Here is a 70333-nt window from a genome sequence, read left to right on the forward strand (position 1 = left end):
CTGTACAAGCTTGGATCACACAATCCAACCTGTCAGCCAGGGAGCATGATGCAAGAATACTGTCATTTATGGTATTCCCACAGAATGGGAAGGAGTAGCATTCCAAAGGAAAAGTGGAGATCTATCACTAAAAAAATGGGGAAATGATTTTGGGGGGGAGACAAAAATCAATGGATGTCTGCTATGCCAATATTTAAATGAGAAGAACTAAACCTACAATGGAGCAACAGCCAGGAAGGTAGGAAGAAAATTACACTTGAAGAGTATGCCAAGATGCTGGTGGCAGTTGTTTGTGCTGCTGAAAGTTCAGATATGATGTTTATGTAATGGACTTAACAATAAAAGGCCACTATTGACCTTGACTGCAGCGAGATCAGAATACTCAAAGATTTCAAAGAAAATGAGACTTTTTCCTTCTCTCTGCCTAGTGTGAACCTGCAGTAGAGGTCTTAAAGAGATTAATGTTGGTTGAGAACTGGAAAAATCTTTCATGAACACTGAAACTATAAAGTTCATAAGCCAAATATGCTCAGACATTAAAAATTAAGGAAAAATTACTGAGCTCTGAAAGACGCAACAGTCTATCAGTTTGAGTACTGGATGAATATATTTATCTAAATATTCACAAATATAAAGGCAGGTCTTTAAAATTATTTAACAAAACAGGCTCAGTGTTGAGTAACTTGCCAAGGTCAAACAGTAAGCACTAAATTTAATTTTTAAAACTCTTTATTTTAAAATAAAGTTTAAAATAAAGTTTAATGTGAGTAGTGTAAAATATTCAAATACAGAAATGTATAAAGTCTCATGTAATCTACACTGTTTAAAGAAAGCCATTAATAGATTTTTCTATGCATTATGAACATAAACACATAAATTTTAAAATGAGTTCATAGTACACATTTTTCTAGCAATGGTTTGTTTCACTTAGTAAATCATGGCCATTTTTCCATGCCCATACACAATAAATGTATTTTATTTATTTTAACAGACATGTAGATTTTCTTATATGGCTGAACCATGTATTATGTAATCAATTCTTTGCTGATAGTTTTTCTTTGTATATTTTTCTACCATGTAATTAATTTTTATGCTTCTGTAATAACCTAAACATTGTCAGTTCCTGTTCCATTTTATATTCTGGATTGGAAAATAATTTCAGTGTGGCCTTGACCTGTAGTTTAGCATTTGGATCTGTCAAGTTTTGCTATTGGTAGATAGTAGTAATATTAGGACTCAATTTCAAGTAATAGAAACCCAACTCAAAGTAACTTAAGCAAAGAAGGGCATTTATTGGTTCACATAACTGAAAAGTCCAGGGGATATACTTGCTTCAGGCACGGTTGGATCCAGGGGCACAAACATTGTCATCAGGACTCAAGTCTCTCCAACATTTGGCTCTGCTTTCCTCTGTACTGGCTTCATTCTTTGACTGGCTCATTTGATATGGTGGGCCCTGTTGGTCTGAGCTTTTCATCCTACAGAGCTAAGCAACCTCAGTAGAGCTTCTGAGCTTCTCCTCACAGTTCACTAAACTCTTAGGGTTGGGTATCACTGGACCAGCTTGAATCAAACGACCATTCCTGAACCAATCACTATGGCCAAGGAGATGGACTGTGCTGATTGATCAGGTCTGAATTACATGTCCACCCATGAAACCTAAGATTAGGTCAGATTAAACCACATGGACTGAAAAGAAGGAGAGGAGGTTCCAAGAAACATCAGGGAGTTGTTGCAAAGGGATGGAATTGATGCTGGTCAATCAAAAACAACTGATGTCAATAGTAAGACCAGATACTGAAAAAGTTTAATCTCTGCTCATAAAATTGTATGGTAACAGCTGGCATTGTTCCTTCCTTGACAATAAATGTATTCTGGAAAAAATCATGAGGAGTAAGTTTGTCTTCTAAAAATCATGAGGAGTAAGTTTGTCTTCTACTCAGGAGGCTTGTAATCCATTTGAATGGAATAATCATGTCCAATAGCACACTCTGGATGATACAATAGAGTTTCAATGTAAGTAAACTCAGTGGTCGTGAGTTTGAGAGCCCAACTGTCTTGCTGACGTGAAGCAGGACAACCAGCCTCCCACTGGCAAATAGTTCTGTGATGCTCATCAAGTCAGTGGTAAATTTTAAGCTCAGTGGAAAAGTGTTCTTATGTTCCTTTAAGTCTTTTGCCAGGTTGAACTGGTACATTTCTGTGAGTACCGGCAAATCAGATTCATCTCTGTATTACCGTAGAACAGAGCAATGGACAGTGACTTCAATCTGCTCTGCTCTTTCAGATCTGGTAGAAAGGGTCCCAAGTGCTGAAAATGAGCTAATATATATAGGCATAGAGGCTGACTCTGCAGTTAAAAAAAAAAAAAAGCTGCTGGTCAAAGAGTATACAGCATGGTCCTTCCTGTTGTGAACATTAAGTCCTGGTGGGTGAGGTGCAGGCTGCTTCTGTTCAAAACCTCTTGGTGGAACTGGGTATAAGGTAGACCGAGATCAGCTATAGTCTTCTCAAGGACAGCCAGTCTGATTGCAGCAATATGTCAAAAAAGCAGGCAAGGGCTGTGTCAGGTAAATAGGCAAGTAAGGTACTTTCAGCAGGGCCAGCCATATCAATAGCCAGGCTATGATCTAGAAGAACAGGCAGTTTAATATCAAAACTCTGTACATTAGTTTTAACCCTGAGTATTCCAGGGTTAATCCACAGCATTTATTCTGGATACAATTTTCTGATCTTAAAGGGCCAGTCAGGTACAGCAACTTTCATTTTCCTGCTCATCTGCCCAAGAACTTTCAGCTCAGGAGAAGGCTATCTCCTTAATCCAGACTTGAGGTTCTGTTTAGGAGTCTATGCTACATCTGGGAGTGATAGGGTTGGGAGAGCCAGGTTCATCAAGGTTGGCCCTACTTTCTTTGGTAATCAAGTCTCCATCTTCTGTAACTCAGCCCATCTCTGAGAATCATCTTATCAACAAGTCAAGGCCTCAGACTGGTTGAATGGTACTGCTGAAAGATGAGATCTGAGGCATGGAGATAGTAAGATACTAGGTTTGAGTTTTACGCTTTTTCCACCATCAATTCTTATACACAGTGTACATCAGACTCTTGAACAGATGATCATCTTTACCTTTAGTCCCTCATTTTGACAGGATTAAAGGGAATGACTGCCAGTGTAGATCAATGTCTTTTTCGGTCAAGTACAGGAGAAAAAGAAAATCGAGCTGACATTTTGAAGGCAATAGAAAATCTAAGCTTGTAGATAATTTCTTCTTTACAGATAACAGTTGTATATACAAGCAGGCCAGTCATCAGATTTTATTTGTTGAGGGTGAGCAGTATAGAGTAACCAGACTTAGGCCTTGTTTGATGATTTGTAGACTGACTCATAATCACAATTAGTCTAGAGGATAAGAGACAAAAGATATAAAGAAACATTTCCAACATTTAACCAGTGCATTCGTTAAAGTAGCTGAGGACAGCGGGCCCTTAAGTTGACTCTGAAGAAATGAGACTTTTCTCATGGCACAAATCAAAGTCTACTTGTTCTACATGATCTGGTCTGGGAGGAGTTCATGAATCAAATCCCTCCTGAACAGGTAAGTTGTCTTAATACCTGAGAGTATTTCATGACAAGGAATGAAGTCAGCCACTCTGATTCAGTGTAAAACAATAGTACTGAGACAGATGAAATTCCATGAAAACATCCACAAGGACAGGGGACTGTGGTCTTGTGACATTAGGAAGAAGCAGCAGGAAGCTCTTGAGTCTATTGATAAAATCTTTAGCTGCAGGCTTTGGAGATTTCAAGTCAGTCTACATTTCCAGCAAAAGGTAGATGATATGCAATTTGAGATGCCCACCAAGTAAGCTATCATGGCCTGGTCAAAAGGCCTACCTCCGCACATCATTAACATCAACAGCTGATGGTATCAGACATCAAAACACCCATCTTAAAATCTCTCTTGGCTGGAAGAAAATTTTCAAAATGGTCACATTTTAAATCACACAGATGAGAAAGGATGTTCAGAGATTGTCCCTTGTGGATCAGATATTACATGTAGTTAGAGCTGAGCATTCTTAATTTTGGAGGCTAGGCAGATGTGCCAGTGACTGAGGAATTGTTTTAGCGATTTTTCAAAGGTTATTAGCTCATTTATCCTGGAAAGAGCAGTTAAACTGAATAAAAACCAAGAAGTAGTGTAACTGCCACTGGCTGAGTGATAGTGACATAGTCTGAGAAGATGAATAATAACCAGGTACCCTTTTAGGTAATGTTGCCAGTCTTTGAATTCTGCTTTCAGTTTATAGTTATCCCTTGCACATGAAGTAGAGTACCATGGCTGAGGATGGGCGGTCCAATGTACAGTTGCTCTAATATGGCCTCAATGAGACATCAACTTCAGCATCAGCTTCAATACCTGGCAATTCATGTATCCAAGGAGGATCAAGACTTCAAGGTCATGTATTTCAAGTACCACTAGAGCATCTGGTGTTTGTGAAAGAAGCTGGGTAAGGGGGTTTGTCAGTGTAGAGTATGTATGAATTGCTCTCTGGCTATATCAAATCCAGGAATCACTGGAAGTCCATCTGTAGGTAGAGGGCTATTACTCTAGGTCCATTTGATACCACTTTCGGCCCATATGACTACTCTGGGGGGCAAAGATATGCCCATCTTCTTGTACTTTTCTGAGTTTGCCCACGGTAGTATTCCTAAGAGTGTTCAGCATCAACTGAACATGGATGGTGTTGGGTAGAGGTACAGAACAGAATGCCATTCAGGTTGAACATACTGTTGTCTAGGGCAGTGGTTTTCAAACTGTGTTCTGAAGAATTCTAGTTGTTGTAAAGAAGTCTCCTTAGGTGTCACCATGGTGGTAAAGTAAGATGCTTGTGGCAGGTTTCAGGCCCCCCACTTCTGCTTCCTCCAGAGCAGCTTCACTTTTACTCTGGGCTTCCATAAAGTTTTCATTCAAAGGGCTTCATGGCCACAAAGCCTTTGGAAAACCAATGATCTAAGAATAAGTTGTTCACAAAATGCTGAAATACAAAAAATAGGTCACAGAAACCAGAAACTGTGTGAGCAAAGCCTGTGGTAAGCCAAGGTGTTTTCCTATTTATTCTTTCCCTAATGTGGGCCACATTACAAAATGAAGTTAACATTCAAGTCTGCTACAAATTCAGATTGCCTGAAATTGGGCTTGTAAGTGACTATCAGAGAACAAGGCTATTGGTTTTAAGTGACAATAGTGCTGGGGGTTTTGCAGTCAGCATACAGCTGCAAAATGCATTCATTTCTTTGTTAATATTATTTCAAAAATTCCCTGGCTGGATGACTTCTCTTCAAGTATTAATAAGATCTCAGTGGGCCACACTCAAATCCTAAGAAAATATCTCCTTCTCACCCCTCCTCCCCCTTTTCTCTATTCTCCTCCTCCCTTCCCTTCCCAGTCTCCTCACCCACCTGAGATGCAAATTCCCTTAAACTAGATTTACAGCACAATTCTAAGGACATAAAAGTATATTGCTAAATGTCATGGAATTCATCTAATTTTGTGGCAGAATTAACTCCCTCATCCCCATCCCATGTATCCCCACAAATCTTCTAGAGGTTTCTTTGACAGAAAATAAAGGTAACTGTCAAGATGTGGGGCTCTCAGATGAGGAAGACATACTAATTCAAGTAGTTATTGACAAGGCATAAAAAGGGGGGGGGGGTTTCAAAGATGCTGTTTATTCCTGGGTCTCCAGGGTAATCTGTTGGCAGTCAGGAAGCACTGGCTATACTGCTTTAGAGCAGTTTTCCCATTCCACTAAAAGGAATGCTGCAAAAATAACTTTCTGTGCTTGATTAAACTTAGGACACACTGGACCAAACAGCTAAATGAGGCTCTTTATAGCAAGCCTTCTGAGATCCTTTAATACACTACACTGCATTACGAATCAGGGAAGGGGACACATTTACAGTATTTTACCACCTTACTGGACTACAGAAGCTCTATGATATATATTATATGTGTATATCAAATATATACATACACACACACATATATATGAACAGTACTGTTCTAAAAAAATTGATGGCTCATTCTATGTAAATATTAGTTTGGGGATAGAGGACCACAGGTAGATCTTGGTGTCCAGGAATATTAGTAAGAATTAAAAAAAAAAAAAAAGACATGATATAAACAGGGATCTCCAATCAACTAGGCCATCTTTGGGAAGACCATGAAGATGGATGAAAGATCCAAAAGCACCTCTGTGTTTCATAATGGGTAATCTTGCTGTCAAATAAACATTTTCTTTGTTGACTGGACAGTCTACCACCATGGAAACAGTCTACTCCTAAACGTCAGAGATGCTGTATTGGAATTCTGGTCTAGGTACAGCTATCACAAGATTACATATATGACATCCTGACTGATTGAGGGCACCAGATCAGGAAGTTGGAAACTTTTCTGGGGTTCCCACTCTCCAGTTATTTTAACACTGGGTAAAACAGAGGCTAAGTTAATTCCAAGGAGAGAACTGGACTAGGAGTCAGAAGGCCTGGCCTCTACCACTTTGTAGCTGTGTCACCTTGGATAACCTTTTAAATTTCCATTTCCTCATTTGCAAAAAGGGATTATAATTTGTGTTATTTGATAATTGAGATTAATGCATGTAAAAGTGCTTTGAAACTGTAAAGTGCTATATAAACATAAGGGATTACCATATAGGTTCTACCTGGATGTATCAAGAGGCCTTTTCTGGAATCTGATTGGAGCTTTGTGAGATGCTGTTAGGTAAAGGGATTCCTTGGTAGAATTTCTTACATTTGTGTGAAAAGTTCTGGTTCCTGAGTAATCCCAAAGAAGATGCTGTGAGTTCACTGTGCCTTTGTTTTAATCCCAATGGGTCAGAATATCTGCTTGCTCATTCAGTAGGTTACTACAGATTTGACATGGAAAAAGAATGGGGTCCAGATTAGATACTTCCTGAATTTCAATCATTTAAGATAGTGGGGCATGGTCCAATGTGGTTCTCAAAAAGATGTTGCCATTCTTCAGACAGTGCTGATAACTAAAAATCCCCTGGTCCAAATTTATTATGTGTCTCTGAAGGCTTTAACTGAAGAAACGAAATGCACACTCATGGAACAAACAGCCTTTGTTGTGATAAAATAGCTTCAGCTATTTGGCTTGAGGAGTTTGACTTCACTACAAAGGGCTGTGTTGAATCTCGGTAGAACAGGACAGGAGTGGAGGTGAAGGCCACATCATGATGATTTGCTGGATGCCTCCTGGGTCACAGTGGTCCACTGGAATGATGTCTTCTTCAGTAGTAAGGTGGTAGAATCACCATGGGCAAAAATCCAGGTACCAGATCTGTAGGCTGATGGAATAGCACAAAGGTGGTCAGACGGTCCAGGTGAACACTCGGCAACCAGGAGGCACAGGACTGGAGGGGAGAGGGACAAAACATGTAAGATAACAAATGCTTGGAATTACAAAGAAACGACTCTAACACTGGGGTGGGGCTGCTGTCAGCACATCAGCTGCTTGACGGATACTAATTCTTGACAAGCATGGCTTAGAAGCTGACAGATGATAAATGGGGGAAAAAAGCCTTATGATTAACGATCAGTGATGATAAGAACAGAAAGAGTTCTCTGGTAAAGACTGTTTCCTGACTCTTGAGGACAAACTGTCTTGGGAAGCAGCAAATAGGAACTGCCCCAAGTCTCATACTTTGGGGTAGTAATTTGATTGTATTCAGGTTGCTGGGCAGTGGTTAGTGGAGAAAGAAGTGGCTCCAAAGGTGGTATGAGAACTGGATTTAATTTTATATACCAACACCAAAGCAAAGCAAAGGAGATACTGTTGTTCTTCCTTTCCAATGCCTTTCACAAATTGTCTTATGGTCTTGTATTTGTAAAAGCTATCCTTAATTACATTTTCATAAGATTCCATCTTGAGTGCAAGAGAATAAGGTACGCAGGGAATAAGGCCCTGGCCCTTGCACCCCTCTGTAATACCCTATGCAGCAGAGCAGTTTCTCTTTATATTTGAGGGCTCCCTAAGTCTTTTTTTTTTTTTTTTTTTTTTGCGGTACGCGGGCCTCTCACTGTTGTGGCCTCTCCCATTGCGAAGCACAGGCTCTGGACATGCAGGCTCAGCGGCCATGGCTCACAGGCCCAGCTGCTCCGTGGCATGTGGGATCTTCCTGGACTGGGGCACGAACCCGTGTCCCCTGCATTGGCAGGCGGACTCCCAACCACCGCGCCACCAGGGAAGCCCCTCCCTAAGTCTTTTTAAAGTTAGAATTAAAAAATAATAAAGTATGAAATAAAGGAAGAGACATGGCCCAAAACTAGTGACTTTTTCCCTAATCAGGAGTAATTAGGTTATCACACAGCAACTAAGCAAACATTTATTGAGTGCTTATTCTGAGATCGCCTGTTCTCTAAATTCCTTCTTTTTACTAATGCTTCATCATATGTGGTAATGTCTGGGCAAAGATTCCCAAGACAAAGCCCTTGCTTTCATGGGGCTTGCTATCTGGAGAGAGCTAATGCATGCAAGAAAGGACTTTATAAGCTACTTGTATACAAATATAGATAAAAGATATATAACAGCACATTATAAAACTTAAAAAAGATCATTTCTGCCTAAAGTTAGGAAATTCATGAAGGAAAGAGCATCTGAGTTGGATACTGAATAAATGGCAGTTTTGATAGGTGAAGAAGCGGAGGAAGGCATTCCAGGGTAGAGAAGAGAGCACAAACAAAAGTGCAGAGATGGTAAAGAATAAGGCATTTTGGAAAATGGCAAGTACCGTAGTTCACTGTGGGTGGAGCATCGCCAGAGTTTGCACTGAGAGTGTGGCGAAAATTCAGGTCTCCGAATTCCCAGTAATAGCGCTGGTGGCAGTGTTTGCTCAGTCATTGTCTCTTTTCTCTAAGCGAGGAAAACAGTCCCCAAATTCAAAAATAAAAAAATCCAGCTCCCAAGTTCCTGTCACATCTTGATAATCTCTTCCAGGTCCCAGATCCAGTTCTTGAAAATCTGGAAATCTGGAGTCCACGCCGTGACTACACCGAAGGACATCTGTTCCAGCGAGAGCAGAACGCTGTAGTGAAACACTTTCAACCTCCTATCCTGGACAGCTCATGTTTTGTCACAGAATTTCAAGCTTTGAGTTCCAGTTGTTTTTTTCCTCCTTTCTCCTGAGGAAAGCATCTTATCACCACAGTCTTAAGATTCTTTTGAGGTACATCCAGATTTAATTACAAAAGAGCTAAAAGACCAACACATCTTTCTCCAAAACAGTCACTCCTCTGGAATTGAGATCCTTTGTCTCTGCCCTCTAGGTAAAGGTAATAGTCAATTGATTTTTTTCCCAGATGTTTGTATTAAATAGCAGAACCGGCTAACACCTAACAAACAAAACACTTAAGTGGGTTTGTGTTTGCTTGCTTAGAACTGTACCACTGGTAAGCACCACTCCACAAATTGAAAATGTTTGAAATCCAAGTGTTCAAACATTTCTATAGTGTTTGCTGGATAATGGCCTGGAATTTGATAAAAGCAGCTGACAATTAACAAAGAAGCAAAAACTGGCATTTTGGCCATCTTAGTAACACACTTGCAAGCAAAGAGAATACAAAGCAGGCCAGAAGCAGGGGGGAAAGGTAGGTTTGAAACACTTGCAATCTACTGATTTTGAGGTTCAGCAGACGTTCTAACAAAACTTTTCAGAGAATGTTAACCTTCAATTAATAAAGACAAACCCCCAAACATCTTCAGGAATTCCATGCCTGGTTCAGTTTGTTCCAGTCAGCCAGCTTGCTAAAAATCCACCTGCACCATTAATTAGCTGGACTTGGCAGCACCATTTAAAAATAAGCCTGCTCACTACCAACCACACAAACTAAGAATATAAAATAGGAGCAAGTAACGGATGGCAGCCATGGTCATGGAAAATGGTCAATGAAACAGAAAGGTAGTCAGGCACCAGAAAATAAAAAGTTGTTGGGCCAAAGATTAAACAGGCTTCTTGATACTAGAGAACACATCCACTCCTACTTTTAGCTGCTTTATATTGGGTGCCACTGTACCATATGCGTCAGCCACCTTTCAGGCAACCCATGGTGAAAAGACTCAGAATAGAAGCCAAGCAGTGGAGTGTTCTAACCCCGAATACCCACTATGCATAGAACAGCTCACATATCCCAGGGATTCAACAGGGGCTTCAAATTGGTTGTGACGGGTCCCGAATGACATCTAGGCCTCAGTTTCCTCCTTGTGGCAAGTGAATTGTGGTTCTTAACTCTTCTGGGTCACAGCCCCCTCTGAAAACTTGCTGCCGATGGATCCTCATTCCCCTAAAATACATATTCCCACTAATTTTTGCACACGATTTCAGGGAGTTTGGGAATATCCAACTCCAATCCAAGGTTCCCAGGTTCAAAATCCAAGGATTGGACAATTGCTAAGTTTTCTTACAACTCAAAACAAACAAACAAAAAAGCCAACCATTACGAACAATAATCATCCCTTACATTCACCGACGCTTTATAGTTTACAAAGCGCTTTCAACCCCACAAACGTTGATAGAGGAGGAAACTGAGGCGCAGACAAATTACCAAGTGACTTGCCTAAGGTCACTCGGCCAGCTGGTGGCTAGGCCCGGAAGCAAACCCAGCTCTTCCGACTCCGGAGCTTGTCTCTCCACCCCGGAGCTGCCGCCAGAGCTCCCGCCCCTCACTAAGGCGGCATAAGGAGAAAAAGGCAAAGTAGGAAGCCCACCACCAACCATCCCCCGGCCCCCTCCTGCCCGCCCAAATGGGTCCTTGCAGGCCCCGAAGGGTGGCGCCAGGCCTCCAGGCCGGCCCCGGCCACCCCAGCTTCCCCGGCCGCGCCAAATCCCGCCGCCTCCCCGGGAGCGGGGCGGAGCAGCTGCCCGCCACCGCCGACCACCCGGACGACTCCTCGTCGAATCGCAAACGCATAGGCCGCCGCCCGAGTTCTGCGTACAAGAAGAAAGACGCGGCGCGAGCGCCAACGGCCACCGGGCGCGCGCCGCGGCGGCCGGGCCTGCGCCCCAAGAGCTGGATGCCAGAGCAGGAGAAAGAGCCGCCAACCGATCGCTCGATCGACCGCGCGCCCGCTCCTTCGCCCTACCAGACCGGGAAGGGGGGGAGGGCGCGCCAGGGCTTCTTCGAGTTAGGGGCCTGACTCCCCGGCGACGAGACAAGATGGCTCCTCCGGTCCGCGCCGCAGCTGCCGTCCCGGCTGCGTCGCTCGGCCCGCCCCCGGTACTGTTTCTTTAAATGGCGGAGAGGGTCAAGAAAGCAGGAAGAGAGGCGCGCGCACTCACGTGACAGGGGAGTGCCCGGCTAACAAAATCCGGTCACGTGGAGACACGCTACCCACCAATCAGGAGGCTTCGCATCAGGGCGGGGGCGGGAGGAGGGGCGGCTCTGTGATTGGCCGAGTGCGCCGCGGAGGCCTCGGGGGCTTGGGGCGTCGGGGAGTGCGCGAGGCGGCCCGGGTTGTGTGCACTGGCGGAGACAAAGCGGTGGCTGAGGTGGCAGAGGCGGCAGCGGCAGCGGCGGCGGAGCAGCCCTAAACGCCGAAGTTTGTGGTGCTGAGTCCAATCACCATCTCATCCAAAGCGGCGCGCGGGCGGCTGGTTTCGCGGCGGCGGCGGCAGCGGCGGAGGCGGAGGCGGCGGCAGCACATGGTTCCAAGAGCGCGCTGCGGTTGTTGGGTTCCAATTCCGTGGGGAGGGACAAAGGCAGCTGTGAGCGCCGGGCAACGCCCGGTCGGGTGGTGCGCTCGCCACTGTCCTCGATCCGGGCCTTGAAAGCTGGGACTAACTCCTCCGTGAGGAGGAGACCACGGGACCGAGGCCCAGTCAGGGCCTTAGAGGCTGAGGCCGGTGTCTGAGGGAAGTGGGGGAGGGGCGCGGCCCGCCTGAGTTAATTTGGGCGGGTCAATTCTGTGGCTACTTAGTGGGTCATTGTGAGGTAATTTGACCCACTACCCTGACGAAATTGGGGCACACAGCAAGCTAGGTTTGGTCCGGGCTTTGAAAACAGAAATCGGTCTTCAGCGCTTAGGAGATCTTTCAGTTAGGAAGTGGTGAAGCCGGAACTAACGCCATATGCACTTCATCAACATCGTGGTCACCAGTCTGGGGCTAATTTAAGGATCCTGGGATCATTGATGGCGAAGACATGGGTGGTTGTCCAGTTTTATGACTGAAGTTGCTAAATTTCCGGATTGGTAAATTTCCTCACAGGAAATTTAGAGGAACAACAAAAAAAAGGCTCGAAGAACATGAAGATGGAGCAGTAATTGAAACACCAACTCCAGTATCATCTACTCAAGGACCAACCACATTCCACTCCGTGAACTGTCGCAAATTAACGCTGAAGCTCCTTAAGACTACACGTTTATGACGTAGTTCCAAGATATTACATCATAGTCATTGAGAAGATTAAAAAAAATGTAAAGGAGAAATCGATTTTTGTTTTAGACATCTTTTTGAATATATCTTGGTTAAATACTAAGTAACCTTGTTTAACTAAGGAGCACAGATTTACCAAACCTTTACTGGAAGGAATCCTGAAAAATCTGTTCCATTGTAAGCTTATAGTTCCCAGTTAGTGGGTAAAGAACTGGAGACCTCATTGCACTCATGGCTTTCACAAATTACAGCAGTCTGAATCGAGCTCAGCTAACGTTTGACTATCTACACACAAATTCGTAAGTATCCTATAGGTGCCACTGAGATCACTGATAACTCGTTGCTTGATATTAATATGGAAATCCTTTTCCCAGAAAATTTTGCATTTTTACTTTTTGGGATGTGTCACTGGATGAGTCTTGAACTCTTTATGGAAGAACTGAGATCAGTGAAATGTTTGTTGCTAATCCAGAAGAATATGATCTTCCTTTATTGGATCAAAATTTATTTGATCAAATGCAAGCTAGCTCCTTGAAGTCAGTATATTGAGTTGTTTCATTCAAGTGTTTGGTAGGAATCCAACAAGTACTGTTCTTTGGATCGCCAAAAGTTGGACTATTCTAGTATCAACTCCTTCTTCTCTTTGGTGACAACAGCCAAAACAGTTGGCTTCTAACAAGTCTTTTCTTTCTAAGAAGGAAAAAAGAAAAAAAAAAGGAATGAAGACGTTTAAATGGCAACTTGTGAGAAGAAATTTTTTCCCCAGAAAACAGTTGGTTTTATTTTTCTGGGAAATTCATCCTCATCCACTGTAGTTTTTTATGCTAAGCAGGAAGTGATCACTTGGTTAAACCCGTGATTTAAATAGCCTTTCCCCAAAATGTATGCAAATCATTGGACACATACTGTGTTCATAGTTCTTGAGTTTGTGAGGAGATTACCATCACTCCACATTGGTCTGGAATGTTTTAGGGTTAATCCTTATGCCCACTCTTTTGGAAGTGATGCAGTGGGGGGTATAACTATTTAGTCCTTTAGTACATTCATTTGGCACTTTTGAGATGAAGGTAAGTATTTTCTCATTTTGGTACCTGGAGAGGTGGCGAGCAGCTAAATGAATGGCCCAGAGTTCAGAAGAACCACCTTCAGGGTTGAGAACATAGACTTCAGTTATCTAGTAATAGTACAATAACTTAGCCTTTTACGGGAAAGAACCACATATTTGTGATAACGTCTGTAATTTTTTTTTTAATCCAAAATATGTTTATTGGGATGGTTTCCCATTCATCTTGATTCTGGGGGCTTTTAGTGCCGCTTCCGTCTGAAGGAGCATTCTTCCGTAAGCCTTGCTTTTCCTCCTGTAGGCTGACAGAGGACAGTAGAGTAGCCGACACACAAAACTACTCTTTGTGCATGGCTAAAGATGGTGGTAATTTTATAGCATCCTGGGCATTTCACGTCCATGAAATAGGAATTGAGGCTCTGCACCAGGTGCTTCGTCTTGTGTTTCCTCTTTTCTGGAGAGGGATGAAGGAGATCCTTTGTGAGAGGCATGATCTTGTGGGGAGGCCATCACTGTTGGAAAGGACGTCTGTAATTTTTTTGTTTGCTGTTTTTCCTATAGAGGAAATCAAAATTTTCTGAGTAGTGAAGCGAGTTGCCAAATGAGAACCTGGTTTTGTTTTGTTTAGGAAGATTCTTACTGAACTAGAGTGTTTAAGTAGGTATTGCAGAGTCACCTAGGTGAATTCTCAAGCTGTGGATAATGAATCTGAAATCCAGCTAGATAAGGTCTCTGATCAAAGGTTATACCCATCTAGCTCATAGTATAGCCAAGGGCAGTATCCTTTAGTATCCTTTTGTGTATTTGAACTGCCACGTTAAGAACAAGTAGTGGAAGGCCACTTAGATGTTCACAGATGCTTGTGTTTGTTAAATTCAGTTGTGAATTTTGGAATGAGGGGCCAAAACACTGATATTCTTGGAAGACCATAACGAGAGTTCAGAAACTAGGTTGTTCCAGCTTCCCCAAAGACTTTATTTGATGATAAAATGATAGTAACAACAGTTAATTGCTTCATGCCAGTCACTTTTAAACATGGTCTAAAGTAATCTTTATAGCAGCCCTACTGGAATAAGGGTTATTCCTATTTTGCATTTGAGGAGACTGAGGCTCAAAGAGATTAAGTTACATGCGAAAGGTTACACAGCTGCTAAGTGGCAGATGTAAGGCACCAAGATTGAAGGCAGTAAGATTTATCTGGCCACATGGTTAGTGCTTTTAACCATTAGGCAAGACCTCCTACTGTAGTCAGTTTTACTTTGTTTCCTTGTCTATACAGCAGAGGGTTTACTTACCACTTTAAAAGTCTTCAATTTTAGTTTATCTCGAACCTTTTATTTGAGGATTCTGGGATATTTCTCTGTATTTCTTTTGCTATTTTATAGTTTGTTAATAGAACAGAGCAAAGGCAAAGAATTGAACCTCAGTTGAGTCACTTGTTTGAAATTGGAGAATTTTCTGGGAATTTGACTTATCGTGTTGAATTGGAACCACTTGCTTGCATAAGCATTTTGAGGGTTGGATGTATCATTTTGGAAGCTCTGGAATTTATTACCTGGATCACACCTTAGAAGTTGTTTACTTCTGAATGTGTCCAGTCCTGCCAGAAGAAAATATGAACCCCCGAACACCTAGATAAGTTTTTGGTTTGTAGCCAATTTCAGGACCTTTCTTTATTGTGACTTGACTGGAAGTTCATTTCTAGAGGAAACAGATTTTTAATTTTCATAAAATGTGACTTGTTAATCGTAATGAAGGTAGATATATCTCCTCTGGGTTAAATGATGCAGTGTTACCTTTGGAGAAGGGAGGACTTGCCTTCTGCTTTATTCTAATTAAAAAAAAAAAAGACCATTTTAGGGTGTCTGACATCTACAATATTGCCATATTGAATTGTGAAAAAGTGACCCTTTATCTCCCATTTAGCAGAGTCCAGGATAGAAATCAGCGTGGTGCAGTAAAAAGAGCATGGGCTTGGGAGCCAGCCAAACTTATGTTTGACTGCTTCCTGGCTGTGCCCTTGGGTAGGTCAACTTATCTGAGCCTCAGTTTCTTCATGTACAAAATGGGGCTAATCTGACAATGTTTATGAGAATTATGTAAAATAATGTTTATAAGGTAATTAGTTCCCATATGGTTCACAGTAAATATTGAATAAATGGTGACAGTTATTTGTTTTATTTATAATATTACCTCATATAAACCAAAAGTTGGTCAGTGTGGTAGCTACTTGCTGTTTGGTGGTAGTCATTAGGCAGATTAATTTTTAGTAAATTCTGGAGCATCTGTTGGAGATGATAAACCCCTGCCTTAAATTAAAAAATTTTTTTTGTGTTAGGTCTACAGTAACTGTTGATGGTTATTCTCTTGATTATATCAGCATTAAGGTTTGAAGCAGGCCTGGGAAATTCTAACATGAAGGTCTTAGGCTAATTTGCTTTAATATTGCATGTTGCTCATATGAAATGATTGAAGTTAGAATTAACTTCAGTCAATGAACTACTAAATGTAGTTTTATGCTGTTACTGCTCTTTGGTGATGGATTTTGTGACTGCTACTAAAATGTTCATGAGTAATCAAGGGCCAGATACCAGATGTAGCGATGGTAGTGATGTTCCTTTGGCATAAGGGGCGTATCTTAAATCACTCTGTATGCAGTATTGCTAAGTGCTCTGATAGAGCAGGGTGCTTAAGTATAAGATGCCTGTTTTCTATGTCTCTTCGTGTCTGCACATTTAATAACTTATTATCTTGGCCATATATTTTTGGGTTGTTTTCTTGGTATGTGAAGTGAATGTAAAGGAACCTTTCATCTCTAGAGACCATATATCTTATAATTTATAATCCTGTTGAAATGTGGGTTCACACTCTGACTATGTTAAAGCCATTAGAATGTAAAATGGTTGCTCTAGAATTTTTATCTTTATTTTCTAGCAGTTAAGGCAATTAACTCTTAACAGCATATCCAAGAATTCAGCAGAAGCTATCACTGTGTGATGGGGTTATGGATAATCTATGGCTTTAAATTCAGGCTGAATATAAATAGACCATTTTCCTTACATAATGAGTAGATTTACACTTGAATTTGTCACTGGAAATGCTGAGCTGCAAAGTTATTTTGATCGTAGCACAAATGGTATAAAAGCCACAATCAGTTGAAAGTGAAAGAGGTTGTTAAAAATCTTTGTCTTTTTCCAGATGGTTGATCTTTCTTGGATCACATGCAAAGAATCTTTAGGTCTGTGAAGAAAATAATTTCCTTTGATACTTATACAGATATCTCTATCTCAACTGCCAGCTAGCAATGAGTACACCTCTTTGAATGTTATTTGAAAAAAAGGGGAGAGCTTACACAGTTGGTACGTTTTTGGTTCTTATGAATTTAAGAGATACTTAGAACTCTGGCTTTAGCATTTGTTAGTAGGATCAGTTATTCACTTGGAGGTTTGGAGAAGAATCCGAGTGTTGTCTCTGACCTTACCAACAGTTGTCACAAAAGGCTCCTTTTATGATGTGTCAGCACACATCACAAAAGCACCCCTTAGCTACATTTTAAAGTATCTGTTAACTTATCTGAAATACGTATTGTGGAACAGCATTGATACTGTGCGGAACAACGAAGACATTTGGAATGTTTTCTTTAGATTCTAAATGTACAAGACACTTTTCTAAGCATTGTGTAGAAAGCACTAAAAACTTAGCCAGAAGTGCTCTTTGTGCTTGCCCTTTTGAGATATTATTGAATTCTAAATGTCTTTAATTTTCATGTGAAACAATCAGAAATATGTATTGGTGAGAAGCAATTGCTGTTTCTGTTTTTGATTTCTTTGCCCTGATGGCAAAGGTATCAGAATTAGTTTTCCAGATTATTGATATTCACCATTGTCACTACCAAAGGCCAGATAATCCCAAAGATTTCTACATACAAATTGTAGTCTCATTCTTACTAAGATTGTACTCTTGTTTTTTTCCAGGAGCTATATTTCTGATATTCCTTGACTTCAAGTACAAATTCTTTTTGAAATGAGAAATATTGCAGTAGAATTTGTTACTTTACATTTTAGCCTTCAAAATCAAAAAGAAAATTTAGGGGGCTTCCCTGGTGGCGCAGTGGTTGAGTCCACCTGCCAATGCAGGGGACACGGGTTCGTGCCCTGGTCCGGGAAGATCCCACATGCGGCAGAGAGGCTGGGCCCGTGAGCCATGGCCGCTGAGCCTGCGCGTCTGGAGCCTGTGCTCCGCAGCGGGAGAGGCCACAACAGTGAGAGGCCCGCGTACCGCAAAAAAAAAAAAAAAAAAAATTAAAAAGAAAATTTAGAGTATAGAAAACTAATTCACTTTATAAGTTTCTTAGTCATTGCTTAGTCAGACAGGAAAATGATTGGTTGAAAGCTTGAAAACAAACATTTACTTTTAACTTATATTACCATCATCAAATCACTTTAATTTTCCAGCTTATTTTCCCTATTTAATTAGTTGAAGTAATCAGAATATTTTTTTGTTTCTTCAATTAATAATTTGAAGAATTTAAGGTGATGATTTTAGAGACAAAATTTTTTTTAATGAGTTTGTCTTTTATTTATTTATTTAAATTAATTTATTTATTTTTGGCTGTGTTGGGTCTTCATTGCTGCCTACAGGCTTTCTCTAGTTGTGGCGAGCTGTGGTTACTCCTGGTTGTGGTGCGCGGGTTTCTCATTGCAGTGGCTTCTCTTGTTGTGGAGCAAGGATTCTGGGCACGTGGGTTTCAGTAGTTGTGGCTTATGGGCTCTAGAGTGCAGGCTCAGTAGTTGTGGCGCATGGGCTTATTTGCTCCGTGACATGTGGCATCTTCCTGGACCAGGGCTTGAACCCGTGTCCCCTGCATTGGCAGGTGGATTCTGTTTTTTTTTAATATTTTAAAAATTATTTTAAAATTTATTTATTTTTTAGCATCTTTATTGGAGTATAATTGCTTTACAGTGGTGTGTTAGTTTCTGCTGTATAACAGAGTGAATCAGCTATACATACACATATATCCCCATATCTCTTCCCTCTTGCGTCTCCCTCCCTCCCACCCTCCCTATCCCACCCCTCTAGGTGGTCACAAAGCACCGAGCTGATCTCCCTGTGCTATGCAGCTGCTTCCCACCAGCTATTGGTTTTACATTTGGTAGTGCATATATGTCTATGCCACTCCCTCAGTTTGTCCCAGCTTACCCTTCCCCCTCCCCGTGTTCTCAAGTCCATTCTCTAGTAGGTCTGTGTCTTTATTCCTGTCCTGCCCCTAGGTTCTTCATGACCTTTTTTTTTTTTTTTTTTAGATTCCATATATATGTGTCAGCATACGGTATTTGTTTTTCTCTTTCTAACTGACTTCACTCTGTATGACAGACTTCAGGTGCATCCACCTCACTACAAATAACTCAGTTTCATTTCTTTTTATGGCTGAGTAATATTCCACCATATATATGTGCCACATCTTCTTTATCCATTCATCTGTCGATGGACACTTAGGTTGCTTCCATGTCCTGGCTGTTGTAAATAGAGCTGCAGTGAACATTGTGGTACATGACTCCTTTTGAATTATGGTTTTCTCAGGGTATATGCCCAGTAGTCGGATTGCTGGGTTGTATGGTAGTGCTATTTTTAGTTTTTAAGGAACCTCCATACTGTTCTCCATAGTGGCTGTATCAATTTACATTCCCACCAACAGTGCAAGAGGGTTCCCTTTTCTCCACACCCTCTCCAGCATTTATTGTTTGTAGATTTTTGGTTGATGGCCATTCTCACTGGTGTGAGGTGATACCTCATTGTAATTTTGATTTGCATTTCTCTAATGATTAATGATGTTGAGCATCCTTTCATGTGTTTGTTGGCAATCTGTATATCTTCTTTGGAGAAATGTCTATGTAGGTCTTCTGCCCAGTTTTGGATTGGGTTGTTTGTTTTTTTGATACTGAGCTGCATGAGCTGCTTGTAAATTTTGGAGATTAATCCTTTGTCAGTTGCTCCATTTGCAAATATTTTCTCCCATTCTGAGGGTTGTCTTTTTGTCTTGTTTATGGTTTCCTTTGCTGTGCAAAAGCTTTTAAGTTTCATTAGGTCCCATTTGTTTATTTTTGTTTTTATTTCCATTTCTGTAGGAAGTGGGTCAAAAAGGATCTTGCTGTGATTTATGTCATAGAGTGTTCTGACAGGTGGATTCTTAACCACTGTGCCACCAGAGAAGCCCTTGGAGACACATTTTTAAAATAAATAAAGATATGGATGTTTCTTGCAGGTGTTTTTCCTTGCAAAATTGTGGGGGGGTTTTTTCATGTAAAATAATTAAGAATTGGATTTTAGTCAGAAGAATTTGAGCTCTGTTAGGGGACTTGGAGATAAAATTTCTACATTTTGTTAATACATCATGGTACTGCCTTTGGATCAGCAGCAGATATATTCACTGATCTCATGCGGAAAAGTTCTTCCTAAAATTCCAAGAACTGGTAGTTTTAATTAAAAATTTGCATTTGTAAAAATTTGAAGATTTATTTGAGGAAAAACCAGTGTTCCTGGACACTTGAAATTTGGGTATTTATTTTATAAACAAGCGTTTTACAATTTGTTTTGAACAATATAGTAAGTGCTCATAGATCCTAGACACTGCTTATTTAGTATTGATATATTTCATTCTCAATTTTTAGAAATTTTCACTTTATCTATTGGCTGAAACTTTACATACAAAAAAATCAACTGGAATAACATGGTTATTTTTGAAAAATTGATGATGGTAATATGTGGGTTAATGCTTTTATATTTTCTTTAATCAAAAGTCAGAGTTTCAGGACTCCCCTGGAGGTCCAGTTGTTAAGTCTCCGTACTTCCACTGCAGGGGGCACAGGTTCCATCCCTGGTCAAGGAACTAGGGTCCCACATGCCACAAGGTGTGGCCAAAGAAGAAACATGTCAGAGTTTCTAGGTGGTTCTAGGTAGACACATCTACTTTTATATCTAACGAGGACTATTATGGGAAACAGCACAAATTAAAGAAGGTATAAATGGAGGAAGAAATGTAAGGAGACATCTTACACATAAACATCATCTTTATTGAGTTCTGAATAACATGGTAATTGTGAACTTATCCCACTCACATTTTGAGCAGCCTCCTAGAGGAGGAGATGACCATTGGCTACCCTCCTTGAAAGGGCTAACTTGAACAAGGGCCCTAGGAGGCCACACCAAGCCCTTATCCTCTTAGGATAAGGAGGAATTGTTTAAGAGTGTCTTGGATTCCTTTCTTTAATGTGGAGAAAGTTTTGTTTTTGGCCAAAATCAGGGAATGTCAAGAAATGGATTATTTTCTTTCTCCCCACTTTCAAATGGAGTATTTTTGCTTATAAATTGCACAAAACTGAATGGGTTTTCACCAGTAAATCACACAAAGGTATTGGTAAAGCTGAATGCTAGCAATTTGTCCTTTGAGAATTCTTAAGAGATATGCAGAAACTGACAGCTGGTTAAGGCAATGAAAAATGGAATATAGGCATTTTTCAGGGTAGAATACGAATAGTGAAAAACACTGTTTTAGAAGTAGTACACATAGGAATCTTTGAATGTTTTAGAGTGGGTTCCTCTACTCAAAATAGTAAGAATAAACATTTTTGAGTAGATAGCAGGACTTGACAGGTTAACACTTGAGGACTACTAGTGAGCTCTGGAAAGACTTGAATTGTGGGGAAATTTAAACTTCAGTAATGTAAATTGATGATGCAAATGACAATTTTAGGTTTTTTTTTCCCAAAAACTTTATTTTATAACCTTGACTTTTTATTAGGAATCATAGTTTAATTCCATAATTCTTTTCCTGACTCTCAATATTTATCATTTCAGAACCACTCATGAATTCTTGTTTGGTGCTCTTGCTGAACTAGTTGATAATGCAAGGTATGTAGTCTTCAAGCATACAGTCTCTGCGTGAAAACTTTTTGGGTCGTGTGACCTTTGCTCTCTGAAGACTTGGGAGAAGGGCAATTCTGTTGCAAATGCGACTCATTCCTAAGAAGCCTCTTACCCAAAAAGTATTTTTAATAGCACATTAGTTGATACCTTAATTCATTCATTGCTGTGCTCCAGCCTAAAAATAGTGAATTTATGACCTCCAAAGCTACCTTCCCTTGTGTATTAGAGCAAGATAATTGTAGTGAAAAACAGGGAATTAAGATAAAAATTTAGTTAGCTAATTACTAGGACAGACAAGCTCTGTTTTAATTTGTGCTACCAGGACAGTACACTATCTAATGTCTTTAAAATTATGTCAGAGTTCTGTGTCTTCCCAAAATGTATAATCAGCCCTCTGTATCTGCAAGTTCTGCATCTGTGATTCAATGAACCATGATCGAAAGTATTTGAAAGTTCCAGAAAGTTCCAAAAAAGTAAAACTTGAATTTGTTGCATGCTGGCAACTATTTACATAGCATTTACATTGTATTAGTTATCATAAGTAGCTAGAGATGATTTTAAGTAGACGTGAGGATGTGCATAGGTTATATGCAAGTACTATACTATTTTATATAAGGGAGTTGAGCATCTGCAGATTTTGGTATTCCTGGGTGGTCCTGGAACCAATCCCCTGCAGATACGGAGGAGTGACTGTATTTTATTGTCAGATGACTCAGGTTGATCAAAGCATCTTCCATTGTTAGCAATTGTGCTTAGAAGCGCTAAGCACTTTTATTTAAGAAGCCTATAAATGTTACTGAGCAAGACTGAAAAGTTTGGGTTGGTTCAGAGATAAATAGCAAAGTCCAAATCAGAAGTCTTTTTATGATTATATCACTAAAATATTATCTCAGTCTTGTTTCTGAATGCAAACATAAAATTCAGACACGGCGTTTATTGACCAAGTGTTGATGACTAATGAAGGAAGAAGAGGATAAGAGTTGACAGGAGTACTTTCTAAACAGATCTCCAGTTAATGACATAATAATAATTATGTCTACCTATGTCCATGCTATAAACCTATACTATTATTACTTTTATTGTTATTATTCACTGGACTGCTTATGGAAGTGTGCTGGTTAACAAGTTGTTTAACTAGAAAGCTCCCATTTTCAGTGTTTTCAATTGTTTCAATCCTGGTTGACTTATAATTTTTATATTCAATTTAAAAATGTTGTAGCTTAATGGAACTGTGTTTGAATTTCCCACTTGTTAGTTTAGTGAGACTGTAATGTGTTTTGTCAGACTGCTGTTTTGTATATCATACGGTGAACTGGAGATTGTCTGGGAGTGTATGTTCCTGCTCATGCACACATTTTGCCAATCTTTTTTATTTTTGAAAATGTTTTTATGTCTTTGAGAATAGGCACATGTAGAGTTGTATGGATTTGAGTGGATTTTTCACATTTAAAACCAGTGAAACTCTGTGCCTCATTTTCCTTGTCTACAGTTGGCAGAACTGGACTAGATTACTTTCAAGCCTTTATGGAAGACTTCATTGATAACTGAACTTTTATTTCAGCTGATGGCTGGAGTCTAATGGACTGTCCCAACTTCCTTTCAAGTTTAGGGAGGATCAGATTATGGGCTTATGAATCAGTCTGCTGACTATAGTGTGTATACCATGAGACCTGATTTTTCTTAGGCTTTGTGGCAAGTTGTTGTTTTCTTTTTTCTCAAATCTTGGTGAGAAGAAAAAATGGACAAGTTATTGGAACATTGTTTATGATTGCAATCAAATGAGTGATTGGAGTCATTTCCTAGTGTGTAAAAGAAATGTTCTTTTTTATCCTCTAAAAAAGGATAAAACATTTTTTAGATGTTTTTAAACATCTAAAAAATGTTCTTTTTAGATGTTAAACGGTGAAATTTTTATTAAAAAAGTGTGTCTAGGTCCTGTGTACCCTGTGATTATTTTAAATAATTTGGAGCTCCAGAAGTGTTTCATAGACATGTAAGGAAAATTGTGTTACCAAATGTAAAAGTATATCTTTAATGTATATAGAATTTCTTTATGACTTCCTGAAGATAGATTCAAAATAGTACATATCCCCCTCAAAATATTGTGCATCTTGATGGTTGATATTTTCATATTCTCATTTGAATCTTGATTTTTTTTTCTTTTAACTTTGCAGAGATGCTGATGCCACCAGAATCGATATTTATGCAGGTAAGACAGACATCAGTCCTTTCTTCTAATGCCCAGTTCCCGAAAGCATTTATTGCTGTGCCTAAGAAGAAATGAGTGGGAAAAAACTGGTTTTTGGAGCGTGGGTAGACAGCCTGATTACTACAGGTCTTAGGGAGAAACAGGGCAGCCCTCGTCAGGCATGTAATAGAAATCAAGAATATTGGTGTAAAGGAACTAACACAGGGTGCCCAGATCTATAGATCTATTTAAATAAATCCGCTAGGAGATTTATGGGGGTGATGGGGAGTGAAATGACCAAGTACCACTGATTGTCCTGATTGGAGTTAGCAGGTGACCAGGTTTGTGGTTCCTGCAGCCAAAGAGAGATCTTGTTGAAGGCCATCTTCTCCCTCTGCAGCCTTGGTGAGGACAAGTCCCAACTTGGAGAGTTGCTGGTGTCAGTTGTATAAACAGTTGTGTAACCAGGTTGACACTGAGGTCTGCAGAGATGTTCTCAGGCAGAGAAGTTATGTAGGAAGAAGGGCTGCTTTGCTTCGAATTTAAAGATATTGACAGCATCTACTATTTTGCCTAATTGGCTCTGCTCTTTGGCAGTAAGATCCTTTTTTTTTTTTTATGGAGTGGGTACAACAGTGGAAGAAATCTTAGTCATTATTATTTATTTATTTATTTATTATTTGATAAATAGCTTGCTTTTTGCCTGTTCAGTGTTTGCACCAGCACATTTTTTGGTCGTTTGAATGCTAAAAATCTGGAAGTGGAACAGAGGAAGATGGCTTTTAAATCCAATTTGGGTAGCATTGTCTAGCTTTTGAGAAAACTTGAGTGTTTTTATGGGAATATATGGTTATCAAATAATCCCTCTTTTTCTTCACAGACCTGTTTGATAAATGGGGATAATCACACAATAGGAAGTAATTCTTAGAATTTCCAATGCCATATAATTATAAAGAATCTCCCCAGATACGAATTTCTTATTCCTTTCTTTGGAGCAAAGAAAATATTCAGAACAGCTAAAAGTCAGCTATACTGCTTAAATTCTAAAGCCTTCTGTTCAGAAGGCTCTGCCAAAGTGGTGAAAATAAGACTACTTTTATTTTTAGAAGAAAATAACAAGAAAAGGGGGCATAGCAGCAGAATGTTAGAAGATGGTTACTAAACCCTCAGGCCAGATGGAGGCATCATTCCCAAGCCACAGTATGTCTTACATCTCAGTGTGCTTTAGTGAGGAGTAGTAACCGCTACCTCTGAAAGAAATGGTGGCTGTATTAATCATTGCACAGATGGCAAAGCACAGAATGGGTCTCCACTCCAAGTGATGTTGAAGGGACAAATCATCATAGCCAAATCTATTTGGAAGAAGCTTTTTTTTTATTTTGGCTGCGCCACGCAGCCTATGGGAGTTTAGTCCCCAGATCAGGGATTGAATCTGAGGCCCCAGCAGTGAGAGCGCCTAACCACTGGACCTCCAGGGAATTACTGGAAGAAGCTTTTTAAAAGAGATCATCCCTGCTCCTTCTTACTACCTTTGGTGGGTGAATTTCAGCAAGGAAATTTAGTGCTTTACCCTTAGAATGCAGCAGAACAAACAGTTGGATTTCACTTTAAATGAAAAGGGCCCAGTGTGCATTCATTCTGTGCTCAGTGTTACTGCTGTTGTGTTTTGGGAGGAGTCGAGAGAGCATGAGATGGGGCCTTTGCTAAATTCTCATTAGACAGCTTAGTCACTAATTGGAGAGACAGCACTCTACAGATGATTAGAGAACAATAACTTGATCTTGAGGGAACTGTCAAGGTAGTTAAGGATTAAATGGTGTGATAGAAGCGCTAAGCACTATAGCATTTTGGAGAAAGACTTGATTTACTCTCAAGTACCTTGAGATTGGGAATCTTGACTGAGGTGCCCCTAACTTCACACTTTTCTACTTCAGTGCCGTATTAACACATTCAACAGGAGGAATAAAAGCAACCTCATTTTACAAGTAGAATAATAGAATTAGTAATATAAAGTTTTTGTTCTTACTATATTGGGGAAAGTATCTTCCTGTCTCCCATTCTGAAACTAGATTGATAACTGAACTCGGAAATCTCCCCCAACATCAGATGTAGTTTGAATTCGCCACACATTCACATTGTAATTTAAAGAAGGGTGAGAAAGGAATCAGACTCCCGTACCCAAAGCATTCCTGTTAGGTGGGGCCAGACCATAACGTGCCTGTCAGAAGTAGAGTGTATTTTTATTGATCTTCTGGACTTCCTTGGATAGGGACTGCCATGCCTCAAAGAAAGATCCCTTTTGTGATGCCAGGTCAATGGTTAGTAAATGGAAAATTAGAGCAAATGTAGCTGAAACAAATACTGCTCAAACACATTGCAAAGTACGAGGAACTTGAGTGTTGTTCTGTTACAGCCTCCGCTGAGGACAACATCATTTTGTCGCCTCTGACTTTTGACTTATAGCTCCATTTCACATCTCCTTTCCAGCTTCTTTCTTTTTCCTGTTCTCCCCAATGGGAGTTGGATGGAGGAACGTTGGGCTAACTTGGAGAGGCCAGACTTGGTCATGTTGGGGGAAACTTAGATGTGCAGCCTTCCACACTGGGTCTGTGATTGTACATAGCTGCTACCAGGGCCTGAAGCACAACTGCAAAGAAGGTAGTTTGGCTTTGCCCTCCTTGTCTTGCTTCTGAGATGTATGTTGGGACGGGGAGCAGACAACCTCCAGCTGCCTAGACTCCCTTCTGTCCAGAACTCCCCCATCTTCATAAAAATCCTTTGCTTAGAGGCTTTAGATAGCACTCAATTGACTGACTAAAGTGAATAGAATGTGCTAGGAATGTATCTCTAACTGCTGGAATGTCTGGGGAGATAGGTTCAAGCAGAGAGGCCTTCTAGTTCTTGCTAGCTCTAGCTCTCTGCTTCTCAAAGAGTGGACCAGTGGTGGACAGTATTGGCATCACCTGGGAGCTTGTTAGAAATGCAAATTCTCAGGTACCACCTCCGACCCACACTACTAGACTCTGCAGGGTGGAGCCCCGAATTTGTATTTTAACAGGCTCTTCAGGTGATCCTTATGCACACTGCCTTTGCTCTAGCTGACACTCTTCTCAGTCTCCTTCTGCTTAAACCCTCCTGCTTACTGATCTGCTACAGGGAGTAGCTATCCTATGAATTGTAAGCTCCCTGAAGGCAGTGATCACATCCGCATTATTCTCGGCTATTATCTTCATCACAGAGCCAGGCACATTGAATAACTGAGTGATAGGGATAAGCATTTTAGCCAAGTGAAGATGCCATACTGCCTCCTTACAAAGTTGAAGGAGTTACTGCTGTGTCACCTAGTCTCTTTTGGCCCTGAGGCAGTGCCACACGTGACTGTGGACCTGAGCACTGCTAGCTGCTTACTTACTGTTGGTCACTGTGTGGCCAGGAGGACCCTCCATAGGTGGGTCTCTTACTCTCATAAACATATGAAAAAGCTTTAAAATGAAGTCCTTGGGCAAGAAAGGGATCTCAGACCCACTGTTAAGTGATGATTGTGTGTTAAAACAGCCTGTGTGGACTTCCCTGGTGGCGCAGTGGTTAAGAATCCGCCTGCAAATGCAGGGCACACGGGTTCAAGCTCTGGTCCGGGAAGATCCCACATGCTGTGTGTGGAGCAACTAAGCCCGTGCGCCACAACTACTGAGCCTGTGCTCTAGAGCCCGCGAGCCACAACTACCGAGCCTGTGTGCCACAACTACTGAAGCCCGTGCGCCTTGCGCTCATGCTCCACAATAAGAGAAGCCACTGCAATGAGAAGCCTGCGCACGGCAGCGAAGAGTAACCCCCGCTTGCTGCAACTAGAGAAAGCCCGCGCGCAGCAACGAAGACCCAACGCAGCCAGACATGAATAAATTTTTTTTAAAAAGCATCAAAATTAAAAAAAAAAAAAAGAAAACGGCCCGTGAGTCCTGTTCTACCAAACATAAGGACCTAGAAGTAATTCCTAGGTAGTGTTCAAGAAATGCCAGTAATCAATCCTTGGAGGTTTTTCAGATACACTTGGCTTGAACCAATTTCTAGATCCCAAAGCAGAGTCTTCGTGTACATTTTATGGCTAAAGCATACAGCAAATGGCTCTTGGCTAGATTTAGAACACTTTCTTTACCACGCTCTGTTCCTGACCCAGTTTGAGTCTCCATATGACACTTTGCTTCCTCCAGAAGGAAACTTTGAGAAATTTTTGCACCTTTTTTGCCCTTGCTTCTGCTTACTAGATCTCATTTGGGTTCTCCAGACTGATAAAAGGCACTGCCACAGGAAAAATTTTCTTATCTACCAGTAGTACTTCCAAGAAGGTCCTTATTCTCGAACTTTCAGGAAGCACCTGTGATTAATGTTTCAGCAAAGTTCAGCTTCCTGAACATCGAATGATACTTGAAAATCTCTGTGGCTTATAGTACTTCTGAAATAGCATTTTAAATTACATTAACTAGTCCATTTAACAGAGGTGGTTATGACTTACTTGAGTATTTAACTTGAGGGGAGGACAAAGAGCATTTTAAACTGAAGTTCCACTGCTTAGATAGTTGGGTGAAGTTGGTGAACTGCAGCTTGGGGGAGACAAAAATGTCCTCAATTAGGGAATAGACTCCAAGGCAGCCTTGGGCTTATCCCTGTAGTACCTTAAACTGACCTTCTTCCTTTTTAGTACAAATGCTCACCTGATTCCAAGGCCTGTGCCGTTCCTCCTTTGCCTGCCTAGTCCTCATCACTGGGGTCAAAAGGCACCTTGGAAACTCTAGTGTGGTTCCCTTCCCTGTTTGGGAATCTCTTCTCCAGTGTCTCTGATGTGCTTGGACCCAGACTGCTCTGAGTGACCACTTGCTGCTGTAGAGACAGCTGCTGAAGGAAGGGGTTCTTCTAGCCACTGGAATGGCAGCCTTAGTCTCATACATTTCCTTCCTGTCGGTCAGGACGCCCTGCCACAGCTGCTCTGTCTCTTATTGTCGAAGGACTGTTCCTCTCTCCAGTCGAGCAGGTCCAGTTGGAAACCAGGCAGCTCTCACTATACTCTGTGCCATCTCACTTCTGGGATGGGGAGCTATTTGAAGGACCCATAGCAAGGAGGGGATGTGATGATGAATACTCGTGGCCCAGAAACTATGGTTGGCCTGGGGCTAGTCACATACTGACTTAGTAATTCACCTTCTAGATAGCAGCTGCTACCACTGTGTCCATAGCACGTCTGGCTCCATCACTTTATCTGAAGGCTACCCCGAACTTAACCCACAAACGAGGTGCCCTGTTGAATTTGAGCACTGTTGATAAGGTACAGCATGTAGTAGTTGGAGTACTTTAGTGTCCACAGCAGAAGGCAGAGGTGGAAAAAATCCAGGTGCAGAGAGGCAGAAGGATGGTTGAGGTGTGTATGAAATCCGTGCATGTTCAGTGGCCCTGGCTGTGGCTAGATGCTGGACTAGGTATTCTCTGTCCCTTCCTTATACATTCTCTTATGCTTTGTCGTGGACTAGAATGCATTGGAGAGCCTTTGATGGAAATTCCTACCATCAAGGGCCCTGACATTTAACTCACACTAGCTAGGACTGTTAGAAGGAGAAGGCCTTTTTGGACTAAGCTTCACATTGATCCACCTTCCGATCACAAACAGGTTGCCGCCCTCTGGTGGGTAACTGCCCAGTAATGGCAGCTCCTTCTTTTACAGAAAGGCGAGAGGACCTTCGCGGAGGATTTATGCTTTGTTTTTTGGATGATGGAGCAGGAATGGATCCAAGTAAGTGTTGGGCTGATTGCTTCTTTTGGGGAGGAAGTAACCATTTTTACAAAATGCTTATTGTGTTAACTTGTTTTTCTGCCTCACTCTTGTGACTAGAAGGGAGAGGGAGGTCTCTTGCAACATCTCAGGCTTAATTCCACTCACAGATTTGCTGGGTTTTATTCTAGCATGGGAGATAGGATCTGAATGGCAGCCTGAAGTCCGTCAGATTACCTGTCTCTTGACATTGTATTTATCAGCTTGTGTAACATCCTGGAGCTGGAACTGTGGTGGCCTCCCCCAGCCTTATTACCACGTTCTGGTAACAGAACAAGGGCCCAGTGATGGCAGTACTGACAGGCCAGTCAGAGGTTTCCTCCATTTGCCTCATGGTTGTGAATTTCCTTGGACAGAGGTTTTCAGTAGACAGACAGCCCTGCTTGGATTTAACAAGGCTCAGACCTTTGATTTTTGAGAGTCTGGGAAAGAAAAGCAAACTTTTCACTTTGTCTTGTGTCCGCCACTTCAGGTGATGCTGCTAGCGTGATCCAGTTTGGGAAGTCAGCCAAGCGAACGCCTGAGTCCACCCAGATTGGGCAGTACGGGAATGGGTTAAAATCGTAAGTATACTAGAAGCCTGTCCCAGGACTCAAAACAAAATCGAGCAATGCCCTCCTGCTTCTGTCCAATGAAAATGTTCCTCGTCCTTGTCCGTCCATCACTGTAATTCTGGAACAGGAGGAGAGTCGGGAAGGAGTTGTGGTTTGGGGACTTAGCAGCTGATGTCCAGCCTACGTCACAGATCAAAGAGTATGAACATCCAAAATCATTGAGGTGGGAGAAGCTGTAGGTTTCTCTTGGCACTGTGCTCTGGAACAGCACCTCTCCTCCTACTGAAAATTCTTATTTTTACCTTGTGGTTGAAGATGCAAGTGGCTGTTTTGTGGGCTTGGGTTGCTTATGAGATGGTGAGGGGATCACTCCGTGGTGCCGTGTGTCCCCTGAGCACCTGTCACACTTTGTGCCAGGCACTGGGGATCCAGGGTGAGTTAGTGAGAGACCCAAAACACCCCCCCACAACACCACCAAAGGACCTGGTTGCTACTCACATGTCCTGCCAGGCCCTGTAGCAGGGACCTACCTAATGTCTCCCCATCCCTTGAGACTTCTTTCTCAGCCCTTGGTTCCCACTTGTTTGGCATTTGGAATGTGGTGTTCTGGTTTTGAGTGAAGCCCCAAGAGAAAGATTTCTATTTCTGAAATGCTCACTTCCAGTTGTACATACCTTTGGATGGAATAAGATTTAGTGGGATTGGAGTTTCTACAAATGGAATTCTGAGTCATGTTTCTAGTCTTGCTATGGAAATGTGTTGTTTTATTTGAGGGTGGTGTTTGGTTGGGCAGCAGCATCAGTTGTCCCTCCATGCAACCAGCTTGGATGTATGGGGAAGAGAGAGAGTGCTTCCCATGATGGCAAGGACCTGGTACCTGGATCTCCCACTTGTCTCTCAATAACAAGCACTTACCATGTGCTGGGCACTGTGCTAAAAACTTTACTTGGATGATTTCGTTTAATCCTCACCATAGCCCTGTGAGGTATATGTACTATGATTCTCATCTTCAGATGAGAAAATTGAGGTTTATAGGGGTGATGTGACTTGCCCAAAGGTGTGAAAATGCCCAAGTGTAGAGCTGAGATATGCACCACGTCTTTCTGACTGCAAGGCCGGAGCTGCTGTCCATCTCACTTAAGTCAAACCAAAGTTCAAATCTGACATCAGCCGCTTAATTGCTTCTGTGAGCCTCAGCCTCCTCCTTTGTAAATTGAGATTATAACACATATGAGTAGGTTAAGAATCTATCATTTCTGTGAGAGCCCTAGCCTAGTTTCTCCCTTCTTACTTCATCTCTCCTTTGATCTTTCCATGGTAGATTTTGGGCCTGATTTGGTGGGCCTGGGGTAGGGCCCAGGTGATTCTGGTGTGGTGATCTAAGTTTCCAACAACTGAGTTCTCCTAGAGTCAGATGTAAGAAACCCTGACTTCCCTTCTGGATTATAGATAAAACCCCTTCCTGGTTTTATCAGCTCTGTGACTTCAGACAAGACATTTCACCTTCTCTGAGTATCTGTTTCCTACTGTAGAAAATGGGCTTCTAAATGCTGACATTCTTCCTTACTGAGGAAGCTTCAGGAGCAAATGAAATGTGATTCTGGAAGTGCTTAGAAGACCAGGAAGGAAAGCATACCGAAGTTGAGAGTGTTGCCATCAGCATATACTGGTAGAACGACTTTTGAGAAGGCGCCATTGAGAAGGAGCCCTCTAGTGTTCAGAGTGAATTCATTTTGAAACCAGTGTAGAAGTTGAAAGAGTTTCAGGAGGAAGTGATTTGTGGTGAGAATAGGGCTGTGAAGCAGAGAAGCCAGCAGAGAAGTGGCGTTTCTGGGTTGTTGCTATTTACCCTCCAAGGTCAGGATCAAAGACAGGGAAGAGGCACAAAGTGAGAGGTTTTGCAAAATTAGGGTAAGAGCAAGCTTTGGCAGAAGGTAAGCTAATTTGCCTCGTTTTGCCACCGGTAAGTTTCAGGGAGGCAGGAGGAGGACTGTGAGATTGTCTGGGGAGAGAGCATTGCCAGCACCTCGGGAACTGGAGGAGGAGAAAAACAACTTGGCAGCCACCGGGGCATCTCTGGATAGTGTCCTGGAGTTTTCCTGAACATTCGGGGAAATGGGGCATGGCGTTCATTTGCATACTTGGCACACTGGCCCAGTTTGTATTTGTATTTACATAGAAGGGAGTAATAAGGCTTCCCACCGCTGTCACCTCCCTGGGGTATTAGGAGGACTAATGAGGTAATAGCCATAAAGCCAGAAGCTGCTCAGAAGACAGATCAGTGGGTCCTGTTCCCACTGGTGCTTCACGCTTTTGCCCTGTTCAGTGTTTCCCGGAAAGGCCTGTCCTTGCCTGCTCCTCAGAAGGATTAACTCAGCCAGATAGAGGAAGGAGCAGTTGATTCCGTTCAGACTTTTGCCTTGTGGAAGTCAGCCTGGAGGCACATTTTTCAGAAACCAGTTGCTTCCTAAAGCAGGGACCTGTGGCTTAATGAGGTGACAAAACAATTCAAGACACAAGATGGTTGTGGTTACAGGACATGAGCCAATTGTAGGCCTCCTTGGAACTGTGTTCAGCAGTGATACTTTGGTTAGCCCTGTGTTTGGCTGAGCCTTGGGGCCATCCTGGTTTTTTGAGGACTTGTGAGCATAGGCAGTGGGCTCTTCCCTTGATGGTGCTGCCGTTTGATGAGTGGATGGGAGGGGAGTTTGTGTCAGTGAAGGAAGGACAGGGTGAGACCTGGATGTGCTCAGTGTGGAAGATGATGTGTGTGTTGGAGGTGTTACTGGAGTGAAACCTGGTGGCTCACAGTTAGGCCACAGCAGCCCTGTGTGGCTGGGAAGAAACCAGAGCACAGGCAGCGACAAGCTGGGGTGAGACTCCCCTGGGGCTGATGCTTGGTGGTGAGAGAACCCTGCATGCTGGGAAAATGTGGTTGAGAAGGTGATGAGGAGAAACTGAGGCCCACGGAAGAGCAGGAGGAGGAGTGTCGGGAGGTGGGGGGCGGGGAGGAGAGGGAGCGAGGGCTGTGGAGCTCAGCTCAGGGTCCTGGGTCCTAGGGAGGCCTTTAGGGGAGCCCTCCAAAGGCAGTCTCATCACGTCCAGAGGGGGGATTTGCTCCTTCTTCAGATGAGCTTTTGAATCCCTAGGAGAATAACCCATTTCTGCTTCCCTTTCAGGGGCTCAATGCGCATTGGGAAGGATTTTATCCTCTTCACCAAGAAGGAAGAGACCATGACCTGTCTCTTCCTGTCGCGTACTTTTCACGAGGAGGAAGGCATTGATGAAGTAGGTCCCATCCTCGTTCTCCCAGTCGCCATTCTACTTCCTAGTTCTGCCCAGGCTGTTTTCATAGGTCATTTGCATGCTGGGCTTATTGGCGTTGCAGGATTGCAGCCACATCCCCTGTTAGGGGATTAGCTGGTTGGTTGGATGAACTGGTTGAGGGGTTAAGGCAGGTGTCTTTTTTTTTTTTTTTTTTCTGTACGCGGGCCTCTCACTGACGTGGCCTCTCCCACCGTAGAGCACAGGCTCCGGACGCGCAGGCCCAGCGGCCATGGCCCATGGGTCCAGGCGCTCTGCGGCACGCGGGATCCTCCCAGACCGGGGCACGAACCCACGTCCCCTGCATCGGCAGGCGGACTCCCAACCACCACGCCACCAGGGAAGCCCAAGGCAGGTGTCTTAATGGGAGAGGAAGTAAAATCTCACAGCTTCAGAGAAGAGATGTCCCAGTTCTGAGAATGAGGCCTTCAAGTGTCAGGAACCAAGAGTTGGATTTGTAGGTCTCGTAGATCTGCAGCTTGAATTCAGTCCTGGGGTAGGGGTTGTCACTGGGGAGAGCTGTTTTATCAGGGGGAGTATTTGGGGTTTCCCTGACTATGGGTGGAGACCACAGCTGGTGATAATAATAGGAACAGCACTGTCTTTCCCATATGATGGTGATTTTGTGGAATGTGCTGTGAGTGCATTTTCCTTTTGAGGAAATGTGTTACTCTAACCATTTATATCAGAAGCTACAAACAAGTCTGATACCTGCAGGGCCTGGACAGGTAGTGAAGCAGGTGAACACATGGAAAGTCATTTAAGTTTTTCAGTAAGTGGCAGCTGACACACAGCCTCAGCTGATATTGTTATGCTGGAAGGAAGGCCTAATGACTCTAGAATATTCTGATTTTGAAACCTTTTGGTAATTAACTGTGTAAGTTAAACACATGCACAGCTGATTCTCTTTGGGCCTGGTGGCTCATATCTGCAGAGCTGGTTTGGTGAGGTCTGCGCCCGCTCATGGGAGGATCAGGGAAGGCCTTGGCCTGCCTAGCCTCAGACTGGACTCTTAACTCCTTTCCTGTGTGAGAAATGGAGGCCAGAGCTTGAGAGGGGGCCAAGAGGGTCTGCAGAGAGAAATCCACTCCTGTCACTTAAACAGGTGAAATGCGGTCAGTGTCAGTCTAACTCATCTGTGTTGGTTGGCTGTGAGTAAATTGGTACTGGCCTTGTTTAGATGTGAGCCTAAATCATAGCAAATCAGTTCATGCTGGGAACGAAAGGCTCTTTTTCTGCCGTCTTTACTTCGTGAGCCACTGGGTTTGTTTGCCTTTTTGGTGAGTGAGAGAAGTGCTGCAGCTGGCAAGCACTCCCGGGAAAGGTGGGGCAGGAGGATTTGGCCCCGGCTGGGCTTTTCAGGACTGCTTCCTGGTGGACTGAGGGTGGTGCGAGCAGGGGCTGCGCGTCAATAGAAACAGTCTGTTCCTGGCCTGAGAGCTGGTGGGGGCTGTGGGAAGGGCAGAGGGGCCACCTGACGAGAGGTGGTGGCCTCTGGAGAGCAGAGAGGGTAGGTCGGGCCTGACCTCTGGGCCTTGGGGAGTGTGTGGGACTTTATTAAAAGCATCCAGGAAAGGGAATCTAAGCAATGTATTAGATCCTCTTTGAAATGATCAGTTTGGTTATTGTGTGGTGCCTGGATTGGAAAGATTGGGGTGTTGGTGTCAGAGGCCCTGGCTGTCTACAGGACTCCAGCAGGGAGGTGAGAGAAATAGGAGTGGCCGCAGATTTGGTGTTTAATCAGTTGGAAAGGGGAAATGGGAAGGGGGGGTTGTAGATGGCTGAGGTCCTGGTGTGGCACTTGGGGGTGGGCTGTCTGGAGCTGGGGAAGGATGGAAGAGGGGCAGTTTGGAGGGGAAGCGTGTACGTTTTGTCCTGGACACGCGAAGTTAAGTCTGGGTCTGGAGCTCGGGGGAGGCTTAGACTCCAAGGAATCTTTGTAGTGAATGGGCTCACCTAAAAGAGCGTGTTGGAGAAGAGGGCCTGGGGTCTTAGGCATGCCCACCCACATGTAAAGGCCAAGGAGAAGGGCAAAGCAGCAAAGGAGGCAGGAGCGGCCAGAGGGGTAGGAGGAAAGCCAGGTGAGTGGTGACCCTGAAAGTAAAGGAGGAATATTCCAATGGTGGGTGGGTGTCAAATGAGGTGAGTGCCCAGAGGTTAAAGTAATGCCGTTGTCACCTGGGACTGCTGTGAAGATTGGGAGGTGTAAAGGAGGTACCAATTCTCAGAACACACATGGAATTCAATTCCCCCGGTGAAAAAGCTAGGTTGAAATTTTTTCCTTACTTGGAGCTAGAAGGTCACTGTTTTGGATTGTACTCTAGTGTGAACTCAGCCAAGATTTCAAAATAAGATCACTTTTAGCTGGGTGGGAATGTGTCCAGACCAGCCCCAGGGCTGAATACTGTAGCTTCTTAGAAACCAGTAAAGTGCCTCAGAACTCTTAACAGTTTATCACCACAGAGCTTGTTAAAATACAGAATCCCCTTTTCTGCAGGGTGGGCCAGCCAGCCATTTTGAACCTCTGAGGTGCCTGGAGTGGTTTGCTCTGCAGAGGGAATCCCAGGCTACAGGGCTCCCCGGCACCTGGGAGAGGGGTGGGGGCGTGGGGGAGAGATGCATGTTGATGTCTCCGGGGAAGTGGCGTTTTAGTAGGGTTTTTGAAGAATGAGTAGGATTTTTCTCCCAGCTTTATTGAGGTATAATTGACAAGGGTAGGATTTTCTAGAAGATTACGTAGATGTAAGATTAAATTTTACACATATGGAAGAGTGTATTAAAATCTATGTGTATATATATGTATAACTGAATCACTTTGCTGTACAGCAGAAATTAACACAACATTGTAAATCAACTAGACTTCAATAAAATTAAAAAAAATAACCTACGTACAGTTGAGAGTAATTATAAAGCAAATACCCACGTAGCCACCACCGTAGACTGATGCTAGAAGTCCCCATGTGTCCCTCACCAATCATATTCCTTATTGCACCTCTTAAGGAACTGCCTTGGTGATGATCAGTCATTTCCTTGTTTTTCTTTATAATTTTGTCACCTGTGTATGCATTCTTGAATAATAGTTTATTTTTTGCTTATTTATGAATTTTATATAAATGGACTCATACTATAGCGTTTTGTTTTTAGATTTTATTTCTCCTAGGATATATACCTGGGAGTAGAATTGCTGAGTTATAAGTTATGTTTGTGTGTGTCTTTAGATTCACTAGGTCATCGCAAATATGTTTTGCTTAGTGGAAATAATAACTTATTACCAGATAGGGAAAATGACCAGGGATATCCCAAGCAGGGAACTGCTCATGCAAAGACCCCCAGGCCATAAGGCAGCATACCCCAGAGGACCTAGCAGTGTGAGGCAGAGTCTTGGGAAGGGGCAGAAGCTAGAGCCACTGGTGCCAGGCTGGGGGGCTTGGGCCTCCCCTTGGGGCAGTGTGGAGCTGCTGTGGGGAGGGAAAAGATGGATGCACATTTGCGGGGGGAAGGCTGTTCTGGGGCTTCCTTCAAGCGTCTGCTTGTGCTTCCTCCAAAGGTGATAGTCCCATTGCCCACCTGGAATGCTCGGACCCGGGAACCTGTTACAGACAACGTGGAGAAGTTTGCCATCGAGACGGAACTCATCTATAAGTATTCTCCCTTCCGCAATGAAGAGGAAGTGATGACTCAGTTCATGAAGATTCCTGGGGACAGTGGTAAGTAGGCCTGCGGCCTCTAGCATCAGGGAGCTCCAGAGCCAGGAGCAGTATGGGGATTGGCTGGGGGTGCCTGGTAGAACAACAGGATTTCTATTCCCTAGGAACGCTGGTGATCATCTTCAATCTCAAACTCATGGATAACGGAGAGCCAGAGCTGGACATAATCTCAAATCCAAGAGATATCCAGATGGCAGAGACTTCTCCGGAGGGCACGTGAGTGTGGCTGGGTAGGGAGGAAAAGGGAGGTGACTTGAGGTTGAGAGGGGTGAGTTTGTTCCCTGAATTCCCCAGTTTTAGAGTTGGTAAAGCTGAGAACTCAATGTCTTCCTGCCACAAGGCAGAAGGGATGAATAGAAGGACAGCAGGTCCTCAGCTAATCCAGATCCTTGCCCCAGCTCCTTAACTTGAATGAGAAAGAGACCAAGGCCTAGAGAGGGGAGAGGAATTGCCAGGTCCGTGCTGGGATGGTGGGGCCAGTTTAGGTGTCTGTGCCAGGGACGTGAGAGGAGGTGGGATGTGGTGCCCACACAGAGGAAGCACCCCTCAGGGCAGCAAGAGAAGCCGAGATGGGAGGTGGAAAGGTGGAGAGCCTGCAGAGAGGCTGTCCACCCAGGCCTTCGGTTGGGCTGGTGGTGGGAGGGTGACAGCACCCTCCATTCTGCTGCCTCCAGGAAGCCAGAGCGCCGCTCCTTCCGCGCCTATGCTGCTGTGCTCTACATTGATCCCCGGATGCGGATCTTCATCCACGGGCACAAGGTGCAGACCAAGAGGCTTTCCTGCTGCCTCTACAAGCCCAGGTAGGGGCCTGCCCACCCTGGCCTGCTGTTTCCTTTGGGCCAAGAATGGGGCCTGGCCATGTGTCTCTGGGGCATCTTTGAAGTGATGGTGGATCAGCGGCTCTGACAGTGTTGACTGCGTTTGGGTCTTTAAGCTGCTTGATTAACTGCAGACAAACTACTGGGTCCTGAGGGAGGGGCAGAGGTGGCTGGTGAGGTTTGTTGAGTGTGCCTTCTGTGAGGTGGAGGGTGCTCAGCCTGACACGGTGAGCTGTCTGAGCCTCTGGTTGCAGGGCCAATGGCCCTTTAGACAGTACACAGGGAAGCAGAGGCCCTGCTCGTTGCTGAGGTTGGTTTCTACTGTGGGATTAATGACACACTCGGAGAGTAGTGAGGTTGCTTTTCAAAGATGGAGCAGGATGGCAGGGGGCAAGTGGAGTAGGAAATTGAGTCTTTTTGCTAAAATAAGCTTGGCTTTGACTCATCGGAGGGCCAAGATAGTTGCTGCCCTGCACCTCTGATGCTCAGGCCCTCTGGTTACTCGCCCCCCGCCCCCCCAGGATGTACAAGTACACGTCAAGCCGGTTCAAGACTCGCGCGGAGCAGGAGGTGAAGAAAGCTGAGCACGTGGCACGGATTGGTAATGACCCCCTGGGCAGGAGGGTCGTCTGGGGGATGTTGCTTGCGGCAAAAGCAGGATCCAGGCAAAAGCTCCATGCAACACCCAGGGGTGGGCTTTCCTGAACCACTGGTCCAGTTTCTCTCCCACCTCTCCCTCAGCAATTTTTCTTTCCAGGCTACTCCTTCAGCCATTTACAGGCTGTTATCTAAAGCTTGCCTGCCCAGAGTGAAGAGTCCCACACTGTCCTCTGGCACAAATACTTGTGAAATTGGTTTTCTTGACTCCAGGGCAAAAATCTCAAGGTCTCTCTTGCTGACAAAGCTTCTTGGCTGCTCAAGGAGAGTGGTTGGCTGAGGACTGTTGGTAACTTCCAGCTCCTGCTGAGGGTTTAACTCTGGTTGCCTTGGGCAGTGCTTGACCTGTTCTGATTCATTTGTAAAGTTGGAAAAGGTGTCTGTTTTCCTTGGGGCCTTCCTTGACTTTCCAAGCAAGGAGGCTGCTCTCCCAGCTCACCTGTTCCCTGACAGTGTACGAATGTCTCATACGGGAGGGACTGCACTATGGGGTCCAGGAGGGATAGCTAAGAGTTTTGACCTTTTGAATTCTTATCATGGTTTCTTCTGGGTTTCAGCTGAAGAGAAGGCAAGGGAGGCGGAGAGCAAAGCTCGGACATTAGAAGTGCGCCTGGGTGGAGACCTGACACGGGACTCCAGGGTGAGGCCCCAGACCCAGCAGCTCTTCTCCAGCGTTGCTGCCCTTAGGATCCCAGAGCTCGCCTGGCTCTGTCTACCGCCAGTCATGAACCCCTTGCCCTAGAGCTGCAAAATGGGATGTGATGATGTTTCCATAGTCACTATTGAACACACTGTATGGCAGGATCTTGGCAACCATGTGAGGTGGACACTGTTAGTATCCTCAGTTTATAGAAAGAAATGGAAGAGGGTCACTTCCCTCAGGTCACACACAGCAGTAAGGGTCAGCAGTTCTCCACCCCTCCCCTGCGACACACACACCTCTTCAGACTGTTGTTTCAGTTGGGGGTGTTTCCTCCTCTGTGTCAGCAAGTCTGGTCAAGTGAAGCACAGCTTTTGTGTTTGTCCCTAGCTAGGGCCCTTTTCTGTGGAAAGGAAGTAAATTTCTAGGTCTGTTTTTGCGTCCATGTGATTTAAAGTGAGAAGTTTCAGATGTGTTGTTAATGATATTACCAGCTGTGGCCCATAGCACTTCCTCTCCTTACTTGGTGCTGGCGTGTGTTTCTAGGTGATGTTGCGACAGGTCCAGAACACGGCCATTACCCTTCGCAGAGAAGCTGATGTCAAGAAGCGGATCAAGGAGGCCAAGCAGCGGTGAGTGCCCAGCTGGCCTTGGGTCTTTTAAAATTATGTAGCTTTTGTATGGATTATTGACAAAGAAAGAGCTTGAGGAATCCCTCTCCACCCCACAAGGTTGCTATTCTGTCACATGCAGATTGCTTTGAGAAAGCCATTAATGTTGTGATTCCCAGACGTTTGTCACATGCCCACCACAGGAGAGGTTACCCAGCTCAGTTCTCCCCTGAGCCAGGACAAGGTGGGCAGAGCCAGCACCTTGAGTTGAACACCAACCTGTCCTCACTGGCAGCGCTCTCACCTTCCCTCCCCGCTCCCTCCCTTCCTTTCTCCCCTTTTCTCTCTCCTCCATTCTCTCCCCACCTTGCCCATCCTTTCCCTCTTCCTTTCCTTTTTCCTTTTTTTTCTTTTCATTTAAAGGATGTATAAAATGCTTGTAGTATACAACTTGTAAAATACAGACTATTTAAGAAATACAGCTGTAAACTCCCTTATACTTCTCCCACCTGGTGATATGTACTCTTAATAATGCTATAGATTGAGTTTGTCCCTTTTAATCTAGACTGGGCATTTGTCCTGGCTCATTACATGATCTCCATGTCCCCCACCATGTCTGGAGCCTCTGCAGGCTCTGGGCCTGAGTCCTTGCTTACTTCTTGGCCTCCTCACCACAGGCCTAGGTTTTGGGTATCTGCCCCGTGAGTCTGTCCACTGATCATCTATCTGCTTTTCAGTTTCCACGATTTTGTTGACATTCATCCCATGATCATTTCTTCTCTCACATGTTTATTGTTCTTGTGAATTTTTGTCTTTTTAAAATTAATTACTGTCACATTAGTGGAATGGTTATGCAGATGACCTTGTGTTTATTCTACTAAATAAGCATCTTAGCAGAGATTTGCAACAGCTTCACAGAATCCCATTCATACTAAATACATCCCCGTTTGATACCAAAAGCTAAAGTCATATGCTGTTAATTAGGGAGCTTAGAGTGACTGCACAGTGAGTATCCTTGTCAAGTCTACAGGTTGCATATTGAATGCAAAGGCAAAACTTAAGTGTCTCAAGTTTCAGCTTAAGCTTAATACATCTTAAACACCATGGTATTTGTGTGTTAATGGGTTGATCTGTTTGAATTTATCTTTTGTCTTCTCAGAGCGCTTAAAGAACCCAAGGAACTGAACTTTGTTTTTGGGGTCAACATCGAACACCGGGACCTGGACGGCATGTTCATCTACAACTGTAGCCGCCTGATCAAGATGTATGAGAAAGTGGGCCCACAGCTGGAAGGGGGCATGTGAGTGCTGCCTGAGGAGAGCTTCAGCCCAGGATGGTCGGCGGGAGAGGTTTGGTCAGTGGGGTGACAGAGCCGTGTCTACCTCCTCCTGCAGGGCATGTGGCGGGGTCGTTGGGGTTGTAGATGTGCCCTACCTGGTCCTGGAGCCTACACACAACAAGCAGGACTTTGCTGATGCCAAGGAGTACCGGCACCTGCTGCGGGCGATGGGGGAGCACCTGGCGCAGTACTGGAAGGACATCGCCATTGGTAATGCCCTTTCGCTTCACCTCCAGCCTTGAGATCCTCTCGCTGCCTCAGGGGGCTGACTCCTCACGCGATGTGTGGGTGCTTGTCTTCCAGCCCAGCGGGGAATCATCAAGTTCTGGGATGAGTTCGGCTACCTCTCTGCCAACTGGAACCAGCCTCCATCCAGTGAGCTGCGTTACAAACGGCGGAGAGCTATGGAAATCCCAACCACCATCCAGTGTGGTGAGTTGGGGGTCGGCACCTCCTCCTGACTCCTTTCCATCATAGTCACCGTGCTGGCCTCCTGAATGCACTGACATTCAGGGACGTATGTCCCACTAGGGATATGAGTCTGTTTGGTGATGGCCCTGGGAGCTCAGTCTTGGGGCTGTGCTGTGCCCACCTGTTCCTTCTAAATGAGGCAGGAGGTCATCTACCCTGCCGGGTCTCACAAGGTTTGGTACCACATCGGTAGAAGTGTGAGTGATGACTGAGTCAGGATTTTGCTGGAGGAGGGAGAGGGGTTGGGGCCGCTGAGGGTCCGTGGTATAAAGTTTCCATCGTTGCTGGAATCACTGTCCCTGAGAAGAGTGACTGTTCTGTAAGGAAGGCAGAGTTGGAGCCAGACTGAGGATCTTTGCATAGAAAGTCGGGGGCATCTCTGCCTTGGGCCTGGCTGGGAGGAGCCTGGTTATTGTTGGTGGGCATGGCTGATGTTTTGTTGGGGGTATGTTCTGTGTCACAGATTTGTGTCTGAAGTGGCGGACCCTCCCCTTCCAGCTGAGTTCTGTGGAAAAAGATTACCCTGACACTTGGGTTTGCTCCATGAACCCTGATCCTGAGCAGGACCGGTGAGCACTTTTTCTAACAAGGAGTTTGTGGGCGTCCCCACCTCCCCCCGTGCTTTTTCCACTCTTCCACTATGCTTCTTGAGGTCAGTGCTCATATCCTTACATCTCTGTCTTGCTGTGTATAATAAATGCCTGGAAATAATAGAAGTGTATCCTGCAATGAGTATTAATTCTGTGCATTTGGGAAGTCTGAGGTTGCTCTGGTGAGAGAGAGCATGGGTTGGCTGAGGAGGAAGGACCCTGCCCTACCTGGAGCTATCTTGCCACACCCTTCCTAGCACTTTCTCTCTACAGGTGTGAGGCTTCTGAACAGAAGCAGAAGGTTCCCCTGGGGACGTTCAGAAAGGATCTGAAGACACAGGAAGAGAAGCAGAAGCAACTGACAGAGAAAATTCGCCAGCAGCAAGAGAAGCTGGAGGCCCTGCAGGTGTGTGGGTCATGGGCAGTGGGCACATGGGCAGGACCCCTCAGTGTCTCCTCTGTTCCCTCAGGCTCAGTTTCATCCTTCTGTCACCCATGAGTGCTGCCCAAGCTTCCCAACCCCAACCTCCAGGCACACTGGTTCTCCAGTATGCCTTGATCATTCTTTAAAAAAAAAAATTTTGTTTATATATTACAAAGAGGTCCGATTCATTTAGAATGTTTTGAAACTCCAGAAAGTACATATCCTGTCTTAGAGGTAACCACCATTAACTGCACATCCTTCCAACTTTTTATGACCTCTACATACACATAAATACATATATTTTTTATTAGAAATAGAGATCATGACTTACTTGTGTCATATCACACACACATACTTTTTTTTATTAGTGCATAACTATTTTCTTGGGCTAGTTTTCCAGAAGTGAATTTGAAAGAGTAAAAGGATTTTTAAAATTCTATGTTTTCTTTAAATAACTATTTCCAAATTATTCTCCAGAAGATGTATTATGTTTTGTTTTTTACTAGCAGTACATTTATTTTTAAATGTTTTTGCAAATTTGATAAGCAAAGATACACATCTTAAATTTGAATTTCATATTTCTAAAATTGAACAACTTTTTCGTGTGTTTCTTTTAGAACTGCTTATTGTTCTCTTATATTACTGTTGTTTTAAATTTTTTTCTTAATTGACTAGTCAGGTTTTTTTAGATATATGTGTGGTATCAACCGTTTATCGTATTTATTACAAAAGCCTTTCCCTTTCTGACTTCTGCACAGGCAGATGCTCTCATTGTATGCATGCCTCCCTGTCTGCCAATTCCCACCTGTCCTTTCCAGCTTTGGCCTTTAGGGATCTCCAACCTTTTTGGCTTGTTTTATAGGAATTTAGTCTACTGACACTTTTCCCCAGTCTCTCAATTGCTGGATTAATCATATAGAATCCTGTAATTTGCTGGTAGTTTAGTGTTCGTGAATTTTTGTCTTCTCAGTGAGAATGGGAGGCTTGTAATAGTAGGACTGTGGCCCAGGGGTTCTTTTTTATTTGCCCACTGTCCCAGACTGTGGGGCTCCAAAAAGAGTTTGCTTGAATGTACCAGATACGCAGACGATCTCCTCATCATGTTTACCCTGCAGAAAACCACACCCATCCGCTCCCAAGCTGACCTGAAGAAATTGCCCTTGGAAGTGACCACCAGACCTTCCACTGAGGTAAAGCCCAGGGATAGGGGCAGGGCTTTTCCTCAGGTGTCTCATGCTGGGATCCATGTTGTCACTCTCTCTGGGCCTCTTTCAGGAACCTGCACGTAGACCTCAGCGTCCTCGGTCACCTCCTTTACCTGCTGTGATCAGGAATGCCCCGAGCAGACCCCCTTCCCTGCAGGCTCCCAGACCAGCCAGCCAGCCCCGAAAGGCTCCTATTATTAGCAGTGTCCCAAAGCCTCCTGCCTCGACAGCACGGGAGGAGGCCAGTACTTCCAGGCTGCTCCAGCCTCCTGAGGTGCCCCGAAAGCCTGCCAACACTCCAGTCAAGACTGCATCCCGGCCCGCCCCTCCCGTGCAGCCACCATCACCATCTCTGCTGCCCAACTCCAAGAGCCCTCGGGAGGTCCCTGCCCCCCGAGCCATCAAGACTCCAGTGGTCAAGAAGCCGGAGCCGCCCAGTAAACTCTCCCTGGTGAGATGCTCCTCCTTCTCCAGCCCTGCCCACAGTGGTATAGGAATGGAGAGGGCAGCGTTGACTGCATGGGGGGCGGTGGGGGGTGGAGAAGCCTCAGTGGAGATCAGCCTTCCGTGCTGCCCCTGCAGAGGAGGAGTCTGATAGCTGAAGGCACTCATGGGGGGCACAGAGCTTGCTGGTTCCCTGTCCAGGGAGCTCTTTGGTGCCCCCACCAAGGTTTGGTCCTCCACAGACTTGAGTCGCCTTCACTGGCTTCTCACGCGGTGGGCAGAGGTTGCAATCTGGTGACAGCCTTGGTGGGCTGCAGCAGTGGTTGGCGTGGTTCAGTGGGGAATGAACTGAGAGGCTCCCCTGTGACAGCTCTGAGCAAAGGTCCTCGTGGGCGTAGAGGCCGGGGGTTGCTGTGTCCCTAGTACTGTTGGGAGCCCAGCCCTGGCGGGGACTGAGATCCACAGACCCCTTTCTGAATGGCTCCTTTAGGCCAGATGGGATCTTCCAGCACCTGAGGGTCTGCCAGGGTCCCTCATGTTCCCGCTCCTCTTGCTGTAGGCCACTCCTGGTCGGAAGCGGAGTCTTGGGGTCTCTGATGAGGAAGAAGCCGAGGAAGAGGCTGAGAGGAGGAAAGAGAGGTCCAAGCGGGGCAAGTTTGCCGTGAAGGAGGAAAAAAAGGAGTTGAATGAGGTAGGTTCTCAGCATTCTCCCTCCCCAGGGTCTCCACCCGCCACCTGCAGTCTGTGACACGAGCCTTTCAGAAGCCTAGTCCATCTCTGAAGGACACTCAGTCACACAGACGACTAGAAACACGGTACCTGGTAGGATCTTGAGTGAGACTGGCTTGTGGCTCTACTCACAGGCTTGAGGTGACACCGATACAGATGTACTTCCGTGTCTGTGACATTCTGCCCCTATGCCTGCTCTCTTGTTTTCTGACATTTTTGGAGGCAGGTGTGTACGTACTGAGATAATGGTTGAGAGAGTGGCTCTCAGTGAGGCCTGGGGATTTAAACAGCCGCACAAGACGACATGAGGTGATGGCTTATGACCCTGGGTGGATAGTCTGTTCTTTAGGGGCACTGGCGGTGCCTCTCACAGACTCTGTTCTTGCAGCTCTCAGACAGTGCTGGGGAAGAGGACCCAGCTGACCTCAAGAGCGCTCAGAAAGGTGAGTTTAGGGAGGTGCCCAGAGCCTGTGGGGAAGTGGGAAGGGGGCCCCTTGCCAGCAGCACCGTATTCCGAAGGCCCATGGAGGCTTTCCTGGCTCCTGGCTCTCAAGCAACAGTGGTTTCAAGTCTAATTCTGAGAAGAATGCTGAGGCTAGCACGCCCTCGTGTTTATTTTTAGTATCAGTTCCTTGGTGTTCACCGCTGGCAGTTACCATGCTGCTCTGCGGCACTCTCATGACAGTTGGGGAAGGAGACCAGAGTGGCTGGGCTCCATGTCCCCGGCATAGTGGCGTCAAGCTCCTAGGGGTTCTTGTCCCTGTGAACCTGGGATGACCTTTCTCAAGGTGGCCCTGGCTGGGTCGGCGGCTCTAGTCTAGTTTTCTAACTCCATCTGCACTCTCAGATAAAGGGCTGCACGTGGAGGTGCGTGTGAACAGGGAGTGGTACACAGGCCGTGTCACAGCCGTGGAGTTGGGCAAGAACGTGGTGCGGTGGAAGGTGAAGTTTGACTATGTGCCCACGGACACGACACCAAGAGACCGCTGGTAATGCCCCTTCTAGGAGGCTGGGTTGACAGAGTTGGGCAGGGGCAGGCAGCCCATCCTGGGAGCCTGGGACACGTGACACAAACACTGGGTCCTCCCTAGGGTGGAGAAAGGCAGTGAGGATGTGCGGTTGATGAAGCCCCCTTCCCCGGAGTATCAGAGCCCGGACACGCAGCAGGAGGGCGGGGAGGAGGAGGAGGAGGCGGCAGTGGCTCAGCAGGCTGTAGCCATGGCAGAACCCTCCACCTCAGACTGCATTCGCATTGAGCCCGACACCACCGCCCCGAGCACCAACCACGAGACCATTGACCTCCTCGTCCAGATCCTTCGGTGCGTTGTCGTCCTGCTCCGGGGTCAGTGCTGGTTCTCCACTAGCTCTGTGCCATTCTGATTTCCAGTCTCCACCTTCTTTCTTGTTTAGGAATTGTTTACGGTACTTCCTGCCTCCGAGTTTCCCCATCTCTAAGAAGGAGCTGAGTGCTATGAATTCAGATGAGCTAATATCGTTTCCTCTGGTGAGTCTGCCCAGCCTTTGGTTTTTGACTCTGCACGCCCCCCTTGGTGCCTGTTGTGATTGTCAGCTCTCAGCTGTGTGCGCCCTTCCCCGCTTGGCCAGCTTCCCTTTCATCTGCTGAGGGAAGGGAAGAGGGGACTTTACATTGTGGAAAAAGAAGCTGCTCAGCCGGAAGACTGGTGTGCAGCTGGTGAGATGCTGGGGTGGAGTGGAATCCTCGCTTAGGGACAGGCCCGGTGTGACTTGTGTGGAGTATGTCCCTTTTCCTCTGTCAAGGCAGGAAACAGTAAAGAGCTTAGGTTCAAAGTGCCGGAAACGTGACTCTCGGAGGTATAGGGAAGCTCCGAGGTATAGGGAAGCTCGTGGTATATGGAGATAAGCGTGGGATCTTATTTAGCAAATGCAGATGCAGTGCCTCAGTGCTGGAGCCTCCAAGTGGCTTAAGAGTCAGTAGAGACTGAATTTTTAGCAGGTACCTAGACATGAGGCTGAGAGCAGTAAGTGCTCTGCAAGGTGGGTGGGAGGGCTGGGGCAGCCTCTGGGAGGGGGAGAGAGTGACCAGGGCTAAAGAAAATGTGGGTTTGGGCGAGTGTTTGTAGAAGTGACGGGAAGTGTTTGAGGCAGAGGGACTGTTGTGAACAAAGGCTCAGGGATGCAAGGGCAGGTGGGGGCCAGGGCAGTGGTCTCTGTGGTGAGCACTCAGGGAGAAGGGCCCTCAGAGCCAGGATAGGAGGCATCGGGGGCACCCCCCTGAGGTGCAGTGGCTTAAACTTTGTATGAAATGGAGGCCCAGCTAAAGGTTTGAGCGGATGGAATTGTCGACTTGAACCATGTCTGGGGCAGGGGTCAAAAGGCTTATTCTGTAGAGGCCAGTTAGCAAGTATTTTCAGCTTTATGGGCTGTAAGGTCTCTGTGGCAACTATTCAGCTCTGCCGTTACAGTGTGGAAGCTGCCATAAGACCATATGCAAAGGAATGGACGTGGCTGAGGTCTAGTAATGCTTTGTTTACAAAAACAGGTGGCAGGCTGATTTGGTCACAGGCAGTGAGTAGTCTGTTGACCCTGCCCCTAAGAGGGTAACTCTGGTTCTGGGAAGGAGGGTGGATGGGAGACACAGGGATAGGGAAGCTGGTCTAATGGTAATAGGTCAGGGAGGGGGGATGGGAGCTCTGACAGGTGAAGGGGCCGTGTCAGGGGTCCTTCTTTGACTGAAGGCAGGTGATGGTGAGGAGGCAGAGGTCATGTGCTTCCCTGTCTCTCAGGCCTGTGGGAATTGGAGGTTGATGACAAAGCTGTTAACTGGGAGAGAAGCAGGGTGAGGGTGAGGAAGACGAGTTGTGATTTGACTTGGGCTGGAAGTACCAGCACTTCATTTCTGGTGATGTCCAGTGGATAGGACACTGGAGATTGGGGCTGGCACTTGGGAGGGGTGGGAAGGGCAGGGCTGGAGATGGGGATTGGGAGTCATCCACATCAAGAGGATGTTTCTGCTGTAGGAATAGCTTAAGTTTTCTAGGGAGGAGTTTCTGGAGAGGACAACTGGAATTGAAACTGCAGGGTTAATATGTTTAAGATGGCAGGCCCTCGTGGGCAGTTGTATGCTTGATAAAGTTTGCCAGAGAGGAAAACATGGAGTTTTGTCTCCATTCTACTTTAAAAAAGGGAAATGAGGCTAGGAGCTGAAGAAACCCAGGGGCAGAGAGGTGAACAGTCTGTCTTAATAGAGCCCAGATTTGAACCCAGAACAACTTGTTAGGCCAAGGGTCTTGCTCCCCTGCGAGATGAGGGGGCACTGCACCCTGGGGAAGCTAGAAGGTGCAGAACTCATGGTGGCTTCACAGAAAGCTGCTACACCTCAGCGCTTACCCTTGTTCAGGCTGCAGGCATCCTCTGCAGATCCCAGGAACAAACAGCTGATCGGCCTGGTATGTTTGTTGCTTTTGGCTTAAAGTTGTTGCCAAAGTCAGAGTAAAGCCTGGGTGCAGTGGGATCTTTGCAGTGGCCCTGACCGCTCAGACCAAAGCACAGTCAGTAGGAGCATCTGAGCCTAAAATAGTCTGTTGGCTTATGCCTGTAAAGGGAGGTGTACCACTAATGCATCATTTTAATAGCCACCTAAGTGAAATGCCTAAAATAACTCAAACTTTAATTTTTTTTAACGTTCGGGACACAACAAGAGTCTAATGTTCATTGTATCCTTGTCAGTTTGTAAATGACCGTCCTTTTGCTCATCATGCTGGACTAGGAGTTCCAGACCGTCAGGGGTCCTGCAAATAGTAGATTAAAAAAAAAAATATATATATATATATATATATATATATATATATATATATACACTTTAAAAGTAAGGTAACTGCCTGTGAATCTTTAATGGCCTAAAAGTGGAAAAAAAATTAAAATGAATACAAATCATAGTTAGGCTTAAGACATTGTGTATTACATTTTAATACTTTTGGCACCTGCTTGAACATTTATTTTTGCGGTGCCAAGTGATAATTATTTTTTGTGCAGAATTTGAAGTTTCTGTTGCCATCTTGATTTACTGGGATAGTATTCTAGATTGTAAACAATTAAATAGTTCTAACACGTTTTAAAAACAGCAGTTTTTAGCCGTTCAGTGCTAGGTAGTTCATACATCTTCACAGAAGTAAATAAATGCTGGAGTTGGCGAGACTGCAGTTGTTAGCCAGGACCTGCTAGTCATGGGTTTGTGTTCATCAGCATGGCCTCATCATTCACGTTGGTGATTTATGAGTAAATCATAATGTTATAACTTTGAAATTAAACATAAAGAGTTATTACCCAGATTGTTTTTTATACTGAGATTCCATGTAACTTTCATTTGAAACAAGTGTTCTGCTACTTTCTAAAAGTTTGATAAAGCCCCATGTCTAGAGAAAGTGCTAGTTAACATTACTGCCCCACCCCCGGGAAGTTTCAGGTACTCAGGGAAGATGGTGAAAAGCTCTGATGCTGTATAAACATACTACACAAACCTGGAGGAATCTGTTGTTGATAGGTGCTTGATAAAATACTTGTGGAAGAGAACTTTTGATCTTGACATTGTTGGTTGTGACTTGGAAGTGGTTTGCTCAAAGTGCTGTTGTGCACTTAGAAAGGTGAATGGTGAGAATCATCCCTCACATTTACTCACGGCTGGCAGTCTGCCAGAGCACTTTGGTACGTGCTTCATGTGTGATCCTGTCTTCGTCCTCGTGGCAGCCCTGTGAGGTGGACGTCGGGGTCTTTCTTCTCTGGAGCTAGAGAGATCACTTGCTTCTGGGTCCGGCATCCCTTCAGACTGAGCTTCCTTGTGCTGAGCCAGTTGGGGACACCAGTGCCCATCTAGAAGGGCACTGGGGACCCTCGTGAGCTCATGCACTCACCCACCAGCTCCTCTCCCAACAGAAAGAGTACTTCAAGCAGTATGAAGTGGGGCTCCAGAACCTGTGCCATTCCTACCAGAGCCGCGCCGACTCGCGGGCCAAGGCCTCCGAGGAGAGCCTGCGTACCTCCGAGAGAAAGCTCCGCGAGACAGAGGAGAAGCTGCAGAAGCTGAGGACCAACATCGTGGCGCTCCTGCAAAAGGTGCAGGAGGTGAGCCAGGCAGCCCTCTCATTGTAGCGGACCACCTGGTGTCTCGGGGTGGGGGCTTGGGCACCTCCTGCTCCCTTCTCCCCACTCACAGGAATCTGTGGTTCCAACCCTGGCTGCACAGCATCCTGACCAGGAGGGCTGGAGGTGGTGCGGCTGCCTGGGCCTCATCCCAGCCAGACCCACGGTATCAGACTTTTGCCCTTGTTTAGACATTCTGATATACAACCTGGTTTGAGAACCCTCCAAGTCATAAAACAGAAAAACATTCTCAATTTTCCAGATGACGCCCAGATGGGATTAGGTAGCCCAGAAGCAGGGAGTGCCCTGTAGGGTCTCAGCCCTTTATCCAGGCAGTAAACATTGAGGACAACTGCTCTGTGCCTGTCCTGGGGACCTTTGGTGAAGCAGACAGGCAAGATAGGGGTCCTGCTCTCATAGCCCAACAAGTGGAGGAGACAGAACTACTGTTGGCGGGAAGTGCTGTGAAGTAAATATGAGAGAGACAGAAAACAGGGATGCCGCTTTACTAGGGTGTGCAGGGGAAGCCTCTCTGAGGAGGTACTTGAGCTGAGGGCAGAACCAGTCACACAGGAGTGGGATGTGAGAGCTCTGGGGAGAGGGAAGAGCAGGGCCTGAGGCCCAAGGCAGGGAGATGTGGGCGATAGAAGAAGCAGGGCCCTGTACCAGGTGGGAAGTCTCTGGAGGGTGTGGCACTAAGACGTTTGCAATCTAAGACATTTACTCTGGTTGGTTGTAGGAGGGCCTGGAGGGGGCGGAGGTTAGAATCCGGGACTCCAGTGAGGAGGTTCCCACAGTTGTCTGGGTGAGAGATTCTGGCAGCCTGAACCTTGGATGGTGACAGTGAGGAGGGAGAGAAGTGGGCAGATTTGTTGTAACGTCTTGAGGGAAGGGGAGGAAACAAGGGTGATGGTTGTGGTTTGTCTGAGCCCCTGGGTGGAGGGGAGGCGGTGGTGGCCTGTACCAAGATGGAGCAACTCGGGGTGGGTGGTGCCGTTGAGCTGTTGGATGTTTTGAGTCTGAGAAGCCTGCAGCATGGCTAAGGCAAGCCGGGAACTTGGGGTAGAGGCAGGGTAGGAGCAAGAAATCTGGGCGTCATCTGTGCACAGAGGAGGGAGTGGGCGGATGATAAGAAGGGACAAGGCCTGACAGCCAGGGTGGAGGGGCGAGAGGAAGGGGCACGGGCTGCAAAAAGGATGGGGAGGCGGGCCCCCCACCACCTTGTGGCCCCCGGCTGACCCTGCACTGCTCTGTTCCAGGATATAGACATTAACACAGATGACGAGCTGGATGCCTACATCGAGGACCTGATCACCAAGGGGGACTAAGAGGCCTGGAGCCAGAGATCAGCTCCCCTGCCCCTCAAGGCAGAGCTCCTGGGGGTGGAGTTTCATTTATGGGTTGATGGACTTACCTTGGTTTGACTCACATGGGATATTTGTGCTTTTGGAGGGAAAGAGACTCTGATTCTTTGAATCTTCCTCCCTACGTTTATAAATATTTATTTTTTAAAAGAAACAAGATGCTGTGCCTGCTGTGAGACCATACATTTTTTTTGGTGACTCTTGGGTAGAGAACAGAAGCAGGATGCCAAGTCTGAGCTGCTTCTCTTGGCTCCTGGCTCCTCAAGATGTGGTGAATCCAGTGCTGTTTGGAAGTTGGGGAGGCTCCAGGGGCAAGACTGGGGGAGGGGCAGGGCCCCCCAGGCTGGTGCTCCCCCAGGATCTCCAATCCAGGGGATCCCCACAGGGCCATGGTCAGGAGGAGGCTCAGCGCTGAGCAGCTCCCTGTCTCGTGGCTGCTCCTTCAGGTTGGGGATGTGAGTGGTGGCCCAAGTGGTCCGTCTTGGCTGTGGCACCGTCCAGACAGCTTGGGGAAGAAAGATCCTCCTGTTCAACTTCCCCATCCACCACCTAAGTTCTCCCTGCTGGAGAACTAACAGTGGACAATGAGGTTTCCTGCCTCAAAAACTTGAGTGGACAGATCCGACTCTGGTCAGACTGCTGACCCGGGTAACACACTGAATGTTTGGATTCCAAAGGATTCCTTTTACGAAAGGACCATGTGTGTGAAGGAGCCCCTGTGTTGGTTGGTGGCGGCCTCGTCTGTGGGTGTGGCAGGGTCCTAGGGAGCACACCTTCCTCAATGGTCCCGGCCATCTGGAGAGCCTGGCGCTGCTTTTTCTCTTACTGCGTCCCCCCTGTCTGGCCCCACCAGGCCCAGTCAAGGTCCCTGCTTTGGGGCAGATGGGAGGAGGGGGTCACTGAGCCACAGGGACTCCAGAGGTGGCTCTGCAGGAAGCACACCATGTCTTCCTTCCCGCCTGGTCACAGCCTCATACAGCTGTGTCCCTCAACTTCTCAGGGTCAAAGACAAAGGCAAGAGTTGCTGAATTTTCTCTTTAATGGCCATTGGAAAAATTCTGGTTTGATTTCTCCCAACTCTCTTCATCCCCCTTTATTTGGGGACTGGGTTTTCTGAAGGCACAAGAACTATGGTCTTGTGCCACTGGTCTGCAATTCAGACCTCTCGGTGTGTTTCCAGCATCTACCCACCTCTGGTCAGCAGTGGCCACATGCTGCCCTGTGAAGACTCCAGTAGCCTGGGAAGTGCTGGCGAGGGAGGCAGGCCCCATGGGAATCGGAGGTCTTTACCCACTTGTGCACGTGGCCAGAAGCACCTGTGACTTGTGGGTTTGGGACTTCTCCAAACCACATCCCTGGGCAAGGGCTCTTTGGGGGAAATACCACTCAGAGAGGCCCTGACCTCTTCCTCTGAAGATTCGCGAAGAGTCTTAGGGCTTCTTGAGCTGGTGGTTCCTCTCCTGTCCAGCTCGCTCTTTTCATCACAGGCAGCATATGGTCCATTTTTGTCCCCAAACCTGCTGTTTTAATCTAAGTGCAAGCTGGTTCTGCATTTTTACTAGAGGGTAATACTCAAGTTTTTTATTTACATACCTGTAATCGAAATGCAATACTATAAACTTTCACTGGTGAGACTCCTGAACTGTCTGTTTTCTTCTCTTAGTAAAATCCAGCACCTTCCTCCTCTTCATTCTTTCCACCACTGTGGCTTTAAACTGTCTTCAGATTCTTCCTCATCTCCACCACCTTGTCTTATGTCTTCACTCTCCTGGACACCCATAGAAACTGAAATACTGAATTTCTTAAACATTTTAGCTTCAACTTCTGGGCGTTCCCACTTTGCTGTTTAAATCCAACCACAGCTGTGCTGAATGCAGCCTGCTTCCAGGCAGAGCTCCTTCCATTCTGGGTGGGAAGATAAGATGCAGGGGTTCCTCCCCCTTCCTTGTCCTGGATAACTAACCTGCTTGAAATTGTCTAAAACTTGGGAGAAGAAGATGGTCTGGTGGGGCTGTGGCAGGAAGGTCCTGAGTTCAAGGCGGCAAGAAGGTGAATGAGTGCAGCGACCCTTGTTTTTAAGGAGTGGGAGGGATGGGGACTTTTGTGTTTTGTTTTTTTTCTCCAAGTGATACATGCATATGGTAAAAATTCAAACAGTACGAAAGGCTGGACCATGAAAAGCAAGGCTCCCTCCTCCCCACCCCCCCACCCCCCAATGCTCACTTTCCCTGGAAGGAGTATCCGTCCTGAGCACACTACACATCTACTGTCTGTTTCTGCCTGTTTCTCACTTAGTAAATCTTGGGAATTGTTTCTGAAGCGCTCACATGGATCTACTTTATTCTCCTGAACAACCACATAGCATTTCATCGTCTTGGATGTACTGTCATTTAGTGGTCCCATTTATAGAGATTTTAGTTTTTAATGTTTATGAAAAGTGCTGTGATGAGTGTGTGTGGGTATACATGTGTACTTAATCGTTAACTCAGATCTGGGTTTATACAGGGTTAAGATCCAAAGAGAGAAACGGCTGTTAGATGGTGGATGCATTAAAAATTCTAAGATACATTCCAGAAAAGACTTCCCAATTTCAACTCCCACCAACAGTATATTCCTTGCCCCCCACCCCCACTTGCCTGGCTGTAGTCTCTTCCATCTGAACTGTTTACTAATCTGAAAGGTGAAAAGTGATGGATTTTTGAGTTGGTTTGAATTAATTTACGTGAGATTGAACATCTTTGTTGGCCGGTTGTGTTTCTCTCTGGGACACAGCTGTAGTTCTGAGTCTTGGGGTAGGGACTTTGTAAATCAGATGAAAAACAAGGGGCAAGTCCTCAGGGAAATGTTCACCTTATATCACCCCTCAGCCCCTAAGTGTCCCATGGATTTAGCATTACAAACCCCACATCAATACTGTATTACTAGGTCAGGACAAGGGTTTGACATTGTTTACCAAAGGAAGGCATAGGTTAATAGGCTGAGAGAAACTTCTCTGCTTCCTCCTGTGAGTGGCATTGCTTTTTGGCTCCTCTTGTTGGGTCTAGTTCCCCTTGAAAGACATGACTGTCTTTTAGACCTGTGGTTCAAGCAGCACTGGGCAAGCACTCACAGCTCTACAGACCAATCTGTGTTAAGACTGATAGAGCTCAAACTTCTTTCCCTTTTACACAGAACACAAGATTTGGTCTGAGCGGGCCGTGCCTCCACTGGCTACTCGTCCCCGATGTAAGGCTGTCCTGCATCTGGGCCAGGCTGTAAGGGACCCGCTGGCAGTTGCCTAGATGCCTGAAACATCCTCAAAATTCCACTGGAGGATTCTGCCCTTTGCTGGAGATGGAACCTCTGAGGCTTCCTTTGGAATGGCCACATTGCTCTTGGTTCCTGAGAAGGTGGACAGCCAGCTTGGCCACGGGAGGCAGAGCTACAAAAGAACATGCGTTCTCTGCTGCCATGTTTGAGGCCTCCAACTGTCCTCAGCACTGCTGGGGGCACCCTCTCCATAGTGAGCAAGACACAGACTGGACAGAGGAAGGGCCTGGCGAGGGACAATCCCACTCAGGAATGAGCCCAAATGTTGCCAAGCCTGTTTTTCAGTCTGGCAGTTTTCATGGCAGTAACTTGGAATGTGCCAGGCCCAACTAGGACCCCTGGTGGATCCTGCATAAATTTCCTTTTTTCAGCTCACAAGGCTTCAGACAAATCACTGCCCATCCTGGGTCCCCTTTTCTTCCTCTAAAATAAAGGCGCTGGATGACAGTAGAGGTTTTCTGGCTTACTAAGTTGTAGTTCTCCACCAGAAATTTATCCAGAGGCCCATATGGACGGTTGGAATGGGGCCCCAAAGCCCTTGCTGCCCTGACCCCTTATCTTTGCTTACAAGATTCACTGGCCCCACCTGCTGCCTGTAGGCGTTCCACGACCTACTCATTGGCCCTCGTGGGGTGTTACCCTATGGCCTTTTGGCCTCCGAGGTGAGGAGGGCGGGTCTTCCATCCAGCCATCTTCGGTCCGCAAAGCAGGTTGCCCCTGCTACTTCTTGGGGCTCGGGCTTTCTCAGCTTCCAGCCAGGGCCTGGAGATAGGGGAGCCCATGACACTGAGGCCAACCTGGACCAGGGACAGGGGAAGGGTCTGACAGACACATCCCTCCTTTCTTGTCCCCTCTGGACTCTGCTGAGATGCTTCCACGGGACTCTCTGGGGCCACTTCCTGCCCGAGCAACTGCAGTTCTCGGGAAGCTGTGGGCAGCTCTAACCCACAACTTTGAATTTACGGTCCTTTCTTCCCCACTTCTTACTCTGTTTAAGCTCTGGGTTCTCACTCCCCTACCCAGTTCCCCACCATTTAAGCCAGTCTGGCACTAGCCGGGTTTGGGGGCGCTGCGATGCGAGAACCCCTAATTGTCAGAAGGAAGAGTTTTGAGTTCCTTACGCTAAATCATCAGCTACCATAACACAGCACAAACCCGGGGACTGGCTGCAAACTCTCACCTGGCCCAGAGGACACGTCCAGGACCCGGCCCTCGGCCCTCTCTCTCTGGAGGCTCTGGGGGTGTCCAACGCTCAGTCCCATCCGGGCGCCTGCCTTCTCCCAGGTCGCCAACGGTTGCGGGAGGCGGACAGCACCCCTCCCACCCTCCTCCAGACCCTCAAGGCAGGCGCTCAATGGCGCCTGCGCGGTGCAGCGGCCTGGCACGTGTTCTGCGCCCAGCGCATGCGCCTGGGAACGTCACGAGCCTGCCTACGTGCCCGAGCCCGGGTGGGCGGGCGTCCGAGCCTCAGACGGCGTGAGGGTAGGGAGTTGTGAGCAAACCCGGTTGTACAAGGCCCGCCCGGGGCCCAGCTTGGGGACGGAGGCCTCGAGGGTCCCACATCCTAGGGCCAGCGGAGGGAAGGCCTAGGGGATCCAGTGTCCGGCTCAGACCCCAAGCAGAGAAGTGGGGAATTTTTTCCGCTGGAGTCTGCGTATTAAGCCCGGGCACAGGTGAAACCTTTTACCCGGTAGTTTTCCAACTTTTTGTGGTCACTACAGGAGACTTTTTGGTATAGATGTCCTTGATGGTGTGGTGCTTTTACGTCTGCAAGATAGAGGACCTGGGAAGGAAGCTGCATGTGTTTTTTTGTTTTTTGTTTTTTTTTGCGGTACGCGGGCCTCTCACAGCTGTGGCCTCTCGCGTTGCGGAGCACAGGCTCCAGAAGCGCAGGCTCAGCGGCCATGGCTCACGGGCCCAGCCGCTCCGCGGCATGTGGGATCCTCCCGGACCGGGGCACAAACCCGTATCCCCTGCATCGGCAGGCGGACTCTCAACCACTGCGCCACCAGGGAAGCCCGAAGCTGCATGATTTACATTTTGAAATACCCTTTCCAGGTAATTTCCCCTGAAGGTCCAGCCCGCTGACTCTCGGGACCTGAGGCCTCTTGCGTTTCACGACCTCGGCTCACAACTTGCTTTTCTGCTGGTTTGTCTGTCCTTGGCCTGGTTTATGGTGTTTCTTGAAAGGTTTTGGGGTTTCCTATCATGTTTAAGAAAGTCCTTCCCCCTCTACTCACCTGCAAACATTCTCTTGCATTTTGTTGCACTGTATTAAAGTTTTTTGTGTCAACCTCCACTCCCTGTGGGAAATATTTTAGTATCTGCGGTTAGGCAGGAGTCAGACTTTGGTTTTGGTTTTTCCAGATGGAAATTCACTTATGCCACCTCCGTTTCTTAAACGAACCACCTAGGTCATTATTTATATTCATTCTATTTGGTTTTGGACCTGTTGGGCTTGAGATGACCCTTACATATGTCAAGGGAGACAGTCTGTTACCAGCTGGACAGGCGATTCCGACGCGAGGGGTGAGGTCCTAGCTGAAACTACTTTGGGGGCGTCATTAGCATCTAGATGGATCAATCTCCCTCGCTGTTTTTCTTATTAAAATAGTTTTCCAGGCTATTCTTAGAATTTCTTCTCTCATGAAATTTAAAATCACGTAATCCAATTCTCTCCCGTCCCTGCCCGCCTCCACAACAAGTTCCGTTGGGATTTAAATTATAATTGCATTAAATTTAGATGTAAGTTATGGGAGAGTTGACATTTTTATGATTTTAAATCTCCCTAGACGATACAAAATGGTTTTCCATTTGTTTGACTCCTTTTAGATCTTCCAATAAGATTTTATTTCTTCATATGGGTTATGTAACTTTCTCATTTTATTCCTGTTTTATGTTATTTGTCACTGTTGTGAATGGAATTTTCCCCCCATCTCTATTCCTGATTATTAATATATAGAAAAGCAAATTGTTTAATATAATTTATTTTCTATCTTATAAACTCTGGTAGTTTTCAAAATAAACTTGTATTTTTAGATAAAATGTGCAAATTTGCCAGTATGCTAGTTTTAATTGCCGAACCTCTGAAACAGTGTTGAGTAATTAATTATCCAGGTCTTTTTTCTGATGAGGATGGAAATCCACATGTTAGGGTTGAGCAGAATATTGTCTGTTGGTTTTGGTGACTGGTCTTTAAAGTGTGGAAAGAGTTTTTTCTGTTTTTGTTGATGCTGTTGTCTTGTTTTTTAAACTTGGGGCTTCTGGGATGAAGCCGTGGCTGCCAGTCTTGTCTGAGTTGAGCACCAGGGGGCACCAGTTACACAGAATGAAATGTGGGTTGTGAGGCCCCCATCCCCATCTCCCATCGTCAAATGCCTTTCAGCATCTATTGATAAAATCATATGGGGTTTTTCTCCTTTAAGCTACTGTTTTAGCGATTATTCTTATTAGGCATTGAGCAGCTACAAAAGAATACTGTATAAAATATTTATAAGGGGGCTCCCCTGGTGGCGCAGTGGTTGAGAGTCCACCTGCTGATGCAGGGGACACGGGTTCGTGCCCCGGTCCGGGAAGATCCCACATGACGCGGAGCTGGATCGGCTGGACCCGTGAGCCATGGCCGCTGAGCCTGCGCGTCCGGAGCCTGTGCTCCGCAACGGGAGAGGCCACAGCAGTGAGAGGCCTGCGTACCACAAAAAAAAAGTAACAAAAAAAAAAAAAAAAAAAAGAAAAAAAAATATGCAGTGTACATCCATCACCTGGTTTAAGAAAACACATTATTATTAGTTTATAATCCCTGTGTGCCCCTCCTGGGTCCTTTCCCCTTTCTTCCTTGCTCAGCGGTAACCACAAACCTGAATTCTGTGTTTATCTTTTCTTTGCTCTTCTTATACTTTTACCATGTTGGTTTGTATTTCTAAATAATTGCTTTGTTTTGCCTGTTTTTTTTTTTTTTTCCCCCAGCACGCGGGCCTCTCACTGCTGTGGCCTCTCCCGTCGCGGAGCACAGGCTCCGTACACGCAGGCTCAGTGGCCATGGCTCACGGGCCCAGCCGCTCCGCGGCATGTGGAATCTTTCCGGACTGGGGCACGAACCCGTGTCCCCTGCATCGGCAGGCGGACTCTCAACCACTGCGCCACCAGGGAAGCCCTGTTTTTGAACTTAAATGGACATAACTTTTTTAAAAAAATACATTATTTATTTAGTTTTGGCTGTGTTGCGTCTTTGTTGTTGCACGCGGGCTTTCTCTAGTTGCGGTGAGTGGGCTTCTCATGGCGATGGCTTGTCTTTGTTGTGGAGCACAGGCTCTAGGCACGCAGGCTTCAATAGTTGTGGCACGCAGGGGCTCAGTAGTTGTGGTTCGCGAGCTCTAGAGCACAGGTTCGGAAGTTGTGGCGCACGGGCTTAGTTGCTCTGTGGCATGTGGAATCTTCCCGGACCAGGGCTCCAACCCGTGTCGCCTGCATTGGCAGGTGGATTCGTTACCACTCTGCCACCAGGAAGTCCCGGACATAACATTTTATTTACTATTCTGCAATTTGTTTTCTTTTCAATATTATGTTCCAGAAATTTACTCATGTTGTTGAGTGTAGCTGTAATTTATTCATCTTCACTAGTGTATCGTAGTGCTGAATATTATACAGTAATAAAAACAAATTACACCTACAATGGAACATACCACAGTTTTAAAAATCCATGTCTCTATGACTGGCATTTGGGTTGTTTCTAGCTTTTTGCTATTACAGTACATCTGTGGACATTCATGTTTATGTCTCCTGTTACATGCATAATCCTTGGAGACTTGCTGCATCATAGGCCATGCCCATTTCAACTTTACTAGATAATGCCAAATTCTTTTCAGAAGCAGTTGTATCAATTTACGTGCCCATTGGCACTAAGTGCTTCATTCCTCTACTTCCTCACCTACACTTGATATTGCTAGACTTGATTTGTTTTTTGCCAGTCTGAAGGGTGTGTAGTGTTATCTCATTATGGTTTAATTTGCATTAACCTGATGTCTAATGTGGTTGAGCATCTTTTCATGTCTATTGACTGTTTGAATTTCTTCTTTGATAAAGTGTTTGTTCAATACTTTTTCCCATTTTTCTACTCTCTTGTCTTTTTATTGATTTGTATTTTTGTATATTCTAGATACAAGATCCTTGTAAGTTATCTGTGTTGCAAAAATCTTCCACTCTTTGGCATACTTCTTTTTTAACTCTCTTTTTATAGTCTTTTGATGAGACGTTCTTAATTTTTTTTTTTAATTTTCTTGAATGAGGTCTCTTAGTTGTGGCAGGTGAGCTCCTTAGTTGTGGCAGGTGGGCTCCTTAGTTGTGGCAGGTGGGCTCCTTAGTTGTGGCACGTGGGTTCATTAGTTGCAGCTTGTAGGCTCCTTAGCTGTAGCATGTGGGCTCCTTAGTTGTGACACATGGGCTCCTTAGTTGAGGCTCACTGGCTCCTTAGTTGTGGCATGCAAACTCTTAGGTTCAGCATGCATGTGGGATCTAGTTCCCCGAGCAGGGATCGAACATGGGCCCCCGGAGCACAGAATCTTATCCACTGTGCCACCAGGGAAGTCCCTCTTAATTTTAATATAGACTAATTTATCAGTCTTTTACTGTTTGCATTTTTTGTAACTTATTTAAGAAATCCTTCCCTATCCTGAGGTCATGACGATACTGTTTTGTATTGTCTTCTAAAGTGTTTATAGTTTTGTCTTTCACATATAGACCTTTAATCCACCTGAAATTGCCTTTTGTGTATGGTATGAGGTAGAGCTCCAGTTCCTTCCTGATTGTCCTTACACCCCTTATTGAAAAGTCTTACCTTTCTCATTAATCTACAGTGCAACCTCTCTTGTATATCGAATGTTCATATATGTATGAATCTGTTTCTGAATTTTTATTCAGTTACATTTGTTGTTTCTCTATGCCAATACCACACTGATTTATTTATTATAGTTTTACAATAAGTTTTGATATCTAGTAGAGCTGGTCTTGCCACTTTTTCTGCTTCAAGAGTGTCTTGACTATTCTTGGTCCTTTGCATTTCCATATAAATTTTAGAATCATTTTATCAAGCTCCATGAGAAAAGCTATAGGGGTTTCATTGGAATTGATTGTATGTCATCAGTTTGAGAAGAATTGATATCTTTATAAGCCTTCCAAACCATGAAGATGGTAAAACTCTCCATTAATTTAGATCTTTCTTTAGTGTCTTTCAAGAAAGTATTGTGATTTTCCCTTCAGAAGTCTTGTATGTCCTTTGTTACTATGTATGTACCTATGGTATATCCTAGGTATCTGATGATTTTTGATGCTACTGTAAATAATAGTTTTTAAAACTTTATTTCCTCACAGTTTGTTGCTAGTAAATAAAAATGTAATTGATTTTTATATATTGATGATTCTATTTTATCTTTAGATTCTTTTGGATTTTCTATGATACATCATCTGGGAGCAATGATAATTTTGCCAGTTCTCATACCTCATATATTTTTCTTGCCTTGTTGCATTGGCTAGGACTGCCAATACAGTGTTGAATGTAAAGGGTAAAAATGGGTATCTTTTGTTCTCTATCTCACAGAGAAAGCTTTTTTCCCCTTTGGTAGATATCATTCATCAGATTAAGGAAGTTTCTTTCTATTCCTATTTTTAAGCATTTTTTTCCTTTTAAATATCATTGATGCATGTTGAATTTTTTCTCAAGTGTTTTCTGCATCCATTGAGATGACCATTCAGTGTTCTCCTTTAATTTGTTAACATGGTGAATTACATTGGTTAGTTTTTCATAGGCTAAACCTTGCACTTCTGGAGTGATTATAATTTTTCTATATTGCTAATTCGTTAATATTTTGTTTTGAATTGTACCAGCATGTGAGTGACACTAGTTTGTGATTTTCCTTTCTTATACTGTCCTTGTTAGGTTTTGGTGACCAGGTTATACTAGCCTCAAGAAATGAGTTGGGGAGTATCCCTCTTGTGATAGTTTCTGTAAGGTTGGTTAGTCCTTGGTCAGTTGTGTCTGGAGTTTTGTGTGTATATGTGTGGGGAGATTTTTTAACTGACTGAATTTTTAAAAGGTTATAATACTATTCAGGTTTTTCTAATTTTTGAGTCAGTTTTAAGTTTTATTTTTCTAGAATTTTATCTCAGTTTTCAAAGATGTTGTTACAGAGTTATTCACAATACCCTTAAAATATCTGTAGCATCTCTATGTCCTCTTTTCATTCCAAATATTGTTTTTTGGGTTCATCCATTTCCTCCTTCCATTTTCCTTATCATTAAAGTTTGTCAGTTTTAGTTTTTCCAAGAATCAGCCTCAGCTTTCTTGGTCCTTTCTATTATGTTTGTTTTCTCTTTCATTAATTTCTGATCTTCATTTCCTTATGTGTCCTTTGGGTTTATCCTAATGTTCATTTTCCTACTCAAATTGGATGTTTAGCTCATTATTTAGCCTTTATTCTTTTACAACATGAGCTTTTAGGCTATAAATTTCCTTCTAAGTACAGCTTTATCTATGTCCTATAAGTTTAGGTATATAATATTTTAATTTTTAATTGTATTTTCTGATTTTTGATTTCTTCTTTGATCCATGAGTTATTTTAAAAGCATATATCTTTTTTTTTTTTGCGTTACGCGGGCCTCTCACCATTGTGGCCTCTCCTGCTGCAGAGCAGAGGCTCCGGACGTGCAGGCTCAGCAGCTATGGCTCACGGGCCCAGCTGCTCCGTGGCATGTGGGATCCTCCTGGACCAGGGCACGAACCCATGTCCCCTGCATTGGTAGGCGGACTCTCAACCACTGTGCCACCAGGGAAGCCCTAAAAGCATATTTCTTAATGTTCAAACGTGGTTGCTTTTTCTAATTATCTTTTCGTTATTTATTTTGAACTTTCATTGTGATCTGAGAATGTGGTCTGTATGCCAGTCCTTTGAAATTTGCTGAGGCTTGACAACTGGCCCAAGTATGTGGCTAATATTCATAAATGTTCTGTGTGCATTTCAAAAATATGTATTTTGCAGTTATGTGTAATTCCCTGTATGTGCCTGTTACCAGATGTTAATTGTGTTGTTTGAACCCTTGCTGATATTTTTGGTCTGTCTGAGCTCTCATTACTGGGAGAGAGATGTTAAAATCTTCCATTATGATTGTGGATTTATCTATTTCTCCTTCTGATTGTGTCCATTTTACTTTATTTTGAGATATTACTAGGTGCCTGTGAGTTTTAGAACTCTATGAATTTTATTTTATCATTATAAAGTGGCTTTTTAAATTTTCTACCCTTGATCATAGCCAAAAGGCCAAGAAGTGATTGCTTTTTTTATTTTCTGAAAGTTGACATCTGGTAATATTTTTTGTCTCAAAGTCTGTCTTGTCTGTGTACTTATGTTTTAGGTGTTTTCTTGTAACTAGCATATAGTGGGATTTTGTTTTTATTTGATATTTTTTGTTCTTACCCAAAGCATTTGTTTAAATTTTGTGTAATTATTGATATATTGGTTAACTTATTTCCATCTTCTTATTTTTAAATTTTTATTCCAGCTTATCTGCATTCCTTTTTCCTCTCCTTTCCTGCTTTCTTTTAGATTGACTGAAAATTTCTCCCCCACATACGGTGTTTTTCCTCAGTTTTTGAAATTTAGTATTCCTATTCCTCTATATGTTTTACATAATATTGGGTTGGCCAAAAAGTTCGTTTGGGTTTTTCAGTAAGATGTGGGAAAATCCGAATGACCAGTCCAATACTTATCAAAGTCTAACTCCATAAGCCATTTAATTTTTTTTAATATTTATTTGTTTGGCTGTGCCAGGTCTTAGTTGCGGCACGTGGGATCTTCGTTGCTGTGAGCAGGATCTTCGTTGCGGCATGTGGGATCTTTTGGTTGTGGCAGGTGGCCTCTTAGTTGTGGCATGTGGTCTCTTAGTTGCAGCCTGTGGACTCTTAGTTGCGGCATGCATGTGGGATCTACTTCCCTGCCCAGGGATCAAACCCAGGCCCACTGCATTGGGAGCATGGAGTCTTAGCCACTGGACCACCAGGGAAGTCCCAGTATTGTTTTAATAAGACATTTTGTTAATGTCGTATTTTCCTTTGGTTCCTGAAAGATATTTTCACTAGGAATACTAACATTTTCTCTTCTACTTTGGAGATATCACTTCATTGTCTTCTGACTTTCTTTGGTGGTCAGAAGACAGTGAACTCTCTAATCAATGCTCTTTCAAGGTATCCCCCACCCAAGTTTGGCTCCTTTTAAAATTTTGTTGTTTTAAAGGTCTTGCAATTTCACTATATTGTATTTAGCTGTGGATGTCTTTTTATTTACCCTGACAAGGATTTGTTGGAATTGACTCTGTATATTGGTGTTTCTTGTCAAAAGTTAATTTTTTAGTCATTAACTCTTAAAAGATTGCTTCTGTTCCATTTTGATTGGACACATGTGGGATCTTCTCACTTTATCCTCCATGTCTCTTAATTTCATTTTTACACTTTTCACCTCTTTGTGTGTCTGTGTTGCTTTCTGGATAATTTCCACAGATCTCACTTCCATGTCACCAATACTCTCTTCATGTGTAATCTGCTATAAAATTATTCATTGTTTTTAGTGATTTTTTTCAATTTCTGCAAGTTCTTTAGTATTTTTGAATGCTTTTTACTCATTTTCAAGCCACCTTTCTGTTCCTAGAAATATATTAAACATGCTTATTTTATATGTGTCTGTTAATTTTACTATATTGAGTAGTTTTGTTATGTCTGATTCTGCTGTTATTTCTGTCGGCCATTGCTTATGCCAGTGTATGTTGTATTTCCTTGTGTGTTTGGAGATGTTATACTGTGAGCTGCTCGTTTTCCTTTCATCTTCACATCTGGGGTTCCATAAGGTCTGGAATGAAGGGGAGAACCTCTAGAGAGGATTTGTTTCTCTCATGTGACGGGGGACATTGCCAATTTGGGACCGTGCTGTATTCTCTACTAGAGGTTTTATTGGATCATCCTGATAGCATGTATTTGGGCTGTGAAGCCAAGTGAGGGTCTGCTCCTGATTACAAATTCTTAGGGGATTTTTTTTTTTTTCTGCTCTGCTTATGACTAACCTTTAAGACAAGCAATTTTCCTTGTATTATTCTTGATTCACCATTATACTGAAGGTATATTGAAGGTATAGCCCTTTGGGGGCCCAGCTTGAGGGAGATTATCTCAAACTGGATGCCCTATATCAGGCAGGTCATTTGAGGCAGTGAAAACTTAGGCTCAGTGGGCTCAGTAAATGCCAGTGAGAAGCAGACTTCAGAGCTCTTATCTCCCCAGGTTTCCACATCCACTTAATTTTTGGCCTGAGGATTCCTTATATCCATTACAGCTCATGGATGCATTTAAGGTGTTTTAAAATTTTATCCAACATGTCTAGTTTTCCACAAAGAAGGATAATCCAGGCATTTAGTCTACCATCCAGAAGAAGTCCCTCTTGAATTAGTTGGTACAATGAATGATTTACAACTAAAAGCTTCCCGATTTTGACCCATTCTTGCATTACTGTGTAAAACCAGCTTGGGCATATGTTTACCAATTTGGGGTATCAGTTTTTTGTATGTGGCTGGATTCTATTTGCTGTTGTCATATTTGGATATATGAAAATTCTATTCTTATATTCCATTCCCTCCCCTGGCAGATCCTCCACTGCCTCCTGGGTCAGGGCTATCCTGGGGTTGCCTTACCCCACACCCTTCTCTCCAGTGAGGGCTGTCCCTCCAGCACCTCGGCAGGGACTCACCAGTGCCTGCCTCCCCACAGATGGGAAAGTTAAGGCCTTGGAAGGAGTTGTACGGTACCAGCCTTGGATCCCACAGCATTGGGGTGTTGGGACAGGTGGCTAGAGCCTGGCTCTGATGCCCCTGTGGTGCCCTGCCCCACTCCATCCTGTCACCTGGAAGTGCTGGCAGTGGGAGGAGGACCCACTGGGCCAGACCAGCCACCCTTGCTCGGGTCCCGGGAGCTAGTGATCCAAGTTGCTTGAGGTCAGGTCATGGTCACTGAGCAACCCTAGACCTCACCAGGGCCAGTGTTCCCTGTGGAGAGTGGTGAGGGCCTTGGCCTGGCCTCAGGCCAAACTGTGACCCTCCAGTAGGTGCCACCTCAGCCCTCTGCAGCTTTCCTGGCCCAGACCCTGTCCCACCAGGTCTTCCATCCCCGCCCCTCCCCATCCAGACCAACCTCCCACTGCCTGCTTCTGGCGCTGAGCAGAATAGCGCCCCACACCCCTCCCCCATGCCACCTGCGGGCTGTCGCCTGCTCTCCCGTGTCAGCCCTGCTCCACCCAGTCACAGACTCAGGAATGGGGCCGTGGAAAACTCCAAGATTTTTTATTACTGGTCAGAAGGTGCTCACTCACAGTTCTGAGAAAAGGAACATTGAACAGCTCTGCTGCAGGCCTCATGGGGCTGCCTGCGTGCCTGCCCACCCGCCCTCCAGTGGGCACCCTAAGGCATTTCACACGTTGGTGTTTTCACTTTTTTTTTTTTTTTATAAAAACAAAACCAGTCCTGGAGTAGAAAGTAAAACCCTGTGATGAACTTTCAGGACCAAATTGAAAGGCCCCCCCCCCACCACAGTTGGCAGAAGCCACTGGAAGGGAATCTGAGGAGAGGGCAGGGCACAGCTGACAGGAGGGCCAAACTCAGACAGGAGCACCCTGTCGTCATCATTTTTTCACTTCTACATATCATAAAAATTTAAGCAAAATAGCTATTTTATATATATTTGTATATCATATATCATATATATATATATATATATATATATATATATATATATATATATATGGCAAATAAAGAGTTCAGGGGTGCTGAGATGGGACACCCCAGAGACGGGACTCTGGGTTCTCTGGTGCCCAGGATACCAACCCAGGCTGAGCCGAGGGTTGGTTCTTATTGCTGATTTGGGGCTGGGTTCTGTGGCAGGAGCGCCTGCAGGCCCGGCCTCTGTGGGGCTGGGGAGCAGCCCCAGCATGGCCAGGGCTAGGCAGGGGCTGTTGCCCTCAAATCCACATGGCGGTCCCTCAGTGTCCCCTTCCCCACCATGCGTGGGGCTCTGGCTCCAGAGACAACTGACTTGTGCTCTCCTGGGCCCGGCGGCCCTTGGTTCCCTTCTCTGGGGGGTCCTGGGCTCCTGAGGGGTGGGCAGCTCACATACACATGGCCTTGCTGTTTGAGCTACAAAATGCTCCCGACTCAAAGGGGTCCATCTGGCTTCCCAATGTCTTAAAAAGAAGGGGCTCTTGCCAGGACACTTCTGTGGCAAGAAAGCACACTTAGAAAGTTGTCCACCAAGTGCTGTACTAAAAATATTTACTAAATACCTTGGCTGGAAAGAAATTGAGATCTTTTTTTTTCTAAAAAAGTCAAAAGTGGCTCCCTGGGAGGGGGCCAGTTCCTCCCTGGGGGGCTGGTGACTGGAGCAGCCAAGGGCCCGGGCCAGCCTGCCTGAGGTGTGGAAACTGGAGCTGGGGGGCCTGATGGGGCTCAAGTCCATGATGAAGGGTCACAGGAGACCCGGGGCACCTGGGGGCTGGAAAGAACCCGGGTCAGCACTTCCTCCTTCCAAGGTGGGAGCCCCAAAAAAGTGTTATTAAAAAACATAAGAAGGAAAAGGTGGGGAGGTCAGTTGAGTACTAAATTGAGTGCATTAAATAGAAGGTGGACCAGGCTGTGCAGCCGCCTGTATTTGCAGGAGGGGGGTGGTGCTCAGAAGATGTTGGGGCACATGTGCCAGTCCTGCTTCTCCTTGGCCTCCCAGTAGCCACCCTTGTACACGCAGGCCGTCTCCCCAGTCACCGGGTCCAGCCTCTTCTCAAACCACAGCGGCACGTACACTTCGGCCTCCTTCTCTGCTGGGCGGCACAGTGGGCAGGCGGGCGGGCAGCCTGCCTCCTCCCAGCGCCCCAGAAAACCACTCCCTGTCCCCTCTCCTGCTGGCCCTCCTCCTTGCTCCTGGGGTGCCCCCTTCTCCAGCACCCCTCCCTGCCCCCAGGGAATCCCCTCTCTCCCCCTCAGCTTCTTCCAGTCCCCTCATCTCCTCCCAGTTCCTGGGAGACCCCCATGCCCTCTCCCGCTGGCCTCACTCCCGGGGGCCCCCCTCCCCACTGGCCTCACCTTCCTCTGCACCGCAGCCCCGCGAGCAGGCCTCCAGCCTCCGGCGCCGATTCACGCGCTGCTTCTCCTCCAGCCGCTGCTTCTCCGTGTTGGCCTCATCCCAGTGTCCCTTCTCCATCAGCCGCTGGTCGGGCCGCAAGCGGCTGTCGGTGGGCGCCACGCCCTCCTCGTGCTCGTTGAGGGTCAGGGCCAGCTCCGAGAAGTAGTACATGTTCTCCGCGTTGTCCCTGCGGGGCCCCATGGGATGAGCTGCCAGGACACACTCGGCCCCCTCTCTGCTTCCCCTCCTGCATGTCCACCCCCTGAACCCCCCAAACCTGGCGTTGTGTCCACCTCGCCCTTTCCTCCCTGCACCTTGCAGGCTCCACCGACCTGCATGTTTTGCCACATTATACCTCTCTGGGAACTTGCCCACCTTGTCCAATTTTTCATATATATCAGCCTGAAGTGTTTCATAATGTCCTCATTATTATTCGTTTAATGTGTGTGACAGCAGTGTCTTCTTTCGCGTCTGTAATGTTGATGCTGTGCACCTTCTCTCTACCCAGTCATGTCAGAGGTTTGTCCGTTTTCTTCATTGGTGGAAGATGAAACTTTGTTGATCCTATTTTAGGTTTTTCTGCTTTACTGATTTTGCTTCTATAGTCTTCCTTCTACTTTGTTGGGATTTCTTTTGCTGCTCCTTTTCTAACTTCCTGGGATGGATGCTTAGCTCAATATTTTCCCATGTCTCTTCTTTTCTAATATGTGCATTTCAAGGCTACACATTTCACTCCAATTACTGCTTTAGCTGCATTCTACCATTTTTGTTATGTATTATTTTCATTATCATGCAGTTATACTTTCTAATTTTCATTATACTTTCTTTGTCCTATGGATTAGTTGGAAGTACATTTCTTAAGTTTATAAATATATGGTAATTTTTCTAGTCATCTTTGTTTTTAGCACACTCACTTTGGAGTCAGACAGTATACTTCGTATAATTTCATCTCTTTGAAATTTGTTTTATGACCCAGTATATGGTCAGTTTTTGCAAACGTTCCACATGTAATCAAAGAGATTGCATTTTCCACAGTTGTTGAGTGCAATGTTCTACAGCTGTCCTGAAGGTTCTATTGTTCAAACTTGTCCTCCAGACATTTTCTTCTGCTATCCATTACTAAAAGAAGTATGTTAAAATCTCCCACTTTGGTTGTAAACTAGTCCATTTTTCCTTATATTTCTATCAACTTTTGCTGTATACATTTTGGGGCTGTTATTAGGTACAGGGTATATTCAAATTTAAAATCTTCCTGGCAAATTGAAACTTTATCATTTTGTCCCTCTTTGACCTTTTGTTTTAATGTCTGTTTTGTGATATTACTATAGCTGAAGGCAGCTTTTGTTTGGTTAGTATTTCTATGTATACATATCTTTTTCCATCCTTTTATTCCAGTCTTTATTTTATTTAGATGTATTTTTTGTAAACCACATAAAGTTTGATTTTTAAAAATTTGTCTGAAAGCTTATGGGAAGTTAATGTAATTACTAATATGTTGGATTTAAATCTATCTTATTTCGTTTTTTTCTTTTTATACTGCTTTGATACTGTGAAAGTTTTGAATTAGTCATAATACTTGGTATGTTGGTCCTTACATGGCCTGCTTGTATTTTTTTTCAATCAATTAATTAATTAATTATTTTGGGCTGCATTGGGCCTTTGTTGCTACGCAAGGCTTTCTTTAGTTGCGGGGAGCGGGGGCTACTCTTCGTTGCCGTGCATGGGCTTCTCATTGTGGTGGCTTCTCTTGTTGCAGAGCACTGGCTCTAGGCATGTGGGCTTCACTAGTTGTGGCACACAGGCTTCAGTAGTTGTGGCTCGCAGGCTCTAGAGCACAGGCTCAGTAGTTGTGGCGCATGGGCTTAGTTGCTCAGCGGCATGTGGGATCTTCCTGGGCCAGGGCTCGAACCCATGTCCCCTGCATTGTCAGGTGGATTCTTAACCACTGCGACACGAGGGAAGCCCCGGCCTGCTTGTATTAATGCGACCTTGCCACCTAAACCAAAGGTAGAATCCTGACAAAACCTACATCTGACCATAAGGAAAACTCACCAATCCATCCTCCTCTCAGGTAGCCACTGGCAGGACTCCTGGGTTCATCAGTCCTTTGCTTTCCTTTTAATATAATTTTATTGCATCTTTAAGTAGTCTTAAGTGTGTGTGTATGTCTGTGTGTGTATTCATATACATATATTTTAGATACTTGTTTTTAACTGTATAAAAAAATATGTATGTAACCTTCTCGGACTTGCTTTTTTTAAACTTAATATTATATTACTAAGATTTATCTGTATTGTATGTTGCTGTGGTTCATTTGTTTCAACTACTGTAAATATTGCTTTGTGTGAATATACTAATTATTTCATCCAATAAGTTTGAGTTGTTTTCAA

General features: G+C 45.0%; 3 protein-coding genes across 15 annotated transcripts in view; 1 reads left to right on the top strand and 2 right to left on the bottom strand.

The window, feature by feature from the left end:
- Positions 1-11546: 11546 nt before the first annotated feature.
- MORC2 (MORC family CW-type zinc finger 2) lies at positions 11547-51605 on the top strand. Of its 12 annotated transcripts, none has more exons than XM_027124281.1 (28): positions 11550-12751; positions 21370-21423; positions 23613-23647; positions 26114-26284; positions 29337-29405; positions 29917-30007; positions 33178-33286; positions 36870-37029; positions 37134-37245; positions 37704-37829; positions 38369-38448; positions 39062-39144; positions 39691-39776; positions 40915-41055; positions 41150-41304; positions 41398-41526; positions 42029-42134; positions 42429-42561; positions 43695-43769; positions 43855-44235; positions 44788-44919; positions 45346-45400; positions 45805-45946; positions 46049-46276; positions 46368-46461; positions 49869-50057; positions 50149-50241; positions 51335-51605. In XM_027124281.1, exons 1-28 carry the CDS (start codon positions 12684-12686, stop codon positions 51401-51403), a joined length of 3366 nt encoding a protein of 1121 aa, XP_026980082.1. In that variant the 5' UTR covers positions 11550-12683; the 3' UTR covers positions 51404-51605. The 12 variants fall into 12 exon arrangements, with proteins under 12 accessions (XP_026980091.1, XP_026980082.1, XP_026980083.1 ...); XM_027124282.1 differs by having other exon boundaries at positions 50179-50241; XM_027124288.1 differs by lacking the exon at positions 26114-26284 and adding an exon at positions 16714-16753 and having other exon boundaries at positions 11553-12751.
- LOC113629677 (40S ribosomal protein S27-like) lies at positions 13705-14477 on the bottom strand. Its single transcript, XM_027124296.1, has one exon. It carries the CDS (start codon positions 14004-14006, stop codon positions 13758-13760), a length of 249 nt encoding a protein of 82 aa, XP_026980097.1. The 5' UTR covers positions 14007-14477; the 3' UTR covers positions 13705-13757.
- A 15391-nt stretch (positions 51606-66996) lies between the features above and the next one.
- Positions 66997-70333, bottom strand: part of OSBP2 (oxysterol binding protein 2) — a 139503-nt gene continuing 136166 nt past the window's right edge. The window contains exons 13-14 of one of the 2 annotated variants that reach the window (XM_027124295.1): positions 67904-68130; positions 66997-67638 (exon numbers count right to left, since the gene is read on the bottom strand). In XM_027124295.1, coding sequence (XP_026980096.1) covers positions 67496-67638; positions 67904-68130 — 370 coding nt within the window. In that variant the 3' untranslated portion in view covers positions 66997-67495. Of the gene's footprint in view, positions 67642-67903; positions 68131-70333 lie in introns of both variants that reach the window. The other variant, XM_027124294.1, reaches the window with a different exon arrangement.

The sequence above is a fragment of the Aethalodelphis obliquidens genome, unplaced genomic scaffold (assembly GCF_003676395.1).
Source record: "Aethalodelphis obliquidens isolate GAN/ISIS:26980383/991018 unplaced genomic scaffold, ASM367639v1 scaffold28, whole genome shotgun sequence".
NCBI classification, from domain to species: domain Eukaryota; kingdom Metazoa; phylum Chordata; class Mammalia; order Artiodactyla; family Delphinidae; genus Aethalodelphis; species Aethalodelphis obliquidens.

What these genes read in the sequence shown, in the direction of transcription:
- LOC113629677 (XM_027124296.1), bottom strand. Translation starts at nt 14,006, where the DNA reads ATGCCTCTCACAAAGGATCTCCTTCATCCCTCTCCAGAAAAGAGGAAA.
- MORC2 (XM_027124281.1), top strand. Translation starts at nt 12,684, where the DNA reads ATGGCTTTCACAAATTACAGCAGTCTGAATCGAGCTCAGCTAACGTTT. An exon ending in GACTATCTACACACAAATTC is followed by an intron (nt 12,752 to 21,369) that starts GTAAGTATCCTA and finishes TTATCATTTCAG; the next exon opens with AACCACTCATGAATTCTTGT. An exon ending in ACCTGACACGGGACTCCAGG is followed by an intron (nt 39,145 to 39,690) that starts GTGAGGCCCCAG and finishes GTGTGTTTCTAG; the next exon opens with GTGATGTTGCGACAGGTCCA.